Source organism: Scyliorhinus canicula, chromosome 12 (assembly GCF_902713615.1).
Source record: "Scyliorhinus canicula chromosome 12, sScyCan1.1, whole genome shotgun sequence".
Classification (NCBI taxonomy): Eukaryota; Metazoa; Chordata; class Chondrichthyes; order Carcharhiniformes; family Scyliorhinidae; genus Scyliorhinus; species Scyliorhinus canicula.
Window position 1 is genome coordinate 60,732,064 of NC_052157.1, and position 71,454 is coordinate 60,803,517.

Sequence of the window (71,454 nt, forward strand, 5' to 3'; positions counted from 1 at the left end):
ATTTCCGACCCGGTTAACAGGATCGTGAAGTACAAAGTCTTCTCCACGGTGGACCTTAAGTCCACCTATCATCAGCTACCCTTCCGCGTGAGTGACCGCAAGTACACCGCGTTTGAGGCAGATGGACGCCTCTATCACTTTCTAAGGGTTCCATTCGGTGTCACAAATGGGGTCTTGGTCTTCTAACGGGAGATGGACCGAATGGTTGACCAGTACGGTTTCCGGGCGACCTTCCCGTATCTCGATAACGTCACCATCTGCGGCCACGACCAGCAGGACCATGACATCAACCTCCAAAAATTCCTCTGTACCGCAAAACTCCTTAACCTCACATATAATAAGGATAAGTGTGTGTTTAGCACCGACTGTCTAGCCATCCTCGGCTATGTAGTGCGTAACGGTGTGAGAGGCCCCGATCCTGAACGCATACGTCCCCTGATGGAACTCCCTCTCCCCAACTCCCTCAAAGCCCTCAAACGCTGTCTGGGGTTCTTTTCTTATTATGCCCAGTGGGTCCCGAACTACGCCGACAAAGCCCGCCCCCTCATCCAATCCAACACTTTTCCACTGTCGATGGAGGCCCCACAGGCCTTTAGCCGCATCAAAGCGGATATCGCAAAGGCCATGATGCGCACTATTGACGAGTCCCTCCCATTCCAGGTCGAGAGCGACGCGTCTGACGCAGCTCTGGCGGTCACCCTGAACCAAGCGGGCAGACCCGTGGCCTTCTTCTCCCGGACCCTCCACGCTTCCGAACTCCGCCATTCCTCGGTGGAAAAGGAGGCACAGGCCATAGTTGAAGCTGTGCGACAATGGAGGCACTATCTGGCCGGCAGGAGGTTTGCCCTCCTCACAGACCAACGGTCAGTAGCCTTTATGTTTGATAATGCACAGAGGGGCAAGATCAAGAACGACAATATCTTGCAGTGGCGGATCGAGTTGTCCACGTACAACTACGATATCTTGTATCGTCCCGGGAAGCTCAACGAGCCTCCTGATGCCCTGTCCCGCGGTACCTGCGCCAGCCGCAGGTTGACCGCCTCCGGACCCTCCACGCGGACCTCTGCCATCCAGGGGTATCCCGCTTCTATTGCTTCATCAAGACCCGCAACCTTCCCTACTCCATTGAGGAGGTCAGGACCGTGACCAGGGACTGCCACATTTGCGCAGAGTTCAAACCGCACTTCTACCGCCCCGAGCAAGCGCACCTGGTAAAGGTGTCCCGCCCTTTCGAACGTCTTAGTATGGACTTCAAGGGTCCCCTCTCCTCCAACAACCGCAACACCTACTTCTTAAGTGTGATTGACGAGTACTTCCGCTTCCCTTTCGCCATCCCCTGCCCCGACATGACCACGACAACCATCATCAAGGCCCTCCTCTCCATTTTCTCCCTGTTCGGTTACCCCGCGTACATCCACAGCGACCGGGGGTCCTCTTTTATGAGCGACGAACTGCGTCAATTCCTGCTCAGCAGGGGCATCGCCTCTAGCAGGACGACCAGTTATAATGCTCGGGGTAACAGGCAGGTCGAGCGGGAGAATGGCACAGCCTGGAAGACCGTCCTACTGGCCCTACGGTCCAGAAATCTCCCTATCTCCCACTGGCAAGAGGACATCCCCGACGCCCTCCATTCAATTCGGTCTCTCCTCTGCACTGCCACGATCCAAACACCTCATGAACGTCTTCTTGTTTTCCCTCGGAAGTCATCCTCAGGATCCCCACTCCCGACCTGGCTGGCCACCCCCGGGCCCATCTTACTCCCGAAGTATGTGCGGGTGCACAAGTCCGACCCATTGGTTGAACGAGTCCAGTTACTCCACGCCAACCCGCAGTACGCGTACGTGGAGTATCCTGACGGTCGGCAGGACACGGTCTCCCATCGAGACCTGGCACGCGCCGGCGTGCGGCCTCGACCCCCCACACCACCACCCTCCTCCCAGTCCCCCCCCCCCCCCGGTGCCCCCAGCGCCCCCGCAACCCAGCGCACAGGAACCCCCTCCCTCGGCCAGAGCTTTGCTAGCGCCGACCAGGGGTACGGGCACAGGATCACGACCGCCGCTCCCGGAGTCAAGGACGGCCACCGGCCCGACGTCACCGTCACCGCTGCGACGGTCCAGCAGAACATCGAGGGTGCCCGACAGACTGATCGCGTCGATCTGATGTTCCACTGGACTTTTCTCGAACTCCTCGTGTCATTCAGAGTTCCAATGTACAAGTTGCACATTTTTCTCATTTAAAAAAATACTTTGTTTACTGTTCATTGCTGTTCATTGCATCTGCACAGTCGTTGCGAGCCAGTGGGCAGCCACCAGTTATCTCGGGACACCTCGTTCTTTCTGGTCATACCACCAGTCCAACAGCCCTCCCTCCCCCACCTTTGACTTACTCCTGCTCAACCCCCCCCCCCCCCGGCTTCTTTCTCCATAAGGGGTGAATGTGGTGGTATGACTAGGAGGTTTACGGTACCTCTGAGTAGTGCTGCCATTGGTGCAGAGGACTCGCTGCCTATTGTCTCAGGCCGGTCATGTGCCTCTCTGCCGATTGGCTGAGGCTAATCATGTGACTGCTCACTGATTGGCCGAGAGGCAAGTAATCCCGCCTACGAGGCAGGGTATAAGAACCCGTAGGACCCGGCAGTCGGCCTTTCTCTGTAAGTCAACTGCCGGATACACAACTAGTTCATTAAAGCCTGATATTTGGAACTTCATCACGCCTCAAGTCCAATTGATGGTACATCAATCTCCCAAACTGCCATGTGTCCATAAACCCCATCAACTCTTTCACTGTAGCCAAAACTTTCAGGGACCTCGGGCACGACCGGTGTAACCCAGGATCCTGAACCATAATCAGCCGATGCATGTCCGGGTCCGGAATCTTCCCTAAAAACCCATTTCAAAAATTCCACATCATCCCAATTTGGGGCATAAACATCCACATCATCCCAGTTTGTGGCATAAACATTCATTATAGGCATCCCTCCAACTTCCTGCTAACCATCACATACCTGCCCTCCCAGGTCGACTACGATGCTGCTGACCTCAAAGGCAGTATGACCACCACTGCCTCTTCCCGCGTCTCCTTTTCCAACCTCGAGTGAAACACCTACCCCACCCACCCCTTCCTTAGCCACGTTTGATCCCCCAGCTTCAGATGCGGGTCCTGAAGAAACATGACGTCCACCTTCAAATTTTAAGTGTGCGAAAACGCGCGACCATTTAGCCAGCCCATGTACATTCCACATCATCAACTGTGTCGGGGGTCTACCTGCTCCCTCCCCCTTCCTTGCCAGTCAGCCATTTCCCTTCTTTACCCAGCTCCATCCAGTCTCAGCTCCCCTCCATGTCCTCCCCAAGATGTCCACTGCAATCCCTCCTTAACTAACTGCGCCACACCAACATTTCCCACCAACATCCTTCCCCATCCCCCATAACCAAACAAAAAAAAAAAAAACCACCCCCCTCCTGTCAAAGCCCACTTCACTCCTGTTAACTAGTGTTGGTCGTTCTGGGCGAGTGTGCTGAACACTCAATTTGGCTCTGTTTCTTTTCTAAGCTCTGGAGTCGCCAGGTGTCGTTAAGACACTCCCACAAGCTTCCAGGTGAGGTTCAAAGCAATAAAACCGTACACCAATTAGTAAGTCCAAACAACTGAGTTTATTATAAAACAATTATAATAACTACCCATGCACACGCTAAAAGGATTAAACTTACTCCAACCGCTAAATAACTAATACTTATCTCGAAGGAACTGCTGGGTCAGAGAACAAGGCCTCTTGCTCTGCTCTGGTCTGCAGACTTGAGGTTGGTATCAATTAAAAAGGGGTCAGGAGTGCCTATCTCTAGTAGCGATCGTTGGGAGGCACTTACTTGTTGGTGGCTGCTGTCCGAAGGCTGGAGCAGAAGACTGAACCATGTGTGGGACCTTTCTTTTATAGGTCCCAGGGGATCCGCGCCCCTTTGGGCGGACTCCTTTACCTGCTTGGAATCAATTGGGTCTCTTCCCAATCGATATGTTTGAACCCCCCAATCATGGGGCAGTTCCTCGGTCACTGGGGCGGTTCTTGGGACTTATTGTTTTGGGCTTCTCTGGCGCCAAAGGGTCTGGCCTTCCATAGAATGTATCGATCTGTGTTTAACTTATTTCCACTGTATCTGGGGATCGCCCGGTTTCGCCTCATTAGTATGTTAACTGGTTTCTTTTCACAGTGCTGTCTGGTTTCTGCAACAGTCAAAACTGGTTTCTGCAGTCGTCCCAATATACAATTGCTTTGCAAGCTGCTTGCTTTACAACATTTACGTTTTCCCTGCATTCCTTGCAAATCTTCCAGTTTGTGTTGGGCAGTGGCCACCCCAGGTGGCTACACTAGTCAACCAGCTGTCGTTGGTGGTCCCCGCCGTTCGCTTCTGCCAACTCCCCTCCCCCCTGCCGGGTCGGAGAATCGCCGGGGGAGTGGCGTGAATCCCACCCCGCTGCCTGCCGAATTCTCCGCGCCAGGGATTTGGCGGGCATGGGAATCGCGCTACGCCGGTCGGCGGCCGCTCGCAGCGGCCCCCTGGCGTTTCTGCGGCCGGTAATGGGCTGAGTGGCCACCCGTTTCTGGCCAGTCCCACTGGCGTATATTGCACCAGGTATTTGCCGGCTGGACCTGGCTGCGCGGACGGCCTCCAGGGTCCTCGGTGGGGCGATCTGGCCCCCGAAGGTGCCTCCACGGTGGCCTGGCCTGCGATCAGGGCCCACCGATCCGCGGGTGGGCCTGTGCCATGGGGGCACTCTATTCTTCCGCGTCGGCCGCTGTGGACCTTTGCTACGACCGATGCGGAGATGAACCCCCCGTGCATGCGCTGGGATATCGCCAGCACACGCTGGTGCTCCAGTGCATGCGCAAACTCGTGTCGGCCGGCGGAGGCCCTTCGGCGCTGGTTGGCGTGGCGCCAAGCCCCTTCCCCACCGGCCGGCGTGGCGCAAACCACTCCGCCGCTAGCCTAGCCCCTGAAGGTGCGGAGCATTCCGCACCTTTGGGGTGGCCTGATGCCGGAGTGGTTAACACCACTCCTCGGCACCGGAGTTGCCCGCCCCACCGATTCCCGCAGAATCCCACCCCTGCTCTTCACGCCCCCACCCCAAACCCAAAGATAAAAGAAAGCACACTCACCATCTCCGCAGCCATTCTCATTAAATTCACCAATACACAAATGAATCCACATTTTCCACATTGAACATCTCCACAGCTCAGTGTCCTCACACACCTCCCAGTCCATGGTCTCTGATAAATTCACTGGCCTCCTCCGGCATATCAAAATAAAAGTCCCGATTATGATTTGTGATCCACAGACGAGCAGGGTACAACACCCCCTCCTTGTAGACGGCAGCCTTGATCCGACTGTAGCCAGCCTGCCGCTTGAATAACAGGTCCTGGTGTTATGGGCCAGGGTTTAGAGAACTCCAAAGTGTATCATGCAGTTCACCTGACCCACAATTTTTACTAGATTGTGGTATGGGGAGCACACGGCCCACTCTACAGGTGTGGTACAGCAGAAATGGAAAAGTATTTTTTAAAGCAAAACAATGTTTATTCGAGTTAACCTTTTTAAAACATACAGTGAACATCTTAGTAACCATTTATTCAAATACAACCCCCAAAGACTACAACACTAAGTAAAACTTTAAGCTTTCCTTTTTAACATCCATACGACTTAAAAACAAAACCTTTATCAGAAGCACATCAGGTCAAAGTCACTGCTGAAAACATTTACAATTCTGAATTCACCAAATGATCAAGAGATAGTCTTTTGATGGCAGAGAGAACAGCAGTACACCTGCTTGGTCTGGCTTCAGCTCCAACACTGAAAACAAAACTAAAACACACCCTGCAGCCCGCTCAAAAACGAAAGTAAAAAGCTGACAGACAGCCCAGCTCCACCCACTCTCTGACATAGAACCAGAAAATTCCACCTCGAGCGGGAGCCACCAAATGTGCGACCACTCACTCCATGGCCACCACTGGAAATCCCTCCATTTATTTTCTGTACCGAACCCAACAACCTGACCCATGTAAGAGGGTGATGATTACAATTGTTTTGTACCTGGGTTCTGCTGAACTAGGTTTCGCCAGCCACAGATCGAGAGGTGGCCAAAGGAGCTGTTGGCCTTGGTCAGTCAATTGTCTATGTCGCCATTGAATGTAATGCTAAGAACACTACATTTTTTCAATGAATAATTATTCCAAGTTAAAAGATAGTTTCTCCTGAGACTGTGCCGGTTTCGGGGGTTTGTGCAAAGGGAGAAGTACCGCAGGCTCAATGCAGTGGAACCTCAGTTTGTCCTGAACAGTTTCATTCCCAGAAGGTTTTGTTCTCCAGCCGCTCCATCCTTATGCTCAGGTGCTGTTGTCACAAGGCCCCGAGCTTCACCTGAACAGGTCACCTTTATCGAAGAGACATGTCAGAGGCTTCATTTAGATTCAAGCTAAATGAATTTAGATTGAATCCCTAGGAGAGAAAAAACAGCAGAGTTCAGGTTATGGTAAAAGAATCCAACACCAAGTGAGTAAAGGAGCCATTCAGGAGCACAGACTCCATCCTCCAGCCGGGCTCCAGGAGAGGATCCATCCTCCAGCCGGGCCTTAGCCTCTTCCACTGGCACATGGCACAGCTGAGGAATAATCTGTCACACCTCCTCCAAATTCATACCATCCTCTTCTTTTGGTAAGGAGACCATGATAACCATGATTCATGTACATTGGACAAGGACATTCAAAACCGTCACGATACTGACATTTCCCAGTCTCTCATCCTCAATGTTCTGCTTTTCAATTCTTCCGACCAAAGTGGGTAATTCACATTTCCCACATTATGCTCCATGTTGCACCTCCTTTTCCAGTCACTTAACCTATTCATATTTCTTTGTATCCTCCTCACAGTTTACTTGCCTATCCAACTCTGTATCCTCAGTAAACTTGGACATAATTCACTCTATCCCCTGGTCAAAATCATTGATCTTTATTGCGAATAGCTGAGGCTCCAGCACTGATCCTTGCAGCACCTGCCAACCCAAAATGACCATTTGTTCTCGCTGTTTTTGCCCATGAATCAATCCTCAATCCATGTTATATTACCCCCAATCCCCTAATCCCTAATCTTGTGTAACAACCTGTTGTGTGGCACCTTATCGAATATCTTCTGAAATTCCAAATATATTCCCCATCCACTGGTTTTCCCAGTGGAATAATATTTGCTCCTTTCCAGTGGGATAATATTTGCTCCTTTCTAATCCACGGCGACTGTTCAACAGCTAGAGGATGACAAGCTGGAAGTGACTGGATAAAGCTGCTCAATGATCGGGTGGATTGAAGCATCCTCACAGCTCAGTGAACGGACAGTTATAGAGTTCACCAACATTGAACAAAACGTTATAAACCACAAACAGGATTAAAATGGAAACAGTGGAACGTTCTAGAACTCACCGTCTTCGTCGTTTTAAGATTCTGCGAACCCCAATTACAGCAACAAGAAAAACAACAGAAAGAAGAATTCCGATTCCCAATCCAACTCCTACTCCAGTTGAGAATCCAGGACCTAGAGACAGAATGTTAACAGACTAGGACACACTAACAAAACTAACAGCAGAGACTTTCAGCAGCTAGTGTTTCAGAACCATCCCCAGAACAAACACATCCCTGGTTAATTCTAGTCCTGGAGTGATGTAGGAAGTTAGATACCAGTAATCACACACACACACCAGGCGTCCCCACAGCTCCTTACCCACACACACTGCCCCATGATATGTTGATACATCTTTACTAGTATAGGTAACTGGGCACTGAGCCTCTCTTAAACTGAACCCAACAGCACGCAGAAAGGTCAGCAGGTTTCCTGATAGTTGATAGATAAGTTTTTAATTAGTAGCGGGATGAAGGGTGTTACACGAGGGAGAAATTAGGAAATTGGATCCAGAAATGAGACGCCTGTGTAGCAGGCAACGTAGGGGTCAAACAGACTGATTGAACAAAAAAATCTGCTGGCACAGAGTCTGAGGGATATGTCCACATCTGCCCAAGTTACATTGCCCCAGTCAGACTTTTTAAGAAAAATGTCATCATTGTTTTTCACATTTTATGTTACATATTTCAGTTTGAGCGTTAAATTCCAAGTGTCCTACCCGCGTGCAGTATTTTACAAAAACAATAAAGGTGAAGTTATAATTACACAACAGAAATTTTTTTAAAAACCAAAGCACAAACAAATGAGGATCACTTTACATTTGCCTGTTAGGTCTCCCTTTGGTGGCTGTGGGCCCCATTTGGCCGGTCTACCTCTGTTGCCTTGCCTGTTGTTGGTCCGAGCTTTGTGTTTCCCACGTGTTCCTGCTCCCTGTGATCCTCCGATTGCCCTCGGATCTGACCCCTGCGGTTGTGCCACTTGTGTGCGGCTTATCGCCAGCCGAGCAGGGTTGTTCAGCGGGTGATTAGAGAGGCAAAGACAAGGCATCTGCCCCCCTTCCCAGAAGGAACTAAAACACCCAGACTTCTGGCTGGTCTGATACCCAAAAGCTGCCACTTTTGGACTTGGCGCCACGCTCACCCCCACGACCTTGGACATTGCTTCAAAGAAGGCTGCCTAGAGCCTGACAAGTCTGGAACATGCCCAGAACATGTGGGTGTGGTTGGCCCGGCCTCCTTGACACCATTCACATTTGTCCTCCACCTCTGGGAAGAACCAGCTCATCAGGGTTTTGGTTAAGTTTGTAAGTATCATCACATTCATGTACACGTGTGTACATGTGCACGCCCACACACAAGTTCACACACACAGGTGTAGGCACACATGCACATGTGTATGTACACATGCACATGTGTATGTACACATGTGTAGGAACATGCGTGTGTACTGTTATGGGCCAGGATTTAGAGAACCACAAAGTGTATCATGGGGTTCACCTGACCCATAACTTTGAATAGATTGTGGTTATGGGGAGCACTTTGCAGCTGTGGTGCTTCAGAGAGCTAAAGTACTTTGAAAGTAAAACAATGTTTATTTATGAAATGAGTTAACACTTTATAAACCCACACAGTAAACATCTTAGCAACTATCAACAACACAGTATTCTTTAAGTAATCCTTAATCTTTCCTTGCAACATCCATAAGACAAAAGATCCTTTTTAACACAGATCAGGGGCGGGATACTTTCAGCCCGGGCTGGAGAATCGCCGGGACGGGCCCGAATCGGGAGAATCGGCGCATTTGGCGGTCGCTCTTCGCGCCCCCCCCCCCGGCGATTCTACCCCGGGATGGGCCGAGCGGCCGCGCCAAATAAAACGAATGGCTGGTGCCATTCACACCTGATCTTACTCGGCGGGACGTCGGCGTGGATGCATCCGGGGGCGGCCTGGTTGCGGGGGGGGGGGGGCCTCCGCTGTGGCCTGGCCCACAATCAGGGCCTACTGATCGGCGGGCCGGCCTCGCGGGCTAGGGGCCTCTTTTGTCCCGTGCCAGCCCCTGTAGCCCTACGCCATGTTGCGTCGGGTCCGGCAAGGAGAAGGGAGTCACTGCGCATGCGCGCATTTAGTGGCGGTCCCACTGCGCATGCGCAGACCCGCGGCGCCCATCTGACGCCGGGATCTGCAGCTGGAGTGGCGTGGGTAGCTCCAGTGCCATGCTGGCCCCCTGTAGGGGTTAGAGTCGCTGCTCCTGAGGCCATGGTGACGCCGTCGAGAAACGCAACGGCATTTACAAAGGCGTCAACACTTAGTCTCAGGATCAGAGAATCCCACCCCAGGTTTAAATTCACTACTGAGAACAGTTATCACTTTGAAATCAGCCAAATGATCTGGAGACAGTCTTCAGATTGCAGAGAGATCCTTATACATCTGCTTGCTTTTCCTGCAGCTAGCCAGCTCTCAAAACTAAACTAAATCACACCCTGTAGCAGACAGCCCAAAGCGAAAGTAAAAACAGAGACAGCCCAGCTCCGCACACTCTCTGACATCACTGCAGCCATCTTAAAGGTACATCCACTAGTTATCTGATAAACACCCATTTCTTAAAGGTACTCTTACATGACAGTACACACACGTGTATCCACACACACGTGTACATATATGCGTGTATGTGTAGGTGGGCGAAGACTCTGAAACTTTTCACTGGGCCGTTAGGTCCCCTGACTTTTCAGTTGGCTATTCTGATGGGGGGCTTTAGTTCCCTTCCCACCCGCGGGATCAACCATACTTACCTTGTGGATGCAATCCTGCACTCCGGGGTTTCACTTTGTTCGGGGGCCACCCAAAATGGCCACGGTTAATGTACTCACTATGAAGCCGGGCTGCAGGATCAACCATACTTTTTATAAAATTTATAAAATTTAGAGTACCCAATTCTTTTTTCCAATTAACGGGCAATTTTGCGTGGCCAATTCACCAACACTGGGCTGTGGGGATGAGACCCACACGGACACGGAGAGAATGAATGAAAAAATGAAATGAAAATCGCTTATTGTCACGAGTAGGCTTCAATGAAGTTACTGTGAAAATCCCCTAGTCGCCACATTCTGGCGCCTGTTTGGGGAGGCTGGTACGGGAATTAAACCCTGCTGCTGGCCTGCCTTGGTCTGCTTTAAAAGCCAGCGATTTAGCCCAGTGTGCTAAACCAGCCCCTAGGAGAGGATGGCCCATACAGGGATCGACCCCGTGACCTTGGCGTTCTTAGCACCACGCTCTAACCAACTGAGCTAACCGGCCGGTATGTGGGGATCAACCATACTTATCGGGGTTTCCGTTTGTTAGGGGGCCATCCAAGATGGCTGCAGTCACCATACTCCCCATGAGGCCAGGCCCTGCGCGAGCATTTCCCTTTGTCCATCTATTGTATGTCATTAGGGTGAGCCCCTGCATCCCGGGTTTCCCTTTGTTTGGGGACCCACCATAGTGGCTGTCTGCAGTGCCATTTTGTATCTTGTTGCTATGTGTGGCCTGTTGTAGCCAGCCTAAAGTCCCCCCCCCCCCCCCCCCGCCTCTCTTGTTCCTTGGAAGAGGTTCTGCCTCTTCCACCGTTTTCCCTACTAACTTTGAGGAAGTGAAGTTCTTTGAGGAAGTGACAAGAAGGGTTGATGAAGGAGTGCAGTAGATGTAGTGTACATGGATTTTAGCAAGGCCTTTGACAAAGTCCCACATGGCAGTCCCCCATTGGTCAAGAAAGTGAAAGCCCATGGGCTACAGGGCAGCGTGGTGTTGATCTTTTACCTGAACCACAAGACGTGAGTACATTTCTTGTATTGGACAAATGATCACACAAGCAGTATGTTAGTTCAATTATTGTTTATTATTAAACACAGGCTTGGTGTTATGCGTAATAATCTACAGGTGGCTACTTATTAAACTACACCTAACAACGAAAATGACCTTTACTTAACTTCCAAGTGACCGGCTCTGTGCAGGTTAGACAAGGGCTTTATCTGCATCCTCACGCGTGTTGGCTGGAAGTCTTCAGGTTCGTCTCGGCTGCGGCTCGTCCTTCAGGCAGTGATCGCGGGTCCTTGAACTTGGCTGGTCGAGGGCTGCAGTTGGTAGGGGCAGAGGCCGATCCCAAAAGAGGCCGAACGCTGGTTGCGCAGTTCTTCTTATCCCCCGATCTTTTGCGCTCTTTTGCCGGTCCCAAGTCGGGATCCAATATATCGATAGGGTTTTGATCACCCTAATCGATTCTGGCCAATTAGGCGTGGGTACCTCGATGGCTTGAGCGGGTCCTAGCTGCTATTGTCCAAGGCACGTATGTACTCCGAGAGGTGCCTCCAAGTCTGCTACTGTTGCTATGTTTCGATCTGTGTCTCATTATCCTGGGGAAATCGGTGATTGACCTTTAGCAGGTGTGAGTTTCAATTAGGTCTGGTTTCCCTTTGCACAATACAACGTGTACTGTCTGTGTCCCAACCTGACCATAATTCCCTTTATCCTTTGCGGGTAGCCATTTTAGATGGCCACAGTAGCAAACTGGATAAAACGTGGCTAAGTAACAGGAAACAAAGGGTGATGGTCGACGGCTGCGCTTGCAATTGGAAAGTTATTTCAAGCGGAGTTCCACAGGACTCGGTGTTGGGACCCTCGGTGTTTGTGTTATATATTAACAATTTGGGCGTGAATGTGGGAAGCGTTAATTTGGAAATTTTCAGATGACACTAAGACTGGCCTAGTGGTAGACAGTGTAGAGGATAGCTATAACCTTCAAAACGATGTAGATGACTGGGTGGCTCGGTGGCACAGTGGTTAACACTGCCGCCTCACGGTGCTGAGGATGCGGGTTCGATCCCAGCCCTGGGTCACTGTCCATGTGGAGTTTGCACATTCTCCCCATGTCTGCGTGGGTCTCACCCCCACAACCCAAAGATGTGCAGGGTAGGTGAATTGGGCACGCTAAATTTCCCCTTAATTGAAAAAAAATATGTTTTTAAACGATGTAGATGGATTGGTGAAGTGGGCGATAAAGTGGCAAATGGGATTTAACACAGAGAAGTGTGAGGTCATGCTTTTATGAGGGGGGGGGGGTCGAACAGTTGTAGGGAGTACACAATAAATGGGAATATACTAAGAGGGTTAGATGAAATGAGAGATCTTGGCGAACACTTACACAGGTCCCTAAAGACAGCAGTTCAAGTAAACAAGGTTGTTAAGAAAGCGTAAGGAATGTTCTCCTTCATTGGCAGAGGTATAGTATATAAAAGTAAGGATATAATGCGAGTATTGTGCAAAACACTGGTGAAGCCACAACTGGAAGATTGTGTGCGGTTCTGGTCACCACATTACAGGAAGGATGTTATTGCTCTGGAGTGATTGCAGAGGAGGTTTCCAAGAATGTTGCCAGGACTGGAAATGTGTGGCCATGAGGCGAGATTGAACAGGTTGGAGTTATTTTCCTTCGAACAAAGAAGAGTGACTTAATTGAGGTGTACAAAATTACGAGAGGAAGAGATAGAGTGGACAGGATAAAATTGTTTCCCTGTGGAGAATTCTAGAACCAGGCGACATAGATTCAAGATAATTGGCAGCAGGTGTGGAGAGGTCATGAGGAAACATTTTTATCCAGAGGGTAGTGGGAGTCTAGAATTTGCTGCCTCCGGGCAGAGATCCTAAACTCTTTTTAAAAAGTACCTGGATCTGCACCTTAAGTGCTCTCAGCTACAGGGCTATGGACTGGTGCAGGAAGGTGGTATTAGAAAGGGCACCTGGGTGTCCTAGGGCTGAATTGGACAAGATGGGCCAAATGGCCTCTTTCTGTGCTGTAACAGTTCTGTGATTCTACGGGCGCGATTCTCCACACCCCACGACGGGGGGGGGAGAAGTGCGGGAGGGCCGGGCGAATCACCCCCCGCGATTCTCCCAACCCCCCCCCCAAAATGGCGTGTCATTTTTCGATAGGCCGCTCGGAGAATCGCCGGTCGCCGTTTCTCACGGCGATTCTCCGGCCCAAATGGGCCGAGCGGCCTGCCAAACCCAACCACACTTGTCGTTGCCGGCGTAAACAGTGCATGACCTCTGTGTGGGGCCTGTGGAGGGCAGAGGGTGGATCGAGCACTACGGGCGTGCTCAGGAGATGTTTGGCCCGCGATCGGTGCCCACCGATCGTCGGGCCGGCGTCTCTAAAAGACGCACACTTTTCCCTCCGCCGCCCCGCAAGATCAAGCCGCCATGTCTTGCGGGGCAGCGGAGGGGAAGACGACAACCGCACATGCGCGGGTTGGCGCCGGCCAACCTGCGCATGCACGGCTGACGTCACTTAGGCGCCGCTGGCCGCATCATTCCCGGCGATTCTCCGAGCGGCCTGTCGAAAAACAACACGCCATTTTGAGGGGGGGTGGGAGAATCACGGGGGGTGCCAGGACGGCATGGCGTGATTCGCCCGACCCTCCCGCGATTCTCCCCTCTGGCGTGGGATGCGGTTTCACACCGGCGTCGGCTGCTTGTCTCCCGATGGGAACATTCCGACCTAACTGTCCCCCCCAATCGGTGGTGTATACCGCCCTCCCCGCCGTCGCCAGATGCTCTCTCTCTGCCGGGTTATGTTCCCCCCCCCACTCGTACCTCCTGCCATTCCCCCCCCCCACCCCCCCCCCAGGGTCGATCTAAGTTTACCCTTCGTTCGCTACATATCTTCTCCACCCCTCCCTCACCTGTTTTGGTTCCCAGGTTCAGAGCGAGGGGGCGCAGTGCCGTTCAAATTGTCTCTTGGTGCTTTAGTCTTCCGGGTGACCGCCTCACCATTGCATCTGTGGCTGTCTTCCACCCCATTCTCTTGGACAAATTTATCCGTGTCTGCAGGGGCTGTAAAGTAATGCTCTCTGTCCTGGAAAGTGACCCAAAGTTTGGCCAGGTACTGCATCCCAAAATTCACCCCACTTTTGAACAGGGCCACCATTGCTCTATCTTTGTGATTATAGTCCTTGGCTGCTCGTCGGCACTGGGTTTCAGCCAGTTTGAGCGGTCGGCTCCATCTATCTCTGGAAGGTTAGGGAAAGTGTCTCTTCCCACCAGATTAGCCAGCATCTGGACCTTTGACAGGCCCACTATTTTCAGAGTTTGCCGCCCTGACCGGTTCTCTTGGTCCTCTATCTTCCCCTTTAGACTTCCCTGTGTCTCCACCAATCTCATTATCTCTATCTCTCGGGCGACACACCGGTTACTCTGGTCTGTTAAGGCCCTTTCCAGTTCAATGATTGTGTTCCCCAGGGCCTCCAGTTGCCTCTCTGGCTTTCCAGGTCCACATGAATGGTGGCCAGGGCCACCACGACCTCCACCTTGACGACAGCTTTTATATCAGCCTTGTCTTCCTTGAGCTCTCTTAGCTCCATGGCGAGGAACTTCTTCCATCCACTCTCAAGCAAGGAGGAGCTCCATGTGCAGCTTGTTGGTCCCTCTGGTTCTGGTATGGCTGACTTTTCTTCGCCTCATGGGTCCGCCATCTCGTTCACTCGCTTCTCCTGACTTCTGCGTTTTGTGCCTCTTTTCAGCCCCGGAGCGGCTGAATACACAGGATGCCCCAGATTCATTGTTCTTCAGGGCACTCCTTTCTGACTTGCTTTTAGCCAATTACTGAGTCCGATGGCCTCTTTGCCCATCAATGGGAGGTTAGTTCCATATCAATAGCATGGCTCTGTTCTTTTGTATAAAGGGGAGCGTGCAAAAAAACCAAGATAATGTTGGCGGGTTCAAGTCTGGAAACCCCAGCAGAGAACCTTTATTTGAGCCGCTAGGCAGGGCTCAAAAAGAGAGAATACTGATTTGAACAGATACAGGGCAGAAGGCTTTGGAAATCAACTGGAGAGATCATGAAAGTTGTCACTGAGGCATACTTTGGAAAAAGGTTCTGAACGAATGTCCCTAACAGAAGAAAGATTGCTTCGTAAAATGCAAGTATTGCCTTTACCTCTCTGTGTAAGTGGAACGAGCGCTGCAAGTCTAATTAAAGTGCTGTTTAATGGGAACTAGTGTGTTAAAGTTGAGAAACTACATGCAATCGGTTATTGTTTAAAAGTTTAACTATTGTTTTCTTTTCTTTGAATAAAGTTACCTTATAAAATAACAAAGCTCTATTTCTCATATTATCACACCTGGAATGAATCGATCTTTCCGCACCATCTTAAACCTTAAAAAGTTACGGCTCTGGTTCAGTCTCTCAGCCACTGTTGAGAGCTGAAGAGGCGTCCTGGATGGTGGAGATGAGACAGAGATGAGATCAGTCATGAACGTATTGAATGGCGGAACAGGCTGGAGGGGCTCCTGCTCCTAGTTCTTATGAACTCGCATTCTCTGGATTACTTGTTTAGTAACATAACTACTGCATTACCGAACCCAGAAAATAAGAGATTAAATACAGAATATCTGAAACAGAAAACCAAGAGTAGGAATTAACGGGTCTTTTTCAATTTGGCAAGCAGTGACTGGTGAGGTACTGCAGGGATTGGAGTTCGGACCCCAGATATTCACAGTATAAAGATTTAGATAAGGGAACAAAATGTAATATCTCCAAATTTGCACATGACACCACATTGTGTGGGAGGGTGAGCTGTAAGGAGGATGCAGAGATCCGTCAGTGTGATTTGGACAAGTTGAGTGAGTGGGCAAATGAACAGCATATACAGTATAATTTGGAGAAATGCGAGGCTATCCACTTTGGTAGCAAAATAAATTGGACAGACTATTAATCTGAATGGCCATAAATTAGGAGAGGTGAATGTGCAACGAAACCTGGGTGTCCTTGTACACCAGTCGCTGAAGGTAAGCATGCAGGCACAGCAGGCAGTAAAGAAGGCACATGGTTCACTGGCCTTCATAGTGAGAGGATGAGTACAGGAGCAGTGGCAAGCTTAAAGAAAAATGAAATGAAATGAAAATGAAATTTGCTTATTGTCACGAGTAGGCTTCAATGAAGTTACTGTGAAAAGCCCCTAGTCGCCACATCACGGCGCCTGTCCGGGGAGACTGGTACGGGAATCGAACCGTGCTGCTGGCCTGCTTTAAAAGCCAGCGATTTAGCCGAGTGAGCTAAACCAGCCCCTGAATGAAAATCGCTTATCGTCACGAGTAGGCTTCAATGAAGTTACTGTGAAAAGCCCCTAGTCGCCACATTCCGGCGTCTGTCCGGGGAGGCTGGTACGGGAATCGAACCGTGCTGCTGGCCTGCTTGGTCTGCTTTAAAAGCCAGCGATTTAGCCGAGTGAGCTAAACCAGCCCCCGAGTGAGCTAAACCAGCCCCCGAGTGAGCTAAACCAGCCATGTACTATTTATAATGACAGGTTTCCTGTGCAACAAGAACAATTCTGGTCATCAAGTATTTTAAATGAAAATATATCAGTGCCGCACTTTGAAACAAGTAAATTGCAAAACGTATGTAAAATTCACTTTTTCCACAGGATTGTGCGGAATGCCGGTTTATATCCGGCTCAATATTTCTCTCCACTGACTTCAACCAGTTATAGACCCAAACCCGTTAGTTTCCCAACAGGAGGGTTTGGTTAAAATTGTACTGAGACATTTCACACAGAATTCCAGAAACACTAACACCAGTGGGAATCAGGAACCTTCAGAGTTCTCTATCTGAGGGACAGGAAGGTGAGATTCAGAACCAGAAATAACAATTCCAGGTAGTTTAAGGACCAGTTACAGGTAAGTGACCCACACCCCTCACTCTCACACAATCATTCTTTGGTAAAATATCACACAGCGTTTCAAACCTTCCAATATTACTACCTGTGTATCCAGCATGATCAAATGTAAGAGCTGAAAACACATTGAGGAGTTTAGAAACAGATTTACCTGATACTGGTGTGTTTGGTCCGGGTGTCCGAGTTCGCTCTAAAGAAAACATCATGTATTTAGTATTGTGTGTTAAACAAACTGCAGAAATGTTCAAAGACTCTATCGGGCTTTAGGGAAACACATCCAGGGAGGAACGAGACTCGGCTCAAACTGATCATATCGGAACAGGAACAGGGTCAGCAGAGTGGAAAATCCAACAGGATTGGATTAACTGTGAGGGGTAGAATGTAATTTTCCAGAGATACCGAGAAGGATCATTCCCAGCAGCCTACATCCCCCCTATGGAGAGAATTCCCACAGGATCCTGGGCCTACTGGGATATGTTGGTCGTTCTGGGTGAGTGTGCTTAACACTCAATCTGGCTCTGTTTCTTTACCTAGCTCTGGAGTCGCCAGGTATCGTTAAGACACCGCCACAAACCAACTGCGGCAGCAATTTGGCCTGTACAAAATGTCGGACAAGGCTCCCATCTGCAACAACCATAGGTTCAAACCAGCACTGACTGACGCCACCTTCAAAAGGTGGAGACAGGACGGGGGGACACTGATAGTCAGGGACCTATACACGGACGACAGGATCGCAACACTGGACGAACTGACAGAGAAATTTCAGCTAGCTGGGGGGAACGAGCTACGGTACCTGCAGCTCAAAAACTTCCTACGAAAGGAGACAAGGACGTACCCACAACCGCCACGACAGACACTACTGGAAGACCTACTGGACGCAAGTATCCTAGAGAAAGGGAACTGTAGTGACATGTATGACCGACTGGTAGATAGGGACGACACCGTACTGGACGCAACAAGAAGGAAATGGGAGGACGACCTGGGGATGGAGATAGGCTGGGGACTCTGGAGCGAAGCACTGCATAGGGTCAACTCCACCTCCACGTGCGCAAGGCTCAGCCTGACGCAACTAAAAGTGGTACATAGAGCCCACTTAACGAGAAACCGTATGAGTAGGTTCTTCCCGGAGGTGGAGGACAGATGTGAGCGGTGCCAAAGAGGCCCGGCCAACCACGCCCCATGTTCTGGTCTTGCCCCAGACTTGTGGAGTACTGGACAGCCTTCTTCGAGGCTATGTCCAAAGTGGTGGGGGTGAGGGTGGAGCCATGCCCGATAGTGGCGGTCTTCGGGGTTTCAGACCAGCCAGATCTATTCCTGGGGAGGAGGGCGGACGCCCTTGCCTTTGCCTCCCTGATCGCCCGCCGTAGAATCCTGTTTGGCTGGCGGTCAACAGCACCGCCCAGAGCTGCAGACTGGCTGTCCGACCTCTCGGATTCTCTCCAAATGGAGAAAATCAAATTCGCCATCCGAGGGTCGGACGACGGCTTCCACAGAACGTGGGAGCCATTCATGCAATTGTTCCGGGATCTGTTTGTGGCCAACGTATAAGAGGAAGAATAGTCGGGGGAAGGTAGCCGGCGGGGAGGGGGGGGGGGCTACGGGCTCGTTACGGGGGTTTGATGGCTAGCTAAGGCCCAAAACCAAACTAAATAAATGCCAATAAACATGTTGGGGAATGTAAAATATGTGTGCCGGAAAAAGGGGGAGGCCACAGTTATTACTACGAAGATGCTCACCTGTAAATGTATATGTTAATTTTTGCGTGTTTTTTTTTTCTCTCTCTAACAATTTGTAATTTGTTCAATATAAAACGTGAAAACTGAATAAAAAACATTTATAAAAAATTTTTTTTTAAAAAAGACACCGCCACAAGTTCAAGGTGAAGTTCAAAGCAATAAAACCATACACCAATTAGTAAGTCCAAACAACTGAGTTTATTATAATACAATTATAATAACTACCCATGCACACGCTAAAAGGATTAAACTTATTCCTACCACTAAATAAACTAATACTTATCTTGAAGGAACTGCCGGGTCAGGGAACAAGGCCTCTTGCTCTGCTCTGGTCTGCAGACTTCAGGTTGGTATAAGTTAAAAGGGGTCAGGAGTGTCTATCTCTGGTAGTGATCGTTGTGAGACACTTACTTGCTGGCGGCTGCTGTCCGAACCCTCTCCTCTCTCGCGTTCAAGGTCTTCTTGGCAAAAGCTGGTCGAGGTGCTGGTCCACGGAGGAGTGCTAGTCAAAGAGAGAGGAGGGCTGGACGAGAAGGCTGAACCATGTGTGGGACCTGTCTTTTATAGGTCCCAGGGATCCACGCCCCTTTGGGCTGACTCCCTTACCTGCTTGGAATCGATTGGGTCTCTTCCCAATCGATATGTTTGAATCCCCCCAATACTGAGGCTGTTCCTTAGCTACTGGGCGGGCCTTCAGGCTCTTTGTTTTCGAACCTTGCTGGTGCCTGAGTGTCTGGTATCCTTTACAATGTTGCAGTTGCTTCCCCAATTGTGTCCATTGTCTCTGGAATCGTTCCATTAACATGCTAATTATCCCGGTGATTGCCTTATTAGTATGCGGAATGTTCGTTTCGGTGCTGTCTGCTTTCTTAGCAGACAGAATCCACACCTGCTAGGTGCAGCCTGCTGGGGCTGCAAACATTGTACATTTTATCCTGTATGCTTTGAGTTCCTCCATTTTGTATTTAGGGAAATGGCCAACTTCGGTGGCTACAGATACACGTCCAAGGTAAATGCACTGGGTCTTGTGAAGGCTGCCCGAGAGGTGCTCTGAGCCCCACCTCCTGCACCCAACACCGGGAGACAGATGGAACATTTCTGTGGCAATTTTAAAGTTCAGGCATGTACTATTTATGACAAGTTTCCTGTGCAACAAGAACAATTCTGGTCATCAAGTATTTTAAATGAAAATATATCAGTGCCGCACTTCGAAACAAGTAAATTGCAAAACATATATAAAATTCACTTTTTCCACAGGATTGTGCGGAATGCCGGTTTATATCCGGGTCAATGTTTCTCTCCACAGACATCAACCACTTATAGACCCAATCCCGTGAGTTTCCCAACAGGAGGGTTTGGTTAAAATTGTACTGAGACTTTTCACACAGAATTCCAGAAACACTAATGCCAGTGGGAATCAGGAACCTTCAGAGCGCTGTATCTGAGGGACAGGAAGGTGAGTTTCAGAACCAGAAATAACTATTCCAGGTAGTTTAAGGACCAGTTACAGGTAAGTGACCCATACCCCTCACTCTCACACAATCATTCTTTGGTAAAATATCACACAGCGTTTCAAACCTTCCAATATTACTACCTGTCAATCCAGCATGATCAAATGTAAGAGCTGAAAACACATTGAGTAGTTTAGAAACAGATTTACCTGGTACAGGTGTGTTTGGTCCAGGTGTCCGAGTTCGCTCTGAAGAAAACATCATGTGTTTAATATTGTGTGTTAAACAAACTGCAGAAATGTTCAAAGACTCTATCGGACTTTAGGAAAACACATCCAGGGAGGAATGAGACTCGGTTCAAACTGATCATATCGGATCATGAACAGGGTCAGCAGAGTGGAAAGTCCAACAGGATTGCATTCACTGTGAGGGGTAGAATGGACGTTTTCCAGAGTTACCCTGAGCAGGATTATTCCCAGCAGCCTACATCTCCCCTGTGGAGAGAATCCACACAGGATTCTGGGCTTACTGGGATACACTTTCAAGGCAAGTGCACTGGGTCTTGTAAAAGCTGCCTGAGAGGTGCTCTGAGCCCCGTCTCCGGCACCCCAACATCTGGAGATAGAAGGAGGATGTTTCTGGAGAGTGAGTGCAACTTAATAACACCATTAACTCCTTCCATCACCCAGTTTGACAGCTTTGTCCTTCAGGACTCGGCCAACTCGGTGACTGGTGGTATTACCGAGACACCCTTGATAATGGACAGTGAAGTCTCACTCAGTACATTCTGCGTCCATGTTACCCTCAGTGCTTCCTCCAAGTGATGTTCAACATGGAGGAGAACTGGTTCATCAGCTGAGGGAGGGCAGTAGGTGATAATCAGCAGGGTTCCAGGCCCATGTTTGACCTGAAGCTGTGAGATTTCATGGGGTTAATTGTGACAATAATAAAGATTATTATTATAATAATAAATTAATGGCACAGGAAATACCCAAGGATGGCGACAGAGGAGTCTGGGATGTAGGGTTGATTCTGTGAGTATGACTATGTCACACAGCTCTCCCAACCTGGACCCCAGTCCCCAGAATGTTAGTGGGGGGACTTTGCAATGTTGACTGGGCTGGGCGTGTCTGTGTTTCCTCGAGAGCTGGGTCACAGCCATTGTTGATTCATTCCTTGTATATTATAAAATGGATTCATTTCGAACTTCCCTCTGACATACCGGGCCACCTCACCCAGGTTATTGTGGGAGTGGAGTCACATATAGACCAGACTGGTAAGGAGGCAGTGGCAAAGTGATATTGTCACTGGACCAGTAATCCAGAGATCCAGAGTAATGCTGTGGGGAACTGGTTTCAAATCCCACCACGGCAGATGGGGAAATTTGAATTCAATAAAAAACCTGGAATTAAAAGTCTAATGATGACCATGAAACCATTGCCAATTGTCGTAAAAAGCCATCTGGTTCACCAATGTCCTTGAGGGAAGGAAATCGGTCATCCGAACCTGGTCTGACCTACATGTAACTCCAGGCCAACAGCAATGTGGTTGACTCTTAAATACACTCAGGGATGGGCAATAAATACTGGTCCAGCCAGCGATGCCCACATCCCATGAACGAACAAAATAAAAAGACAGCAGGGGCATCACGGTGGCTCAGTGGTTAGCACTGCTACTTCACAGCGCCAGGGATCCGGGTTCAATTCTCGCCTTGTCTGTGTGGAACAAAAAACAAAGAAAAGTACAGCATAGGAACAGCCCTTCGGCCCTCTAATCCTGCGCCGACCATGCTGCCTGTCTAACCTGAAACCTTCTACACTTCTGGGCTTCATATCCCTTCATATCCCTCTACAGTAGTCCCCCGTTATACCGCGCTCCGCAATACCACGGTTCGCGATATGCGGCGGGGGGGGGGCTTATGGACCCCAACTTACTTGACTCATTTTAAACTCTTTTTGAAACAGCACCTTTTTTAGCCGCGATGATTACCCGCGATGATTAGAACGATTAGCCGCGATGAGTAGCCGCGACTGATTAGCCCGATTACCCAGCCATAAAAGGGATACCTTTTCCAGTGCAGGTATCTTCGAGTTCAGTTACTGTCGTTCAAAATGTTTAAGCGCAAGTCTTACACAGTAAAGCAAAAGATACATTCGATAGACCGGCTTCGAAACGGCGAAACAAAGGCAAAATTATCCAGAGAGACTGGTGTACCAGAGTCAACCCTCCGTGGGTGGGTGAAAGATGAGCCCAATTTAAGAACATATGTTGGGACAGTTTCTCAGAGTGAAGGGCTTACCAGGAAAAAGGCAAGGAACGCTAGTGACATTAACTTGGAGAACGCTGTGTTCACCTGGTTTGTCCAGGAACAGTCTGGTGGCACCCCCCTATCTGGACGTATCATCAGGACTCAGGCTGAGAAGTTCCATCACCAGCTCCACCCAGAGGACAGCAATTTCGTAGCCAGCAAGGGTTGGCTCCATCGGTTCCAGAAAAGACATGGGATAGGTGCAGTTACCATCAGTGGTGAACAGAGATCCTCCGACTCAGGAGCAGCAGCAGCCTTTCCCGACATCCTCAAGAACTACATGGTGCAAGAGGAGCTGACCCCAGAGCAACTCTACAATGCAGATGAGTCAGGGCTCTACTGGAAGATGCTGCCTGACAAGACCCTAGCTGTCAAGGATGATGCCCACAAGACTCTGGGGTACAAGCAAGCCAAGAACAGGCTCACCATCCTGTTTGCCAGCAATGCCACGGGAACACACACGCTGAAGCCATTGATTGTGGGCAAATTAAAGTCTCCTAGATGCTTTCACCACATCAACATGGAGAACCTACCCATTACCTACCGGAACTCTGGCAAAGCCTGGATGACAGCTTCCTTATTTGAGGAGTGGTTCTTCAAGGTCTTCGTACCCAGTGTCAGGGACCACGTTAGTGCCCGCAACTTACCGCAGAAGGCCACACTCCTACTGGACAACTGCTCAGCCCACCCTCAGGGAGATGTTCTCAAGACCAGGGATGGGCAGATCCAAGTGCTCTATTTCCCAAAGAACACCACCAGCAAGATCCAGCCATGTAATGCTGGCATCATTCAGACCTTCAAGTCTGTGTTCAAAAAGGAACTGATCCTGGAAATTATAGACTCTCCTCTCACTGTCCCAGATTACCTGAAAGCCATTACCATCAAGGATGCCTGTTATCTGGCAGGGAAGGCCTGGGGAGCTGTGACGGAGAAGACCATCGCCAACTTCTGGAACAAGGCCCTAGGAGCAGCACTCCCACGACCCCAACATTACCCAGATGAAGAGGACTTTGTAGGCTTTACTGAAGCAGAGACCAGGGCAGCTGAGGAGAGGCTAGAGGACCACCTGGATGAGAACCTAACACTCCAGGATTGGGTGAACAGGTGGTCAGCAGCAGAGGACGACATGGCGCCCGCAGAAACATTCACAGAGGAGGAGATCATTGACCAGGTCACCCAAGAGGAGGCAGAAGAAGAAGAAGAACTCCAGCCCACAGTGGCAAAGAGCCACTCGGATGCCATCACGCACCTGAAGTGGCTCATAGCATACACAGAGCAACAGGACTTCGACCCCATATACATCCTACACCTGAAGAACCTCCAGAGGCAAGCACAAGTCAAGATGAGGAAGGGGATGTGCCAGAAGAAACTCACAGACTTTTTAAAATGATTTTTAAAAATATGCTTGTAAGTACAATTTTAAGTATATTATTGTATGTATATATTATTGTATATATTTTAATAAATTTAAAACTTGATTTAAGACTTGAACGAACTTTGATGTTTTTTATTTAAAACGCCCTTCCATTCAGCAATGTTCAGCACAGTCAGCGATGTTTCCTCTCGTTCATTCATTTGGATATCCGCCATTTTGGATATCCGCGGCTCGGATACAACGCGGGTGGCTGTCTTGGACCAGAACACCCGCGGTATAACGGGGGACTACTGTATTCCTATATTTGTCAAGGCACCCCTTAAACATCACTATCGTACCTGTTTCCACCACCTCCTCCAGCAGCGAGTTCGAGGCACCTATACCCTCTGCAAAAAAACTTGCTACGCATATCTCCTCTAAAAAAATTCCTTCGCACATCTCTTCTCAACCTATGTCCCTTAGTAATTGATTCTTCCACCCTGGTAAAAAGCTTCTGATTATCAACTTTGTCCATGCCTTTCATAATTTTTAGACTTTTATCAGGTCGCCCCTTCACCTCCGTCGTTCCAGTGAGACCACACCGAGTTTATCCAACCTCTCCTTATAGCTAATGCCCTTCATACCAGGCAACATCCTGGTAAACATGGAGTTTGCACCTTCTTCCTGTGTCTCCGTGGGCTTCCTCTGAGTACTCCGGGTTCCTCCCGCAGTCCAAAGATATGCAGGTTAGGTGGATTGGCCAATCTTTTGAGGTCAACCGAATATAACAACGGAAACAAACTTGTGGATAAAGCAAAAAAGGGCCACTCCTGATAGGAGCACTGCCCGGATGTAACAAAGATCAACAGAAACATAAAAACATTAAATAAGAGTACAATTAAAAGAGTCAATAAAGCATCCCGACCCCTGCGACGCCCACTGGGCACAGAATGCCTCAATGGTGCTTGTGGACACTAGGTGTATTGGCCATGCTAAATTGCCCCTTGGTGTCCAAAGATGTGCAGATTAGAAACATAGATATTCATTGACTTCCGATGGAGGCCATGGTGTGAGTGGTCGCACAATTGATAGCTCCCGCTCGTGGCGGTTTTTTCAGGCCCTTTCCCCAGTTAACGGTGGATGTGGAGGGAATAAGGTGCAGGAGTGCTGGTAGAAGAGAGTGGCCCATTGGTTCATGGAGCTGAGGACCGGAAGCAGTCGCAAGAGGGGAACAGACTGCAAAAATTGGTGCAGTGTCTGCGACGCACGTGGAGATGGCGGTAAGGCAGGGAGCGGCCCTGCCGGCTCAGTGGCCAACAGAGCAGCTGGTGAGTTTCCTGATCGGGAAATTCACGCAGCAACGTGAAAAAGCAAAGGAGAATCTGGAGGACGTGGCCAGGGCAGTGGACTCGATTAAGGCCGTGATCGACCGCGTGGAGACAAGGTTGGAGGCGCAGGGTCAGGTGATCTAGAAAGTGGAGGAAGCGGTGGGGGGGGCATGAGGGGCAGCTCGCCTCGATGGCAGAGATGGGGCTGGGGATCAGCAGAGGCGGATGCAGGAGAAAGTCGAGGGCCTGGAGAACCGGTCACGAGGGCAGAAGTCGTGGGCCTGTTGGAGGGAGGTGAGGGGGCAGAGCCGGTACATATGTGGGGAGGATGCTGGAGAAGCTGCTGGGTGAGGGAGCATTTGCACGACCTCTGGAAGTGGATCGTGCGCATAGGTCGCCAATGAGGAAGGCCCAGGCGAACGAGCCGCTGAGGGTGATGGTGGTGCGATTGCACTGATTCCTGGACAAGAATCGGATCTTGAGATGGACCAGGCAGACGAGGCATTGCATCTGGGAGGGCAGTGAAATCCACATGTACCAGGACCTGGGTGCAGAGCTGGCCAGGAGGAGAATGAGCTTTAATAAGGCCAAGGCGGCCCTCTTCAAGAAGTGGGTGAAGTTCGGGATGCTGTACCCGGCATGCTTGTGGGTGACCTATGGAGGCGGGAATTATACTTTGGGAATTCGGAGGGGGTGATGGAATTTACCTGAGACAATGGACTGGTAGGAAAAGGAGGACATTGAACTTTGGTGGAGATGCTTTTGCTCTGTGTTTACACTGTGTTTGGCGCCATTATTTTGCTTCAGGTTTGTTTCTGTTCTTTTTTGGAAGATGGGCGGGGGGTTGTTCCCCTCGATTGAGCTTCGGGTGGGGATGTTTTTGTTCGCACTAGCAGGCTGATTGGACGGTGGGGGGGGGGGAAATCAGTGGGAGGTGGGATTCTAGGCGCTATGGGCGGGCTGCCAGGCTAGTTCACGGAAGCGCAGTGGGGGGTGAGCGGGAGGTTAGCGCGGGGTGGGGAGGTTGTTGTTTTGGAGACTTGATGGCTGGGGGGGGGGGGAAAGAGGAGGGGACATACTGCTGACAGGGGAGGGGCTTCTAAAAGGTAACAGGAGGAGGATCGATGACGGTGGAATTTTACAAGATGTTCTCAGGGGTGTTGTGACCGCTGCTGATGAGGAGTGTTAACGAGGCAAGGGAGCTGGGAGTGCTCCCCCCACCCCCGACCTTGTTACAGGCTTCAATCTCCCTCATTTTAACGCGGGATAAAGACCCGGAACAATGTGGGTCACATAGGCTGATCTCCCTGCTAAATGTAGATGCCAAAATATTTGCTAAGATCTTGGCTTCGAGAATAGAAAATTGTGTGCCAGGGGAGATAGGGGAGGACCAGATGGGTTACTTGAAGGGGAAGCATCTGGCGGCCAACATCAGGAGATTACTCAACGTGATCATGATGCCTGCAGGGGTGGGAGGTGGAGGTGGTGATCGCCATGGATGCAGAGAACGCCTTTGATCGAGTGGAGTGGGAATATCTGTGGGAGGTCTTGGGACGGTTTGGGTTTGGGCAGGGATTTGTGGACTGGGTCCAGTATATCAGGCACCGGTGGCATGTGTGCAGACGCACCGGGTGAGTTCAGACTGTTTTAGGCTGCACCGGGAGACGAGGCAGGGGTGCCCACTTTCTCCACTGCTGTTTTCCCTGGCTGTGGACCCATTGGCAGTGGCACTGATAGCATCGGAGGCCTGGCAGGGGATATTGCGGGATGGGTGGGTGGAGGGCTGGGGGTCTCGCTATATGCAGATGATTTACTGCTATATATTTCAGACTCGCTGGTGGGATAATGGGGATATTAGGGGAATTTGGTCGGTTTTCGGCGTATAAATTGAATATGGGTAAGAGTGAGGTCTTTGCGTTTAGGCGAGGGACAGGAGAAGAGATTGGGAGAGATGCCGGTCAAGGTGGTAGGAGGAGCTTTCGGTATTTGGGTATCCAGGTGGCACGGGAGTGGGGACTGCTGCACCAGCTGAATCTGGGTCGGTTGGTCGAACAGATCAGGGGGGACTTTCGGTGGTGGGATGCGCTCCTGCTGTCATTGGCGGGGCGGGTGCAGACAGTGAAGATGACAGTCCTCCCGAGATTCCTGTTCGTCTTTGAGAGCCTTCCAATTTTTATCCCCAAGGCGTTCTTCAAAAAAGTAAATGCGGTCATCTCGGGATTTGTGTGGGCAGGTAATACCCCGCGGGTGAAGAAGGTGCTGCTGGAGCTGGGGCATGGGGTGGGAGGGAAGGCCCTTCCGAATTTTAGAAATTATTATTGGGCGGCGAATATTGGGATGGTCAGGAAGTGGGTAGTGGGGGAGGGGTCAGTTTGGGAGTGGGTGTAGGCAGCTTCATGTAAAGACACGAGTTTGGGGGCACTGTTAACGGCACCTCTGCCGTTCTTGCCGGCCCGATAGTCCAGAAGCCCAGTAAAAGTGGCAGCCCTGGGGCAGCACGGTGGCTAGCATTGCTGCCTCACGTCGCCACGGTCCCAGGTTCGATTCTGGCTCTGGGTCACTGTCCGTGTGGAGTTTGCACATTCTCCCCGTGTCTGTGTGGGTTTCGCCCCCACAACCCAAAGATGTGCAGAGTGGGTGGATTGGCCACACTAAACTGCCCCTTAATTGGAAAAATGAATTGGGTACTCCAAATTTATAAAAACAGAAAATAAAAGTGGCATCCCTGAGGGTGTGGGGACAGTGGCGGCAATACATGGGGCTGGAGGGGGCATTGGTGTGGGCACCGATATGTGGTAACCATCGGTTCGCTCCGGGGGGGCTGGATGGGGGGCTCCCGAGGTGGCAGTGGGCGGAAATCAAGAGATTTTTTATTGATGAGAGCTTCCCGAGCTTGGAGGACCTGGAGGAGGAGTTTGAGTTAGAGGTGGTAATGGGTTCGTATCTGCAAGTGAGGGACTTTGTTCGGAGACAGGATTCGACCTTCTCGGACCTGCCACCCCAGGGGCTACAGGATAAGGTGGCGTCGAGAGTAGGAGTAGGGGAGGGGAAGGTTTCAGAGATATACAAAAAACTGATGGAGTGGGTGGGAGCCACGATAGGGGAGGTGAAGAGAAAGGGGGAAGAAGAGCTGGGTGGAGAGTTGGAGGCCGGATTATGGGAGGAGGTCCTGAGGCAAATCAATGCATCCTCATCGTGCCCCAGGCTCAGCCTGATACAATTTAAGGTGGTCCACAGGGTGCAATTGACTGTGGCCCAGATGAACAGTTCTTTGAGGGGGCGGAGGAGAGGTGTGGGCGCTGTGCGGGAGGACCTGCGAACCATGTCCATATATTTTGGGCATGTCCGAGGCTGAGGAGTATCTGGCAAGGGTTTGCTGACGTCATGTCCGAAGTTTTAATGGTGAAGGTGGTGCTGAGTCCAGCGGTGGTGATCTGTGGCGTGTCGGAAGATCCGGGAGCCCAGGGCTGAGAGAGGCCGATGTTTTGGCCTTTGCCACCTTGGTCGCCAGGTGATGGATCCTACTAGGATGGAGAGACTCAGAGCCCCCAAAGTCAGGGGTATGTTTTAGCGACAAGGCGGGGTTTCTCAGAGTCGAGAAAATCAAGTTCGCCTTGAGGGGTTCGCTTCAGGGGTTTGCCCGGAGGTTTCAGCCGTTCAGCAACTTCTTTGAGAAAAACAAAAATTAAGCTGAGGAAGGAGGTCCTGTTTGTGTAAGCCATGTTGGTTGGGGTTTGTTATTGGATGGGTGTGTTGTTTATCTTCTTTTGTCCCTGTTGATACCTGATGGTTAAAATTATAAATGCCTCAATAAAATATTTTCCCAAAAAAAAGATAGATATTAGATGCAGGAGTAGGCCATTCGGCCCTTTGAACCTGCATCACCATTCAATATGATAACAGCTGAACATGCAAATTCAGTACACCACTCCCGCTTTCTCTCCATACCCCTTGATCCCTTTAGTGGCAAAGGCCACGTCCAGCTCTCTCTTGAGTATGTCCAACGAACTGGCCCGATAGGTGGGGTTATGGGCTTGGGTGGGGGTGTGGGCCTCGGTAGGAAGCTCTTTCAGAGGGTCGGTGCAGATTTGACGGGCTGATGGCCTTCTTCTGTACTGTAGGAATTCTATCGCTCCATTGATTAAAGGGACATTAGTAAACCAGTTGGATGGGGTTTTACAACAATCCAACAGCTCCATGGTCACTTTTATTGGGACCAATTTTATATTTCCAGATTCTCATTCTCTGGATTATTAGTTCAGGTCTCTGGATTACTCATCTAGTAACATAATCACTGCACTATTGAACCACGGAAATCAGAGATTAAAAATAGAATCCCTGAAACAGAAACCTCTCACCTGTCACAGAGAGGTGGACCTCATTAGATTTCAACAAATAATGGACCTCCTCTTTCTTCTTGTAAATCTGACACTCATATTTGTTCTGGTCTGACTTTCTGAGGTCAGAGATGAGAACTGACCAGTTTCCTTGTTCCAGTTGATCTTTGAACAGGGTTGTTCTGTTTCTGAAACGTGCGTCTTGTTCTGTCAAATCATCGTTTCCATCGACAAACTGGTGTAAAATTTCAAAAAGCGATATTCCCCAAATCACATGTAAATCGGAGACTGGGACATTCCCTTTGTAGATACAGGGCAGCACAACCTGCTCCCCAAGGTACCCAGAAACTGGAACAGGTGAGTCACCTGGAAAAGATTTATCCACAGATATAACCTCCCTGCTTGTACATTAAATCCCAAGCTTCACATGGTTACACTGGGATGCTGGACTTACAAGAAGCACTGATGAGGAACTCACTGTTTTTATTTCTGTGGGAAGTTTAAAGCTCCAGCATTAATGGCCTTCAATTAAAACCAGCTTGTGCTGGATATTTGTAAGCACAGAGCAGCTGGACAGCACTTTGCATCACATTTTCCATGCTGGGAGAACACATCAGGATATTGTTCACCTCCCCTTGGGAGAGAGATCACAGACTGGGGGGGTGGGGGGATGCACAATGTGAGGTGGAGCTCAGGAGCAGAAATCTGACCCTGAAGTGTAAAGATAGGAACAGGTGCGGAGGGGGTACCCGAGGACAAGAAAGGGTTTTGGACAGGTGGGGGACCAGACTAGTTCACTGTGTAGCACGTGTGGCTGCACCTGATGGTCAAAATGTTAACTGTTTCTCTCTCCACAGATGCTGCCAGCCCTGCAGAGCACTTTCTGTTTTTATATATTCTGTTTGATCCAAGGACTGTTCAAGACTCATGATCCCAGAGTTCAGGACCTCATCCCAGTCCTTCTGGAGCCCAGTCACCCATCCCAATGTCACCGAGTGTTACTCAGTATTCAGATCCCACTGTTCACATCTCAGGGGTTAATGTGAAGCTATTAACTGACTTCTTTTCAGCTCCCATTATCATTCTGCGTGATGTGAACCTTCCTGTGTCCACTCCCTCAATGGCTCCAGTTGCAGTACACACAGCACCTTAAAGCAAGATGAATTCCTGATCCCCCACCCTTTGATCACTGCTGAAATGTTCCAGCAGTCACAACTTACCTGAAACAGCATCAACAACATTCAGCAGCAGCAGCAGGAGTAGTTTGTGTAAATTGTGGCCCTGCAACAAGAAAACACAGTTACCCCCTTGACAACAAAGTCACTTCCTGATCAGGTTCAGTTTGCTCCCAACAACTGGGCGTTTATTTTGGATTTGCATAAGTTTCTCCCCCTCGGTTGTATGCTTTCTATTTATAAAGGACAGGTTGGGTGAACCAGGATCACAAACCCCAGAGATGGAAGAAACTCTGTCCCGGATCTCAGAGGGAGACACCGAGAATCTGGTGGTGAAGATGAAGGAAAGTTTCTCCCAGACCCCCCTCCCCGGGTGTGAGACACTGACAGTACCTGCAGCTGCTTCCCATCCATTCGCTCCACACACAGATCAGCACTCAGACCCTCACTGAGAGAGAGGGGGGAAACCCGCTGCTCAGCCTGAGCCCAGAAACCCCAAACTCAACAAATCCTCTCCCCACCCCAGAAACATTAGAAGCGCCGGAGAATGGCCCTGCGAGACACGAAAACACTCAGTGTTACCTTTCATTCCGCATGGGGGGGGGGGGTGAGGATCAATCATCATTACCGGTCTCTCCTCCTTCTCCCTCCGGGTGTGAGATGAGCAGGATCCTACAAAAAGCTAGTTTGATTCCTGTTTCACTGAAATCCCTTACCCCGGCTTTTCCTGACAGAGGCGGGATCATTATTTATCACCCCGCCCCCCCCCCCGACTCACTCTGACAATGGGACAGTCCGAGCTCATCCCCCACTCGCACGTGACGCACGGAACCAGACACATGACATCCTGCAAGTCAGGAAAGAACCTGACTTTCTGTATTAAAGGGGTTCAGACAGATAAACCCAGAGTCAGGTTCCTGTATTAAAGGGGTTCAGTCAGATAAACCCAGAGTCTGGTTCCTGTATTAAAGGGGTTCAGATAAACCCCAGAGTCTGGTTCCTGTATTAAAGGGGTTCAGACAGATACACCCAGAGTCTGGTTCCTGTATTAAAGGGGTTCAGATAAACCCCAGAGTCTGGTTCCTGTATTAAAGGGGTTCAGACAGATAAACCCAGAGTCTGGTTCCTGGATTAAAGGGGTTCAGACAGATAAACCCAGAGTCTGGTTCCTGGATTAAAGGGGTTCAGACAGATAAACCCAGAGTCTGGTTCCTGGATTAAAGGGGTTCAGACAGATAAACCCAGAGTCTGGTTCCTGTATTAAAGGGGTTCAGACAGATAAACCCAGAGTCTGGTTCCTGGATTAAAGGGGTTCAGACAGATAAACCCAGAGTCTGGTTCCTGTATTAAAGGGGTTCAGACAGATAACCCCAGAGTCTGGTTCCTGTATTAAAGGGGTTCAGACAGATAAACCCAGAGTCTGGTTCCTGTATTAAAGGGGTTCAGACAGATAATCCCAGAGTCTGGTTCCTGTATAACAGGGGTTCAGACAGATAAACCCAGAGTCTGGTTCCTGTATTAAAGGGGTTCAGACAGATACATCCAGAGTCTGGTTCCTGTATTAAAGTGGTTCAGACGGATAAACCCAGTGTCTGGTTCCTGTATTAATAGGTTTCAGACAGATAAACCCAGAGTCTGGTTCCTGTATTAAAGGGGCTCAGACAGATAAACCCAGAGTCTGGTTCCTGTATTAAAGGGGTTCAGTCAGATAAACCCAGAGTCTGGTTCCTGTATTAAAGTGGTTCAGATAAACCCAGAGTCTGGTTCCTGTATTAAAGGGGCTCAGACAGATAAACCCAGAGTCTGGTTCCTGTATTAAAGTGGTTCAGATAAATCCAGAGTCTGGTTCCTGTATTAAAGTGGTTCAGACGGATAAACCCAGTGTCTGGTTCCTGTATTAATAGGTTTCAGACAGATAAACCCAGAGTCTGGTTCCTGTATTGAAGGGAGTCAGACAGATAAACTCAGAGTCTGGTTCCTGTATTAAAGGGGTTCAGACAGATAAACCCAGTGTCTGGTTCCTGTATTAAAGTGGTTCAGACGGATAAACCCAGTGTCTGGTTCCTGTATTAATAGGTTTCAGACAGATAAACCCATGATGCACGATCAATTGCACAAAGACTCAGATTGGGTACAACTATGGCTTTATTGCAGTCAGGTGTGTGGCCTACTGCAGCTGGCGAAATGGCAGATCAATGGAGGACAGGCATATTTATACAGCTCCTAGTGGGTGGAGCCAGCCGGCAGGGGCTACCGTCGAACCTGTAGTACAGGTCCCACATCCCCTACTACAGGTGTACACAGTGGTTCACCATGTTCACCCCCTGCTAAAAATGAGTCCGGCGGGGGTGGTGTGGAACTATATACAATGTTGCGAATTATGTACAGTGTCTTATAAAATGAGTGGGGAAGGAAAAAAATGTCCGTTTTGATGGTCCGGTGCCCGTCAGAGGTTCAGTCAATCCGGTGCTTTGATGATTCGCTGGGAGCGACGTAACGGTGGCGGCGATGTTGGTGCTGGCGGTGCTGGTGTCACTGACGTTGGTGCTGGTGCTGTCCTACAGTCAGCTGACCCCGGGAACGTGCCAAAATCTTCTTTGTCCTCTTGCGTGGGCAGGGGTAGGAGGGATGGACCTGGTAGGGTTAATGTTGGTATCGCCGGGGGAGGGGAAGTGTAGCCACCTGAGGTGGCCACGTCCCGATTACAAAATGGACACTTTGCAAAGAATGAAGGGAAAAATGGACAATGCTGAGAAAGCAAGCAGGTGCAAGGTTTGTCTGTTGATTGGAGTTGTAGCTCCCAGACAAGACTGATACTGCAAAGCTATTAACATATTAATGAGCCATCTCCGGGGACAAAAGAGAAACATTTAGGTAAACGATACTAAAGCAGACACCCCGGCGCCAGAGGAGACTAGAACAAAGCAGGCCACCTCAGGTGGCTACACTTCCCCTCCCCCAGCGCTACCAACATTAACCCCACCAGGTCCATCCCTCCTACCCCTGCCCATGCAAGAGGACAAAGAAGATTTTGGCACGTTCCCGGGGTCAGCTGACTGTAGGACAGCACCAGCACCAACGTCAGTGACACCTAGGGCCTGCCCAGCAATCAGGGCAGCCACCCCTTTATTGGAGGAAATCGATACCAATGAGGAGGACATGGTCCAATTAATTTGGACCAAGTTCAAGGACGCCCCAAAAGCGTGCGAAGCCCCCTTCGGGTATAAGAAGAAGCCGCCAAGAGAGAATTGTTCTTCTTGGCCTTGGCTCTCAGCAACGAGGGCCCTGCCTAGCAGCTGCACCAGAACAAGTAAGTCCAAAGTCAACGCACGCTACGAGATAGACGCTCCTAGATACTATTCCATACCAGCTCGATCCCAGCAGCCTCAGAACCGGACAACGGCCATTGATCCTCTGACTGAGTGGGCGCCCGAAGCTAAGTATGGGCTTTAGTAGTAGTGATAGTTTAGTTGGTAGAGTTTGTGCATGAGTATAATTGACTGTGTGTGTAAATAAATGAGTATTGATTTCGAACTTACTAACTGGTGTATCGAGTCTTTGATCAGTATTCGGTTGTGAACCTTGTGGCGGTATCGAAAGATACCTGCCGACTGTTGAGCAAACGTAATTAGAATTAAGGACGCGACCATATTAACTGCCATAAACAGAGCCAATTAAAGAGAGAACACAATGAGCAACATTTTACTGGCGACCCAGATGGGACTCGATTTAGAAGTGGCCTCACCACTCCGAGAGAACCCAAATTTGAATTGGAATCCAATTAGAAACAGAAAAACCACAAGCGTTAGGACAATACTGATCAAGCCTCCGAGATTCAGAAGTGTGTTAATGCATGCGTACTAATGGGGATATAAAGTAAACCTGAAAGATTTTGTTGCGTAAAACTGTCGGGAATTTTGTAGGCCGGAAAATAGTGTAAGTCGTACCTATGTCTACATCACCACTTTATCACCCCCTGTTCCAAATTCAGTAGAGAACCCAGAGATAGAGAAGATGGCTATGAAGGCAATGGAACGCCTTATGAACCCCCAGGAATTCGAGGTCGCAGCGACCAGTAGAGTAGGACAGTGTCCCGTGTGGGAAGATGAGATCAGAAAATATCTCAAAGGGAAAGGATGGCCCCTTTGGGGTGAATTCTGCGGCAGTGACGAAACAGGTCCCGGGAGTATAGGACATACTTGGTGGGAGAACCTGTCAGAGATCCACAAGAAGAGCTTAGGAAATGCTCGCAAGCCGATGGCAATCGTGTCCTGGTTGGCACAATTGCGAGGCACAGAGGAGGTCATTACGACGCTCCGTAGAGAGATTGAGGAGAGAGACAGAAATAGTGAGATAGATGTGAGTGAAGTTGAGAAGGAGAATAAGGAGTTAAGAGAGAAGTTAGCAGCAAGGGACAGAGAGGTGGGATGATGCCAAGAGGGCACACCAGTCTTGTCTCGTGCACTTAAGTAGTTTCCGGACCCAGTATGATAAGGCCTACCAGGACACGCAACGTGCGGTCTTGGTACAGAAATTGCAGAAACAGTGCAATGATTTCAAAGCAGCCCTACGAGCACTCCATACTTCCACAATGGAACAAAGGCAGAGCTCCGTAGACCACGCAAAGTGCCGGAAGCAAATTGCAGAATTGCAATCTCTGCTTTCCGTTCAGAATGGGTTTCAGAGTACATTTGGACCCCAGTTAGATCAGGAAAACGGCCCCGATTGGCAGGAATTGAATGGAACTGCCCATAGATACGTACATGGGAAATGTTTGCAGGAAAAACCCCAGAAAAGGAGAGCACCCCAGCCCCCGACTGAACAGTCAGAACATATCCCCATGAACCCTGTAACCACACACCACAGGGCCGCAGCAGAAGGAGACATTGGTTTCCTTTACACAACCCTGTTAACCGTAACTCAATTACGGGACGTGTGTGGAAAAATTACACCGTTCCTTCCCACATCAGACCCCCACCAGTTTTTCGCTAAAGTTAGACAGCAGGCCACCATGTATGGCCTGGATGAGAGAGAGCAGGTAAAGCTCACGGTTTTAAGCCTCGACCCTTCATAGAACATAGAACACTACAGCGCAGTACGGGCCCTTCGGCCCTCGATGTTGCGCCGACCTGTGAAACCATCTGAAGCCTATCTGACCTACACTATTCCATTTTCATCCATATGTCTATCCAGTGACCACTTAAATGCCCTTAAAGTTGGCAAGTCTACTACTATTGCAGGCAGGGCGTTCCACACCCCTACTACTCTCTGAGTAAAGAAACTGCCTCTCACATCTGTCCTATATCTATCACCCCTCAATTTAAAGCTATGTCCCCTCGTGTTGGTCATCACCATCCGAGGAAAAAGACTCTCACTGTCCACCCTATCTAACCCTCTGACTATCTTATATGTCTCTATTAAGTCACCTCTCAGCCTTCTCCTCTCTAACGAAAACAACCTCAATTCCCTGAGCCTTTCCTCGTAAGACCTTCCCTCCATACCAGGCAACATCCTAGTAAATCTCCTCTGAACCCTTTCCAAAGCTTCCACATCCTTCCTATAATGTGGTGACCAGAACTGCACGCAGTACTCCAGGTGTGGCCGCACCAGAGTTATGTACAGCTGCAGCATGACCTTGTGGTTCCGAAACTCAATCCCCCTGCTTATAAAGGCTAGCACACCATATGCCTTCTTAACAGCCCTATTAACCTGGGTGGCAACTTTCAGGGATTTATGTACCTGGATGCCGAGATCTCTCTGTTCATCTACACTACCAAGAATCTTGCCATTAGCCCAGTACTCTGCATTCCTGTTACTCCTTCCAAAGTGAACCACCTCACACTTTTCCGCATTAAACTCCATCTGCCACCTCTCAGCCCAGCTCTGCAGCTTATCTATGTCCCTCTGTATCCTATAACATCCTTCAGCACTATCCACAACTCCACCGACCTTCGTGTCATCTGCAAATTTACTAACCCATCCTTCTACACCCTCTTCCAGGTCATTTATAAAAATGACAAACAGCAGTGGCCCCAAAACAGATCCTTGCGGTACACCACTAGTAACTGAACTCCAGGATGAACATTTGCCATCAACCACCACCCTCTGTCTTCTTTCAGCTAGCCAATTACTGATCCAAACCGCTAAATCACCTTCAATTCCATACTTCCTTATTTTGTGCAATAGCCTACCGTGGGGAACCTTATCAAACGCCTTACTGAAATCCATATACACCACATCAACAGCTTTACCCTGATCCACCTGTTTGGTCACCTTCTCAAAAAACTCAATAAGGTTTGTGAGACATGACCTACCCTTCACAAAACCGTGTTGAGTATCGCTAATCAACTTGTTCTTTTCAAGATGATTATAAACCCTATCTCTTATAACCTTTTCCAACATTTTACCCACAACCGAAGTAAGGCTCACCGGTCTATAATTACCAGGGTTGTCTCTACTCCCCTTCTTGAACAAGGGGACAACATTTGCTATCCTCCAGTCTTCCGGCACTATTCCTTGTCGACAAAGACGACATAAAGATCAAGGACAAAGGCTCTGCAATCTCCTCCCTGCCTTCCCAGAGAATCCTAGGATAAATCCCATCTGGCCCAGGGGACTTATCTATTTTGACATTTTCTAAAATTGCTAACACCTCCTCCTTTTGAACCTCAATTCCATCTAGCCTGGTCGACTGAACCTGAGTGTTCTCCTCGACAACATTGTCTTTCTCCAGTGTAAACACTGACGAAAAATATCCATTTAATGCTTCCCCTATCTCCTCTGATTCCACACACAACTTTCCACTACTATCCTTGATTGGCCCTAATCTTACTCTAGTCATTCTTTTGTTCCTGATATACCTATAGAAAGCCTTAGGGTTTTCCTTGATCCTATCCGCCAACGACTTTTCGTGTCCTCTCCTCGCTCTTCTTAACTCTCCCTTTAGGTCCTTCCTGGCTAACTTGTAACTCTCAAGTGCCCTAACTGAGCCTTCATGTCTCATCCTAACATAAGCCTTCTTCTTCTTCTTGACAAGTGCTTCAACTTCCTTAGTAAACCACGGTTCCCTTGCTCGACAACTTCCTCCCTGCCTGACAGGTACATACTTATCAAGGACACGCAGTAGCTGTTCCTTGAAAAAGCTCCACATTTCGATTGTACCCATCCCCTGCAGTTTCCTTCCCCATCCTATACATCCTAAATCTTGCCGAATAGCATCATAATTGCCTTTCCCCCAGCTATAATTCTTGCCTTGCGGTATATACCTATCCCTGCCCATAGCTAAAGTAAACATAACCGAGTTGTGATCACTATCACCAAAGTGCTCACCTACATCTAAAATCTGGCCGGGTTCATTACCCAGTACCAAATCCAATGTGGCCTCGCCCCTTGTTGGCCTGTCTACATACTGTGTCAGAAAACCCTCCTGCACACACTGCACAAAAACTGACCCATCTATAGTACTCGAATTATAGTATTTCCAGTCAATATTTGGAAAGTTAAAGTCCCCCATAACAACTACCCTGTTACTCTCGCTCCTGTCAAGAATCATCTTTGCAATCCTTTCCTCTACATCTCTGGAACTATTCGTAGGTCTATAGACAACTCCCAACAGGGTGACCTCTCCTCTACTGTTCCTCACCTCGGCCCATACTGCCTCAGTAGACGAGTCCTCAAGCGTCCTTTCTACCGCCGTAATACTTTCCTTGATTAACAATGCCACACCCCCCCCTCTTTTACCATCTTCTCTGTTCTTACTGAAACATCTAAACCCTGGAACCTGCAACAACCATTCCTGTCCCTGCTCTACCCATGTCTCCGAAATCGCCACAACATCGAGATCCCAGGTACCAACCCATGCTGCAAGCTCACCCACCTTATTCCGGATGCTCCTGGCATTGAAGTAGTGTTGCATGTTTTACTTGAGTGTAATACGCGTTTATTGGAGTGTATTAACACGCCTCCGTTTAAAGGCCGTGTGCTTAACACTGCTAGGCTCTGTATGTGTATTTTCAGCTCGGGAGTCGCCAGGTGTCGTATATAAACACCTCACAAATATTCCAAGGTCAGGTTCAAAGTAATAAAACTATACACCGATTAGTAAGTTCCAACGATCAATATTTATTATACAAATATAATAAATACGCATGCACACGCTAAAGACTAATACCTATTTCTACTATTAAACGACTAAATACTTATCTAAGTGGAAACCAGCAAGGTCAGGGGACAAGGCCTTTGGTCCTTTCTTAGCTGCACCTTCTGTTCGTTCTTAGAAGAGTACTGTATAAGTTCACGTAGCGAGCGTCATTTTGGGACTTACTGAACGATGGCTGGTGCTCAACGGCTGGTGATGGAAGACAGGATCTGGAGACTGGAGTCGAAGTCGAAACAGCAAGCCGGAGCAACAAAACAGACAGGACCATGTGTGGTCCCCAATGTCCGTGCCTTTTCGGGGCGGGCTTTACCTTCCATGCATTGATTGGATCAATTCTCAATCGATGTCTCACTAATTCCCCAATCTGAGGGTCCCTTCTCGATGGGTTGGGCGGTCTCTAGGGTCTTTTGAGATGGATACTTCTGGTGCCGTTTTGTCTGGGCCTTCACTTAAAGTATCTATTCAAAACCAAATGTTGCTATTGTGTGTGCCCAGATCTGGATTGCCTCATTAATATGCAAAGCGTTTTGCTATTAACACCTTTGGTTGAGATCTTCCACCTGGCCAGAAACTAGTTTTGCTGCGTGCAAAATGCTAATCAGTCTTTGCAGACTGCTTGTCTTGGCTAAACTGCTTTTTTCCCTGCAGTCTTAGCAGTTCTCCATTTTGTTAGCCCAGTGTCCATCTTAGGTGGCTACATTAGACACAGTTCAAACCAGCGTCCTGCTTGCCGGTGCCCTCTTTCGAACTTTTAACCCTATCCCTGACCTCACTACTCTCAACATCCTGTACACTGGGACTACAATTTAGGTTCCCATCCCCCTGCTGAATTAGTTTAAACCCCCCCCCCCCCCCCCGCGAAGAGCACTAGCAAATCTCCCCCCCAGGATATTGGTACCCCTCTGGTTCAGGTGAAGACCATCCTGTTTGTAGAGGTCCCACCTACCCCAGAATGAGCCCCAATTATCCAGGAAACCAAAACCCTCCCTCCTGCACCATCCCTGTAGCCACGTGTTCAACTCCTCTCTCTCCTTATTTCTCACTTCGCTAGCACGTGGCACGGGTAACAACCCAGAGATAACAACTCTGTTTGTTCTAGCTCTCAGCTTCCACCCTAGCTCCCTGAATTTCTGTCTCAAATCCCCATCTCTCTTCCTAACTATGTCGTTGGTACCTATGTGGACCACGACTTGGGGCTGCTCCCCCTCCCCCTTAAGGATCCCAAAAACACGATCAGAGACATCACGAACCCTGGCACCTGGGGGGCAACACACCAACCGTGAGTCTCTTTCGTTCCCACAGAACCTCCTGTCTGTTCCTCTAACTATGGAGTCCCAAATGACAAGTGCTCTGTTCCTCTTCTCCCTTCCCTTCTGAGCAACAGGGACAGAATGTGTGCCAGAGACCTGCGCCCTATTGCTTACCCCTGGTAAGTCGTCCCCCGCAACAGTATCCAAAACGGTATACTTGTTATAGAGGGGAACGACCACAGGGGATCCCTGCACTGCCTGCTGGTTCCCTCTCCCTCCCCTGACGGTAACCCATCTACTTTCTTCTTTTACCTGAGGTGTGACTACCTCCCTATAACTCCTCTCAATAACCTCTTCCGCCTCCCGAATGATCCGAAGTTCATCCAGCTCCAGCTCCAGGTCCCTAATGCGGCTCTCGAGGAGCTGGAGTTGGGTGCACTTCCCGCAGATGTAGTCAGAAGGGACACTAGAGGTGACCCTTTCCTCCCACATTCTGCAGGAGGAACATTCAACTGCCCTAGCCTCCATTCCCACTGAATTAACTTCCCAACTACTGAAAAATAAAAATTAAAAAAACTTGTTAGTTTAGCAATCCAACGGACAGAGCTTTTTTTTTGGTTAGAGGAGGATGGGTGGGAGACACTACGTAAGTAGTGTTTCGTGTAAAGCTGTCACTCGAGAACAGCCCCTTCACAAACCACCTTCAGTCGTGGCAGCCCTTCCAACCCACAGAATGTAGGAGGAGGCACCCTCAAAGAGATGCACACAGCGATCCTTGATGCGATCGGCTACAACAGAGGAGACCCGGTAGAAGGCCTCAACAAGTGGAGGCAAAAGAAGACAGAGCACCCCACAGCGTTTGCTGGCGCTTGTGGATCCACTTCACAGCAGTTTTCGGAGAGTTAGCCCGCGCCCATTTGTCCGCAGATAATATGGCCAAATGGACTCGAATCCTGGTCTCTCATGCGACAGAGGCAGGACAGAGAGCTTGCGCAAATTATGATCCCTCAGATGAGGCCCACAACGTGAAATGGGTCCTAAAAAGATTATCCCACCCTTAGGAGCAATCAGTCCAAGGCAAAACACATTTACAAAACCTGAGGAAGAACAGGCAGACATGAATCCAGTTAAAGTGCACCAGCACCCATGGGTAAACGAGGGCAGGAACAGCCCACCCCAGCCCAAATCCCAAGAGTGTTACAACTGTGGACAGTTAGGACACTTTGCACGAGAGTACAATGCGCCACAAAAGCAGCAGAGAGTCCAACAGACAGGCACCCTAAATAGGAATAGGGCAGAGCCGATCCATAGCGTTAGCGCCCGTTCAGACAATGGAGACATGAACGGCACCAACTGACGGTGTTCGGACTCCCCAACTTGGGTCTGCGACACCCTTTGGGACAAGTCCGGTAGACCGGTAGTAGCAGGCAAAGTCCGGGGACAGCCTGTAGAATTTCTTTGGGACACTGGAGGGTCCCACACCACACTCAATTCCTCCACAATGTTCCAACAAAACACATGGCCACAACAGACACCATCACACTCAGCGGCTTTACAGGTCATTTGCAGCAGGAACACATCACAGCCCCTATAGCGATACAGATAGGCAACATTACCACCATAGTTTTAGTTGATCTGCCCCAGACAGCTGTGTGATGTTTACGAATTAAGTAATGGCATGATGGGAAAACTGGTCAACTACTTGGTACAATGTAAGAAAAGCTGACTTCGCATGACCTAAAGCCTGAATAAGATTGGAGAAGGTCAAGCCGTTCCGAAATGCCTGACCTCTGCAACTTCTGATCAGACTAACTCGTCATAACACAAGGCAGTCTAAATAAAACGAGATAAGGTCAGGAAAGAACAAGTCTCCTCCGACTTTTTAATGTTCCATCAAAGGACAAGATAATGGTATGAGTGATGAGACAAAGAGTTCTCAAAGGTCAGCAAGGTGACGCCTGTTTTATGATATTGCTTATGTTTATACTTCTGATCGAATTCCTGACTAAGCTGTAGTCACGTAATCCTGATTCTGATAATGTATAAATACTGAGCTGATTCTCTGTGAAAGCGCAAACGTAGGAAGGAATCAGCAGTAATACTAACTGCTCTCTGACCTCGAGTTTCAGCCATTACTGCACGCAGTCTGTTCGCAAATAAAGTCTTGTCATTTTTCCATAACGAGCGTTGTTGAATCTTTCTACCACAGTCCAGAAGCGGGAAAAATATTCAGCGGAATTCTCCCATCAGGAGACAAACAGCCGACGCCGGAGTGAAACCCGGAGTGTTTCACTCCGGCGTCGGAGGCCGCTCCTCGCCCCTATTCTCCCCCCCTCTGGGGGGCTAGGAGCGGCGGCGCGTGAATCTCGGGCGCCGGGCCTTGACGCTTGCGTCAAAGCGCGCCCCGCAAGACATGGCGGCTTGATCTTGCGGGGCGGCGGAGGGAAAAGAGTGATGGAACCATCAATTCACGAGACACGTGCTTTAAGATATGAACAATGGTTTTAATCTACTTACTACAGAGCCAACCTGTTACCCGTTGAACTCTCGATGAACTGCAGGCTAGCTCTGGACATGGTTATTTATACAGCAGTCTAGGGGAGGAGTCGTGGGCGGAGCCAAGGGTGGAGCCCTGTACAAACTCCTGAGCATTCCCAGAGCTACTCCCCCTAGTGGTCGGATAACGCTACTGCGCTTACAATGGTATTGGTAAATACAGTGTGAATTACTAAGTTACATTCACCACATGCACCCTCTGCAAAAAAATCAAGTCCGGCAGGGGGTGGTGGTCTACAAAGTAAGTCTGTCCGGTGGTCGAATTGTCCGCTGTGATCTGTGGAGCACCGGCGTTGCAGCCTCTTGCGGTGGCTGGATGGGTGTTGTGTGCTGGGGTACAATGGCGGACTCCAGGGAGGGTTGTGTCCGAGCTTCATACTCTTCTGGTTCAACCGGAGACTGGGGGCGCTGGGGGCTGGCCGGTGCGGGTGCACGGAACTGGTGGAGTGACTCGTGGGCTCGGGAGCGCGAGGGGGCGGCAGCATGGGGTGTAGGGTGAGGGGTCCTTCTGTGGGAGTAGCGGGGGCGCTGGATCCGGCGGGTGCCAGATCCCGGAGGGATACTGTGTCCTGGCGGCCATCAGGGAACTCGACGAAGGCGTACTGGGGATTGGAGTGGAGCAGGTGCACCTTCTCAACAAGGGGGTCGGTTTTGTGCGCCCTGTCGTGTTTCCTCAGGAGTACCGGACCCGGTGTCCTCAGCCATGCCGGAAGTGAGACCCCTGTGGTATTGCCCCTGGAAAAAATGAAGAGCCTCTCGTGAGGGGTCTGATTGGTCGCTGTGCATAAGAGAGACCTAATACCGTGGAGCGCGTCTGGGAGGACTTCCTGCCACTGGGAGACTTGGAGCCTTCTAGACCGGAGGGTCAGTAGGATGGTCTTCCAGACCGTCGCGTTCTCCCTCTCCACCTGCCCGTTCCCCCTGGGGTTGTAGCTAGTAGTCCTGCTCGAGGCAATGCCCTTGTCGAGCAGGTACTGGCGTAGCTCGTCGCTCATGAAGGACGAACCCTGGTCGCTGTGTACGTAGCTGGGGAAACCAAACAGGGTGAAGATACTATGCAGGGCCCTAATGACTGTGTGAGAGGTCATGTCGGGGCATGGGATAGCAAATGGGAAACAGGAGAGCTCATCTACGACGTTTAGGAAGTAAACGTTCTTGTTAGTTGAGAGGAGTGGCCCTTTGAAATCAATCGCGAGGCGTTCAAAGGGCCTAGAAGCCTTGACCAGGTGGGCCCTGTCTGGTCTATAGAAGTTCGGTTTGCACTCCGCACAGATCGGGCAGTCCCTGGTGACCGCTTTTACCTCCTCGTTGGAGAAAGGCAGGTTTCGGGCTCTGATGTAGTGGGAGAGCCGGGTGATCCCCGGGTGGCAGAGGTCGTTCTGGATGACTTTCAGTCGGTCAATCTGCGCACTGGCGCATGTCCCGCGGGATAGGGCATCCGGAGGCTCGTTGAGCTTCCCGGGTCGATACTTAATATCGTAATTATAGGTGGAGAGTTTGATCCTCCACCGAAGAATTTTATCATTTTTTATTTTGCCCCTTTGCGAGTTATCAAACATAAAGGCAACCGATCTTTGGTCGGTGATGAGGGTGATCCTCCTACCTGCGAGGTAGTGCCTCCAGTAACGAATAGCCTCCACAATGGCTTGTGCTTCTTTCTCGACTGAGGAGTGTCGGAGTTCTGAAGCGGAGAGGGTACGGGAGAAAAAAGCGACTGGTCTCCCTGCCTGATTTAGTGTGGCTGCTACAGCTACCTCTGAGGCGTCGCTCTCAACCTGGATTGGAGTGGATTCATCCACCGCCCGCATGGCTGCTTTGTCGATGTCCTCCTTGATGCAGTTGAAGGCCTGGCGCGCCTCAGCAGACAGGGGAAATCGTGTGGCCTTAAAGAGTGGGCGGGCTTTGTCCGCATATTGAGGGACCCACTGGGCGTAGAAGCCCAAGCACCGTTTGAGGGCCTTGGGGCAATGGGGGAGGGGGAGCATGCGGTCCGGGTCTGGGCCCAGGACTCCGTTTTCCATGACGTAGCCAAGGATGGCCAGTCTGTTTGTGCGGAAAACGCATTTCTCTTTGTTGTAGGTGATGTTTAATTTCTGTGCCGTCTGGAAAAAACGGTGGAGGTTGACGTCGTGGTCCTGCTGGTCATGGCCGCAGATGGTGACATTGTCCAAGTACGGAAACGTGGCCCGCAGCCCGTACTGGTCCACCATTCGGTCCATTGCTCGTTGGAACACCGAGACCCCATTAGTGACGCCGAAGGGGACCCGGAGGAAATGGAAGAAGCGGCCATCCACCTCGAATGCCGTGTAGTGGCAGATTTTGTCGTGGTTCCCCAGGACGACAATTTGTTCGTACCGATTAAAACACCGAGAGTCTGAGAAGCGATCTTTCAAGCAGTGAACTTTATTTTTCCTAGCACAAGAAAAACAAAGCTGGGATGTCCGGAACAATCCGACGAGCCTCAGGGCTTACTGTCTTTTATGTACATTTCAACTCCATATCTCAAACTCTGATCTTACTTTACAGCCCTCTTATCTTGCTTTCCAATCTGACCTTGCTTTGGCCACCATTGTTTTTAGTTGGCCCTTTATCTGTCCCATTCGAGATTGGTCGCTCCCTATTTCCTCTCTTTGCTTCTTAAACCATGGTGGTTATAACTCTTGTCCTTATCTTGTTCCTGTGTAAACTTCCCTGCTTGTGAAACAATTGTGGTTTTGCTGACTTAGGCCGAATGTACAGAAAAACATGCTCACTCTATTCTTGTCTTTTTATGGCCATTATTTATGGTCAACCATTAAGTTGAGCCACTGAGCCGTGTTCATTGTTCTCCCAAGTGACTATTATTTGTCTTTGTTAATTAGTAAATGCTATACTACTTTTCTGGGTCTTCTGCTTTAATCATATTAACTATACTTGATTACATTAGGTCACACGAGGTATATTAACTATACTTGATTACATTAGGTCACACGAGGTTACCCTAGGTTACATACTCACCTAAATCTACTTTGTCATTTCACTAAAACCTATGATTCTGAACTTCATACCTAACTCATACAATATCCAGTACAAATTCCCTTACATCCTCCGGGCAGATTGGGAGCTGGTGGTATGCAGACTTCAGATCCACCGTGGAAAAGAGCCGATACTAGGCGATCTGATTTACCATGTCTGCAATCCTGGGGAGGGGATACGCGTCGAGGAGCGTAAATCTATTTATGGTCTGACTATAGTCGACAACCATGCAGAATTTTTCCCTGGTCTTAACGACCACCACCTGAGCTCTCCAGGGACTATTGCTGGCCTCTATAATCTGTTGCGACTTCTTGGGTGAGTGTGCTTAACACTCAATCTGGCTGTTTCTTTACCTAGCTCTGGAGTCGCCAGGTATCGTTAAGACACCGCCACAAGTTCAAGGTGAAGTTCAAAGCAATAAAACCATACACCAATTAGTAAGTCCAAACAACTGAGTTTATTATAATAGAATTATAATAACTACCCATGCACACGCTAAAAGGATTAAACTTATTCCTACCACTAAATAAACTAATACTTATCTCGAAGGAACTGCCGGGTCAGGGAACAAGGCCTCTTGCTCTGCTCTGGTCTGCAGACTTCAGGTTGGTATAAGTTAAAAGGGGTCAGGAGTGTCTATCTCTGGTAGTGATCGTTGTGAGACACTTACTTGCTGGCGGCTGCTGTCCGAACCCTCTCCTCTCTCTCGTTCAAGGTCTTCTTGGCAAAAGCTGGTCGAGGTGCTGGTCCACGGAGGAGTGCTGGTCAAAGAGAGAGGAGGGCTGGACGAGAAGGCTGAACCATGTGTGGGACCTGTCTTTTATAGGTCCCAGGGATCCGCGCCCCTTTGGGCTGACTCCCTTACCTGCTTGGAATCGATTGGGTCTCTTCCCAATCGATATGTTTGAATCCCCCCAATACTGAGGCTGTTCCTTAGCTACTGGGTGGGCCTTCAGGCTCTTTGTTTTCGAACCTTGCTGGTGCCTGAGTGTCTGGTATCCTTTACAATGTTGCAGTTGCTTCCCCAATTGTGTCCATTGTCTCTGGAATCGTTCCATTAACATGCTAATTATCCCGGTGATTGCCTCATTAGTATGCGGAATGTTCGTTTCGGTGCTGTCTGCTTTCTTAGCAGACAGAATCCACACCTGCTAGGTGCAGCCTGCTGGGGCTGCAAACATTGTCCATTTTATCCTGTATGCTTTGAGTTCCTCCATTTTGTATTTAGGGAAATGGCCAACTTCGGTGGCTACAGATACACGTCCAAGGTAAATGCACTGGGTCTTGTGAAGGCTGCCTGAGAGGTGCTCTGAGCCCCACCTCCTGCACCCAACACCGGGAGACAGATGGAACATTTCTGTGGCAATTTTAAAGTTCAGGCATGTACTATTTATGACAAGTTTCCTGTGCAACAAGAACAATTCTGGTCATCAAGTATTTTAAATGAAAATATATCAGTGCCGCACTTCGAAACAGGCAATGTGGAGGAGCCGAATAATTTGGTCAGGGATCAATGTCCCTATTCCATCTTTATCATAATCGATCTATCCAGGTTCTGATTCTTGGGTTGCTCCCCCAGATTGCCTGCTCCTGACAGTCATCAGCCAAAAACCTTCCCACCTTTGCCAAGGGAAGGGAAAAAGACTGATTCCTGTGTACAGACTAAGTTCTCCTAGTCTCGTGCGGATTTCAGCCAGGTGCTATTGTTGTTACAAAGCGATCTTCCATTATTATAGTCCTTTCACAGAGTGATGAGTTTCAATCTCGACCAAGGTCATGGTGAATCCACTCATCGGAGGCAGCTCAAGGTTTTCCCGTTCCTCTGTTTTTCCTCGTGAGCGTGAGCTGCTTGTCACCATCATCTGCCGTGCTGCAACTCTGGTAAGGAAGGATCTCAGGGTGGGTAGAAAACAACAAAATATGAATCCTAGAATGGTTATGATTGTGATTGCTACAGCTCCAGCTTTGGCAAACCATGCCCCCCATCTTCCTAACATTCTATCCAACCAACTCCATGCCTCATGCCCAAACCCAGCATTTTCTTTCACTTCTGTCCTAAGATTCTTCAACTTATTCATGGCTTGTGTAAATGACCCCTCTGGATCAGTGTTGTTAGGGATAAATGTGCAACACTGGTCTCCAAACATAACACAGACCCCTCCTTTCTCTGCCAGGAGCCAATCTAATGCCTGTCGATTTTGCCATGCCATTTTACTGGTCGCATCCAACTGCTCTCCCAATGCTTCCAGGGCATCATTCGAATAATTAATAAACCTCTGCTGATTATAATAGATGTAATTGATCCACTCAGTGTTTTTGCTGGGTGTGATCCAAACAAAGATGGATTCAAACCCTGCAGCTATTTCGTTCCTAGCTTTGAACTCATTCGGAATGCCTCGGGGCTGTCCGATTGCGTCTAGTTGTACCCTAGGGTCAGGGGTATATGCCCTCTTAACTTTTCGTGATTTAATTTCTTTTTCCACCGGCAGTATTACAGTGCTCTGGGCCAACATAACTCGGGCACACAGTCCCCTCCAATTCAGTGGTAAGTGTGCCAGCAGCCCTTTTTCCGGGCCACAAAGCCACCAGAGATCGGCCAGGTGGTTTACTTGATAGTCTAATACATAAGGAGGGGGTGGCGATCCCCCATCAACTGGGATGATCAGACTACGGGCGTCAGTTATATTCCAAATTCTTTCACACTCTCCTGTGTAGTGTCCCAAACTACTCCCCGTGCTGCTTCCCCTCCAATAACAATCTTGGATTCGTAAGTCAGGCTGCACCCTCCATTCCTTTGGGGCCGCGTCCATTGCCGTTCTTGGCCAATTTGGACAATTGTGGGCTATATTGTACATGCCCTTTTTTACCCCAGCAAGCAGGACACACACGTAGGGACATATCGGCGGCTGCCCTTTACAAAGGTCAATACATGCGGATCCTGAACAGTTTATCGTCTCATACGTGAGCGTCCTAATCCCTGTCTTATATGTCTGTGTATATGTGGTGTGTGCACGGCAATTTTTCTGTTTCCAGATTTGCCGCATGGTTCTACATTCTCCTGATCCCCATGGTACATCAATTACTTGGGTGTTAGGTCTCTCTGATGCACATACCACACAATCTTTCCCCTCACTGTTTTTCTGACCTGTATACTCAGCCCATTTCCACCATTTGTTTCTTGTTGCTTTCTCCCAAACAGTATTCGTACTCACTAATCGTCTACGTCTTGTTTGTCTTAATACTCTACCTTCCTGATTCTGCACCCCTATGTCCTCTGCATCCCACTTTCCTTTTTTATGGGTCAAGGAAGTCCTCAAGGGAAATAGTGTCCAAGTCCCAGGTGGGAAACGAGGCCCTTTCCCTGTTCTCACCTCCCTCGGCACCTTGACTAACAGGCTCAGGCTGGGCATTTGTATCATCAGCCAGCTCATGCACAGAACCACTCTCATCATCTGCTACTATTTCTGTTCTACTTTGGCTCTGCTCCTCCTCCTCACGATTCTCCTCGTGTAGTGCTATCTCTTCCTCGCTGCTACTCCTATCCGCCCTGCCACTATCTCCAGTCTCCCTTCTCTCCCCTACCCCGGGTACCGTTCTGGTGCAATGGTTCAAGTGATACCACAGTGTACTGCCTTCTACTTGCAACGCCGTGGGAGATACTTTGGTGACGTCAAACGGCCCTTCTCGTCTGGGTTCATGCCAATGTCTCCGGAACTTTCTGATGTATACTTGATCTCCCGGTTTGATCTGGTGTTCCGTTGCAGGGCTCTCCTCCTCCTTGGCCTTTTCCTGTTCAAAAATAGTTCTATGTATAAAAGTTAATTGTCGTACATACTCTCTTGTGTCCTGATCTAAACACTCCAACGCGGGGCCCCCTGCTCCCCCGATCTTTGGCACCGGCATTACTCTTCCTGTCATCATCTCATGTGGGCTTAAATGTGTGATTCTGTTTTCCTGACTCCTGTATTGCATTAGAGCCAATGGCAGAGCATCTATCCAGTTTTTTCCTGTCTCGCTGCAAATTTTGCTTATTTTAGCCTTGAGGGTTCCGTTTGCTCTCTCCACCATTCCTTGGGATTGAGGATGATACACACATCCAAACTTCTGCTTTATTCGGAGTGCTGAGAGTGTCTCTCTCAGTGCCCTCCCTATAAAAGCAGATCCATTGTCTGAACTTAATTGCATGGGTATGCCAAATCTTGGGATAATTTCTTTTGACAGGAAGTTAATTACCGTTCCAGATCCTTGATCTTTGGATGGCGTTGCTTCTATCCATCTGCTGAATCTATCAATAATCACTAGCATGTATCTTTTCCCCCTTACCACCTTTCCCATATCCACATAGTCCATGCATAGATGTTTAAACGGCCCTTCTGGAATGGGTATATGCCCTATTGGGGCAGTAATGCCCTTCCTGATATTATTCTGAGCACACACCTCACACAGACCTAGTATATAGTCAATTGAGTTTTGCAGGTATGGTGACCAGAATCCTTCCTTCTTAATCTTCCTAGCCACTTCTCCTCTTGCACAGTGATCCACTCCATGTGCTTCACTAATTAGTACGGTTAGTAATGATGTGGGTGCTATGACCAACCCCTCCCCATTTCTCCATATTTTGTCATGTTGTCCCTGTAGTGCTCCTCTATCTTTCCACATTGTTTTTTCAGCTACAGGGGCTTCGTCCTGTAACTGTGCCACATCTTCTAATGTGATTTGAGGTTCGATATTCCCCACACCTGGCCCTGGGTGCGGCCTTGCTATTTCTACTGGGGCTATCGTAGCCTCAATGTATCCTGACGCTTCTTTAGCCGCCTTGTCGGCTTTGGTATTTCCCTGTGTGATGCTATCCGTTCCCTTTTTATGCGCCTGACACTTAATTATGGCTAATTCCCTTGGACCCATCATAGCCCTTATTAAAGCCCTGATTTGACCTTCGTGTTGAATTGGACCTCCTCCGCTTTTCATAAATCCCCTTTGCTTCCATATTGCCCCAAACAGGTGGCAAACCCCGTGGGCATAGGCCGAATCAGTATAAATTTCCACTGCTTCCCCGTTTGCTAACTCACATGCTCTGGTCAGTGCTGCAAGCTCCGCTAACTGGGCTGAGCATGGCTGCTCACATTCTTTTGCCTCCAGTACCTCAAATGTTTTCCCTTTCTGTTCAACTACTGCATAGCCAGCATGATTTCCCCTATGATCCCTATGACACGAGCCATCAACATACAACGTTCTCTTTTCTTCTGTGTTTAACCTATCTGCCTTCAGATCTTTCCTCAGTTTCATAAACACTTTTGTCTCTCTTACACACTCATGCTCCTCTCCCTCATGTGGCAATGGCATATATTCAGCTGGGTTGGCCCTATTGCACTTCACTATCGTAAAGTCCGGGAATGTGGTCAGCATTTGAAAATGGTGAATTCTAGCCGGCGTCAGAACAAACTTCCCTTTTTCAATCAATTCAGCAACTTTATGGTATACATGTATGTTTATCGGATATCCCATTGTGACCGTAGCTGCCTTTTCGTACGCCCACCAAGCTGCTGCCAGGCCTTGATAGCACGGAGGGTATCCCATTGCTACGTCATCTAGCTTGGTACTATAATATGCTACAGTCTGCCTTCGCCTCCCCTTGCAATTTTCCTGTGTTAACACTGCTGTAGCAAATCCGGCTTCTCTGTTACTCACAAATAAGTCAAAGGGTTTGTCATAGGTCGGTAAAGCCAATGCTGGTGCCTGTGCCATTTCTCTCTTTATATTCTCAAATGCGTCTAACGCATCTTTATCCCATTTTAGTTTGGCTTTTAATTCTTCACACCCTGCTTCCTTCATAATCTTTCGTAGTGCCTGCGTTTTTTCTGCATAGCTTTCCACCCATTCTGAACTGAATCCTGTCATTCCCAAAAATGTCATCATTTGTCCCACCGTCTGTGGTTTCGGAATTTTTAGTACTGCTTCTATTTGCTGTGAAGCTATCCCCTTCTGCCCTGCTGATATTTCTCTCCCCAAGTATTCTACCTTTCTCTGGCACAGCTGCAGCTTCTTCCAGGATACTTTATGACCCCCTTCTGCTAGTCTTTTTAAAAGTTTTAAACTATCCTTCCTGCATTGTTCTTGTGTTTCTGTGCATAATAGTAAATCATCCACATATTGTATCAGTGTTCCTTCCAACTGTATTCCTTCTAAATCTGCTCTCAACACCTGATTGAATACATGTGGGGAATGTTTAAATCCTTGGGGCATTCTATTGTATGTGTATTGTTTCCCCTCGTACGTAAATGCAAAGAGATACTGACTTTCTTGAGCTAGTGGCACACTAAAAAATGCCGAACATAGGTCGATTACAGTAAACCATCTACTTTCAGGTGGTATATTTGTCAACAAGGTGTAAGGGTTTGGAACCTCTACTGGCATATCTTCCACTACCTCATTAATTGCCCTTAGGTCATGCACCAATCTCCATTTTTCTCCGTCCGCCTTTTTTACTGGTAGGAGCGGTGTATTACACCTGCTCCGGGTTTCCTTTAATACCCCTGCTTCTATCAATCCCTTAATCGTTTCTCTAATTCCTTCAATTGCTTCTGTCTTGATTGGGTATTGTGGCCTATAGGGCCCCTGGCGTCCTGTCTTTAATCTGACTTCAACTGGATTAGTGTTTTTAACCCTCCCTACATCCGTGTCCTGTCTGGACCACAACTCCTGTGGGAGGGAGTTCAAATCCTGCTCTAAGCTCTCTCTCCATTCCAGTTCCTGTTTCTCACTTTGCACTCCTATTGTTATCTGCTTTGGTTTCCCAAGCATCTTAACATCCAAAATTATTTTCGTCATTTGTCCATCGCTGGACGTCCAAATATCTACATTGTCTGTCTGGACAAATTCTAAGTCTTGTGCTCTCAACACCATTGGTCCTAGGTCCTTTGATCTATATCCCGGATTTACTTTCAATGTGACATGTGGCTCCGCCCCAGGTACAGAGAACCATTTGTCAATCCATTCATTCCTAACGATTGCGAGGGCCACTCCCTCTAGTCCAATTAAAATACTTCCTGACTTTATTTCCTGTTCTCGTCCCGCCTCCCTTTCCCATTTCTCCTGTATTTCAGGTTCCTGCCCTTCATCAAATATCATTGTACAGTGTAATTCTGTTCTCGGCCCTTTGGCTTGTGGAACCCAAGTGTCTATAAGTTTTTCCCAAACTTCCCATATCTGTTTTTTAATTTGTTCCTCTATATCTCCCAGCCAATATACATTAACCCCTTCCTTTCCTGGTATCTCAAGTGAATACATTCCCATCAAATCAATTCCTTGTTCGGTGCATTCTAATTTCAGTCCTAGACCTAGGATTGCATCCCTTCCCAATAGGTTTAAAGGAGTTTTATCACATACTAAAACAGGTACATGGGTAGTTTTGTTTCCAATGGTAACAGGCACCGGCGTCGTCATTCGAGCTAGTGTTATTTTCCCCGAGAAAATCACGGTAGCATGGTGGTTGTCACGGTAGCATGGTGGTTAGCATCAATGCTTCACAGCTCCAGGGTCCCAGGTTCGATTCCCGGCTGGGTCACTGTCTGTGTGGAGTCTGCACGTCCTCCCCGTGTGTGCGTGGGTTTCCTCCGGGTGCTCCGGTTTCCTCCCACAGTCCAAAGATGTGCAGGTTAGGTGGATTGGCCATGCTAAATTGCCCGTAGTGTAAGGTTAATGGGGGGATTGTTGGGATACGGGTTACGTGGGTTTAAGTAGGGTGATCATTGCTCGGCACAACATCGAGGGCTGAAGGGCCTGTTCTGTGCTGTACTGTTCTATGTTCTATGTTCTAACCCCACAGTTTTTACAAACCGGTTTGACAATGGTAGGTGATCCGCATATTTCGTTTGTATGCACGTACACGTGGCGCCGGTGTCTATCATCATGGGGACCTCGATCCCGCCTACTCTAACATTAACTATAGGTTCCTGCTCTGCGGTTTCCGTTATTTGTACGTACTGTCCTACCATTTCGGGGTTCTCTGGGCCTCTCTATGCGAAACTCTGATGGTTCACCGGCCCTTGAAACATCGGGATGCTGTTCGGCGACCCTTGGCTCAGCTGTTGGCCTGCCTGTTGCTGGTTTTCTCCCTGTCTGGTGGAACTCCGCGGGCAATTCCTTTTTATGTGCCCTGTCTCCCCGCACCCCCAACACACACCTGGAGGGCCAGGCAGTGGTCCCTGTCTCGGAGTCTGATAATTAGCCTGTCCCTGCCCTCTCTGATTCTGAAAGGGTGGCCTACCCCCTCCCTGTCCTTTCCCATTTTTATTCCAGTCAGTCTGATTTTGCAGGGCGTACGGATTTTGATAATTTAGGCCATGGGCTTGTGGGTTTATGGACAGTGGGAAGGCAGAAATGTTATAGGTTACGATGGGCTGGCCTCCATCTCCGCTCCCCCCTATTGTTAGTGCAGGTATTTCCCCCGACTTTTGCTCCACCACCATCGGTGCTATTTTTCTGGGTGTGAGATCTTCTTTTGCCTTTAGCTTATCCTTGTTTTTGATCTCCTCCAATTGTGCCTGAAGGAGTTTACGTTGTATCTCCTTCAGCTGTTTGTCTGCATTCTTTTCATCTTTGCGATGTCTTTCTACTGCATGGGCAACATAATCCACAAACTCCTGGTAGCTTTTTGAGTCCAAGCCCACCACATCCTCCAGTCTTGTCTTAGCTGAGACTGGCAGGCCCTCTAGAATTGCAGCCCGGAACATGGAGTTGGTCAGCGGGTCTGTTAGAATGTCCCTCTCCGTGTCCCTTCTCCACCTTTTTAATTGATTTTCCACATACACAGCTGCATTCTCCTCCTCACCCAATGGCTCTCCCCTTAGGGTTTTTACATCCATTCGATTGGGGTACATATTCCTCAGTGCCTGCCAGATGTCTTGTCGGTACATGTCCATTAGTGTCCCATCTACCTCTGGGTCATAAGCTGCGGTCGGGATGCCGGCACGTCTCATTACTTCTGCCATTTGGTCCATTCCTAGCACCTTTGTCAGGAGAGCTTTGATGTCACCCAGTGCCATCCTTTTTCCCACCATTCCTGCCTCCAACTGTCCAATCCACCTTCCAGCTCCTTCCAAAATATTGGGTAATTCATTAATTAGATTAGGCAAATCCTGACCTGACCAAGGGATATACTGCGGTCTGCCACCCTTCAGAATCACCGGGAACATCTTATTCCCTCTTTTCTCCCTATCTGGAAACTTTACAGTTTGGTGTCTTACCCGTGTCGATTTTCTTTGTTCCCCTAACACTGATTGTCCCCCTTCGTCGTCACTACTTTCTTCTGTCTCTCCTTCCATCTCTCCCTCGATTCTCTCTGGGTACTTCCACCTCCATGCTTTCCCCACTTCTCGTCTGTCTGCCTCTTTGTGCCCTTGCCAACATGTTTCCTTTATGCTTCTTTTTCTTTCTCTTTCCTCTCTGCTGGCTTCGACTCTCTTTTCTTTATTTTTCCCTGTGACGCCTTACTTTCACCCTCGCAAGGATCATGACTTGTTTTCCACTCACATTTTCTTCTACCATTCTTTTCTTCCTCGTCTCGTTCCTTTTCCTTTTTCATTACCGTCTTTACCCATTCCAAAATGTCTATTACATTTACTTCTTCCTCCAACTGCTTTCTCCTTTGGTTTAACTCATTCAACTCCTCTTCTGTTTTCTTAGCCTCTTCCTCTACACCTTGTTTCTTTTCTAACTCCCTTTGTGCCCATTCCTCCTTCGTCCCCTTTTCTGTGTCAAATACTCCCTCAAAATTCATCGTGCCTGATATAACTGGGTACAGTCCCGTGGAACCCTGTTCCTCTGAGTATGGGGGCGGGGCTACATTTGGATCTTCCAATTTTGCTTTTTCCTGAAGTTGCACTGGCATTTGCATCCATACTTCCCTCCATGCCCTTCTCCTTTCTCTCCCTTCCTTTTCAAACAATGCCAGTATCTCTAGTTCTTTTTCTCGCTTCTCCTTTCTTTTCTTAGATTTATCTTTTATTTTATAGTTCTTTATTATTCCCTTCTGGTCCTCACACCTCTCTACGCACCATGTGCCTTCCTCCGGCCACTGTGTATTAGTTTTACTTGTTCTTTTGGCCCATTTTTCAGAGACGTGTTCTATATCTCCCCTGAGGGCTGGGAACTTATCCCCTAATGTTTCCACTGGTGTTTTACCTTTGTGTGCCATTACTCGTCTTTTTGGATTACTGTCACAATTTTTATCACTTAATCCGTCAGAGTTAGGTATCACAGTGATTATTACTTGCTGTGTTGTTTTTCCGTGCTCAGTCCCCTGTTTACCTTTACCTTGGGTTTCCCTTGCCAATATCTGTAACTCTAACCGGGGTCCCGATATCCACTTCCCCGTAGTCCCCTGTCCCGGCACTATCTTCCTTTCCCGGGCTAGAGGGTAGTAGGTTTTTACTTGCTCGTCTATGTGTATAGAAACCCTATATCGATCAGATTCCTTTATTAATTTCTCTAGAGTTTCCAAGTTTATTTCGTCTATCCAATTCCTATCGGCTATTCTTTCCCATTTTACATACGGCCACTCGTTCTCTACCTCTTCTAAGTTAGTTATATGTGTAATTTTTCCCCAATCCAGTGTTGCTTCCGTTTCTGTTATTATCCTTTCTTAACCCCCTGACTAATCTTCCTTCCCAACCGATTGTACCAATCTCGCCGCTAGGCGGTTTTGTCAGTGTGACCTTTCCAAGTTGTTAGTTATTACCCTACCTGTGTTCCGACTCTCCTTCTTATCTCTGTCCTCCACGCTGCTGCCTCAGACCAGTTTGTTCAAATTGGTCTTTTACTTTCTCTATTCTAGCTGTTAATCCCCCTCTCCGGGGTTAGATTCCCCTCCTGTGCTTTTGACTACCGTATTAGGTCAGAGAGCGATCTCTCACTGATCTCTCTCCCTCTCGGTTGACGTCCCTTACCCGAGGTCCTGGGTAGGTTTGGACTGGCAGATTTTCCCACACTTACTCTCTTCTGGGCAAGTCGTAACCTGGAAAAACCCGCTCCAAACCGGTTGACTTAACCTAATTGCATTACCTTAGCATTCGGCCTTTTTTCCCGTCTCACTTTTTACCCACTCACAGACAATACAGTATTCACAGTGCGCTTTGCATGCAAAACTCTACTCTTCAGATCAGACTCAGTCTCTCAATACTATTTTACCCAATTTGGTTTTAGTTATGCAGGATATCTTTGTGGTTGGGGAGATCCAGGACCAGCAAAGAGCCGGGTGCGCCGGGCCTCGAGATCCCTTTTCCGACAACAAGGATTTACATGCAATACAAATCTGCTTACCTTGTTGTCAGAATGCCGGCTTTGGGATGTCCAGCCCCGGTCGGACCTTCGCCTCCGCCACTCCTTCCAGATGCTTTTCTGGGCGATCTCTCACCAACCCTGCTCCGCAGCGCCAATTTTGTCGTGGTTCCCCAGGACGACAATTTGTTCGTACCGATTAAAACACCGAGAGTCTGAGAAGCGATCTTTCAAGCAGTGACCTTTATTTTTCCTAGCACAAGAAAAACAAAGCTGGGATGTCCGGAACAATCCGACGAGCCTCAGGGCTTACTGTCTTTTATGTACATTTCAACTCCATATCTCAAACTCTTATCTTACTTTACAGCCCTCTTATCTTGCTTTCCAATCTGACCTTGCTTTGGCCACCATTGTTTTTAGTTGGCCCTTTATCTGTCCCATTCGAGATTGGTCGCTCCCTATTTCCTCTCTTTGCTTCTTAAACCATGGTGGTTATAACTCTTGTCCTTATCTTGTTCCTGTGTAAACTTCCCTGCTTGTGAAACAATTGTGGTTTTGCTGACTTAGGCCGAATGTACAGAAAAACATGCTCACTCTATTCTTGTCTTTTTATGGCCATTATTTATGGTCAACCATTAAGTTGAGCCACTGAGCCGTGTTCATTGTTCTCCCAAGTGACTATTATTTGTCTTTGTTAATTAGTAAATGCTATACTACTTTTCTGGGTCTTCTGCTTTAATCATATTAACTATACTTGATTACATTAGGTCACACGAGGTATATTAACTATACTTGATTACATTAGGTCACACGAGGTTACCCTAGGTCACATACTCACCTAAATCTACTTTGTCATTTCACTAAAACCTATGATTCTGAACTTCATACCTAACTCATACAATATCCAGTACAAATTCCCTTACATCCTCCGGGCAGATTGGGAGCTGGTGGTATGCAGACTTCAGATCCACCGTGGAAAAGAGCCGATACTAGGCGATCTGATTTACCATGTCTGCAATCCTGGGGAGGGGATACGCGTCGAGGAGCGTAAATCTATTTATGGTCTGACTATAGTCGACAACCATGCAGAATTTTTCCCTGGTCATAACGACCACCACCTGAGCTCTCCAGGGACTATTGCTGGCCTCTATAATCTGTTGCGACTTCTTGGGTGAGTGTGCTTAACACTCAATCTGGCTGTTTCTTTACCTAGCTCTGGAGTCGCCAGGTATCGTTAAGACACCGCCACAAGTTCAAGGTGAAGTTCAAAGCAATAAAACCATACACCAATTAGTAAGTCCAAACAACTGAGTTTATTATAATAGAATTATAATAACTACCCATGCACACGCTAAAAGGATTAAACTTATTCCTACCACTAAATAAACTAATACTTATCTCGAAGGAACTGCCGGGTCAGGGAACAAGGCCTCTTGCTCTGCTCTGGTCTGCAGACTTCAGGTTGGTATAAGTTAAAAGGGGTCAGGAGTGTCTATCTCTGGTAGTGATCGTTGTGAGACACTTACTTGCTGGCGGCTGCTGTCCGAACCCTCTCCTCTCTCTCGTTCAAGGTCTTCTTGGCAAAAGCTGGTCGAGGTGCTGGTCCACGGAGGAGTGCTGGTCAAAGAGAGAGGAGGGCTGGACGAGAAGGCTGAACCATGTGTGGGACCTGTCTTTTATAGGTCCCGAGGGATCCGCGCCCCTTTGGGCTGACTCCCTTACCTGCTTGGAATCGATTGGGTCTCTTCCCAATCGATATGTTTGAATCCCCCAATACTGAGGCTGTTCCTTAGCTACTGGGTGGGCCTTCAGGCTCTTTGTTTTCGAACCTTGCTGGTGCCTGAGTGTCTGGTATCCTTTACAATGTTGCAGTTGCTTCCCCAATTGTGTCCATTGTCTCTGGAATCGTTCCATTAACATGCTAATTATCCCGGTGATTGCCTCATTAGTATGCGGAATGTTCGTTTCGGTGCTGTCTGCTTTCTTAGCAGACAGAATCCACACCTGCTAGGTGCAGCCTGCTGGGGCTGCAAACATTGTCCATTTTATCCTGTATGCTTTGAGTTCCTCCATTTTGTATTTAGGGAAATGGCCAACTTCGGTGGCTACAGATACACGTCCAAGGTAAATGCACTGGGTCTTGTGAAGGCTGCCTGAGAGGTGCTCTGAGCCCCACCTCCTGCACCCAACACCGGGAGACAGATGGAACATTTCTGTGGCAATTTTAAAGTTCAGGCATGTACTATTTATGACAAGTTTCCTGTGCAACAAGAACAATTCTGGTCATCAAGTATTTTAAATGAAAATATATCAGTGCCGCACTTCGAAACAAGTAAATGGCAAAACATATATAAAATTCACTTTTTCCACAGGATTGTGCGGAATGCCGGTTTATATCCGGGTCAATGTTTCTCTCCACAGACATCAACCACTTATAGACCCAATCCCGTGAGTTTCCCAACAGGAGGGTTTGGTTAAAATTGTACTGAGACTTTTCACACAGAATTCCAGAAACACTAATGCAAGTGGGAATCAGGAACCTTCAGAGCGCTGTATCTGAGGGACAGGAAGGTGAGATTCAGAACCAGAAATAACTATTCCAGGTAGTTTAAGGACCAGTTACAGGTAAGTGACCCATACCCCTCACTCTCACACAATCATTCTTTGGTAAAATATCACACAGCATATCAAACCTTCCAATATTACTACCTGTCAATCCAGCATGATCAAATGTAAGAGCTGAAAACACATTGAGTAGTTTAGAAACAGATTTACCTGGTACAGGTGTGTTTGGTCCGGGTGTCCGAGTTCGCTCTGAAGAAAACATCATGTATTTAGTATTGTGTGTTAAACAAACTGCAGAAAAGTTCAAAGACTCTATCGAACTTTAGGGAAACACATCCAGGGAGGAATGAGACTCGGCTCAAACTGATCATATCGGATCAGGAACAGGGTCAGCAGAGTGGAAAATCCAACAGGATTGCATTCACTGTGAGGGGTAGAATGGACGTTTTCCAGAGTTACCCTGAGCAGGATTATTCCCAGCAGCCTACATCTCCCCTGTGGAGAGAATCCACACAGGATTCTGGGCTTACTGGGATACACTTTCAAGGCAAGTGCACTGGGTCTTGTAAAAGCTGCCTGAGAGGTGCTCTGAGCCCCGTCTCCGGCACCCCAACATCTGGAGATAGAAGGAGGATGTTTCTGGAGAGTGAGTGCAACTTAATAACACCATTAACTCCTTCCATCACCCAGTTTGACAGCTTTGTCCTTCAGGACTCGGCCAACTCGGTGACTGGTGGTATTACCGAGACACCCTTGATAATGGACAGTGAAGTCTCACTCAGTACATTCTGCGTCCATGTTACCCTCAGTGCTTCCTCCAAGTGATGTTCAACATGGAGGAGAACTGGTTCATCAGCTGAGGGAGGGCAGTAGGTGATAATCAGCAGGGTTCCAGGCCCATGTTTGACCTGAAGCTGTGAGATTTCATGGGTTAATTGTGACAATAATAAAGATTATTATTATAATAATAAATTAATGGCACAGGAAATACCCAAGGATGGTGACAGAGGAGTCTGGGATGTAGGGTTGATTCTGTGAGTATGACTATGTCACACAGCTCTCCCAACCTGGACCCCAGTCCCCAGAATGTTAGTGGGGGGACTTTGCAATGTTGACTGGGCTGGGCGTGTCTGTGTTTCCTCGAGACCTGGGTCACAGCCATTGTTGATTCATTCCTTGTATAGTATAATATGGATTCATTTCGAACTTCCCTCTGACATACCGGGCCACCTCACCCAGGTTATTGTGGGAGTGGAGTCACATATAGACCAGACTGGTAAGGAGGCAGTGGCAAAGTGATATTGTCACTGGACTAGTAATCCAGAGATCCAGAGTAATGCTGTGGGGAACTGGTTTCAAATCCCACCACGGCAGATGGGGAAATTTGAATTCAATAAAAAAACCTGAATTAAAAGTCTAATGATGACCATGAAACCATTGCCAATTGTCGTAAAAACCCATCTGGTTCACCAATGTCCTTGAGGGAAGGAAATCGGTCATCCGAACCTGGTCTGACCTACATGTAACTCCAGGCCAACAGCAATGTGGTTGACTCTTAAATACACTCAGGGATGGGCAATAAATACTGGTCCAGCCAGCGATGCCCACATCCCATGAACGAACAAAATAAAAAGACAGCAGGGGCATCACGGTGGCTCAGTGGTTAGCACTGCTACCTCACAGCGCCAGGGATCCGGGTTCAATTCTCGCCTTGTCTGTGTGGAACAAAAAACAAAGAAAAGTACAGCGTAGGAACAGCCCTTCGGCCCTCTAATCCTGCGCCGACCATGCTGCCTGTCTAACCTGAAACCTTCTACACTTCTGGGCTTCATATCCCTCTACAGTAGTCCCCCGTTATACCGCGCTCCGCAATACCGCGGTTCGCGATATACGGCGGGGGGGCTTATGGACCCCAACTTACTTGACTCATTTTAAACTCTTTTTGAAACAACACCTTTTAGCCGTGATGATTAGCCGCGATGATTAGACCGATTAGCCGCGATGATTAGACCGATTAGCAGCGATGATTACCCGCGATGATTAGAACGATCAGCCGCGATGATTAGACCGATTAGCAGCGATGATTACCCGTGATGATTAGAACGATTAGCCGCGATGAGTAGCCGCGACCGATTAGCCCAATTACCCAGCCATAAAAGGGATACCTTTCCAGTGCAGGTATCTTCGAGTTCAGTTACTGTCGTTCAAAATGTTTAAGCGCAAGTCTTACACAGTAAAGCAAAAGATACATTGATAGACCGGCTTCGAAACGGGGAAACAAAGGCAAAATTATCCAGAGAGACTGGTGTACCAGAGTCAACCCTCCGTGGGTGGTGAAAGATGAGCCCAATTTTAAGAACATATGTTGGGACAGTTTCTCAGAGTGAAGGGCTTACAGGAAAAAGGCAAGGAACGCTAGCGACATTAACTTGGAGAAGGCTGTGTTCACCTGGTTGTCCAGGAACAGTCTAGTGGCACCCCCCTATCTGGACCTATCATCAGGACTCAGGCTGAGAAGTTCGATCACCAGCTCCACCCAGAGGACAGCAATTTTGTAGCCAGCAAGGGTTGGCTCCATCGGTTCCAGAAAGACATGGGGATAGGTGCAATTACCATCAGTGGTGAACAGAGATCCGGCCGACTCAGGAGCAGCACAGCAGCCTTTCCCTACATTCTCAAGAACTACATGGTGCAAGAGGAGCTGACCCAGAGCACTCTACAATGCAGATGAGTCAGGGCTCTACTGGAAGATGCTCCCTGACAAGACCCTAGCTGTCAAGGATGATGCCCACAAGACTCTGGGGTACAAGCAAGCCAAGAACAGGCTCACCATCCTGCTTGCCAGCAATGCCACGGGAACACACAAGCTGAAGCCATTGATTGTGGGAAAATTCAAGTCTCCTAGATGCTTTCACCACATCAACATGGAGAACCTACCCATTACCTACCGGAACTCTGGCAAAGCCTGGATGACAGCTTCCTTATTTGAGGAGTGGTTCTTCAAGTTCTTCGTACCCAGTGTCAGGGACCACCTTAGTGCCCGCAACTTACCGCAGAAGGCCACACTCCTACTGGACAACTGCTCAGCCCACCCTCAGGGAGATATTCTCAAGACCAGGGATGGGCAGATCCAAGTGCTCTATCTCCCAAAGAACACCACCAGCAAGGTCCAGCCATGTAATGCTGGCATCATTCAGACCTTCAAGTCTGTGTACAAAAAGGAAACTGATCCTGGAAATGATAGACTCTCCTCTCACTGTCCCAGATTACCTGAAAGCCATTACCATCAAGGATGCCTGTTATCTGGCAGGGAAGGCCTGGGGAGCTGTGACGGAGAAGACCATCGCCAACTTCTGGAACAAGGCCCTAGGAGCAGCACTCCCACGACCCCAACATTACCCCAGGATGAAGAGGACTCATAGGCTTTACTGAAGCAGAGACCAGGGCAGCTGAGGAGAGGCTAGAGGACCACCTGGATGAGAACCTAACACTCCAGGATTGGGTGAACAGGTGGGCAGCAGCCAGAGGACCGGACATGGCACCCGCAGAAAACATTCACAGAGGAGGAGATCATCGACCCAGGTCACCCAAGAGGAGGCAGGAGAAGAAGAAGAACTCCAGCCCACAGTGGCAAAGAGCCACTCGGATGCCATCACGCACCTGAAGTGGCTCATAGCATACACAGAGCAACAGACTTCGACCCCATATACATCCTACACCTGAAGAACCTCAGAGGCAAAGCACAAGTCAAGATGAGGAAGGGGATGTGCCAGAAGAAACTCACAGACTTTTTTAAATGATTTTTTAAAATATGCTTGTAAGTACAATTTTAAGTATATTATTGTATGTATATATTATTGTATATATTTTAATAAATTTAAAACTTGATTTAAGACTTGAACGAACTTTGATGTTTTTTATTTAAAACGCCCTTCCATTCAGCAATGTTCAGCACAGTCAGCGATGTTTCCTCTCGTTCATTCATTTGGATATCCGCCATCTTGGATATCCGCGGCTCAGATACAACGCGGGTGGCTGTCTTGGACCAGAACACCCGCGGTATAACGGGGGACTACTGTATTCCTATATTTGTCAAGGCACCCCTTAAACATCACTATCGTACCTGTTTCCACCACCTCCTCCAGCAGCGAGTTCGAGGCACCTATACCCTCTGCAAAAAAACTTGCTACGCATATCTCCTCTAAAAAAAATTCCTTCGCACATCTCTTCTCAACCTATTGTAATTGATTCCTCCACCCTGGTAAAAAGCTTCTGATTATCAACTTTGTCCATGCCTTTCATAATTTTTAGACTTTTATCAGGTCGCCCCTTCGCCTCCGTCGTTCCAGTGAGACCACACCGAGTTTATCCAACCTCTCCTTATAGCTAATGCCCTTCATACCAGGCAACATCCTGGTAAACATGGAGTTTGCACCTTCTTCCCGTGTCTCCGTGGGCTTCCTCTGAGTGCTCCGGGTTCCTCCCGCAGTCCAAACATATGCAGGTTAGGTGGATTGGCCAATCTTTTGAGGTCAACCGAATATAACAACGGATACAAACTTGTGGATAAAGCAGAAAAGGGCCACTCCTGATAGGGGCACTGCCCGGATGTAACAAAGATCAACAGAAACATAAAAACATTAAATAAGAGTACAATTAAAAGAGTCAATAAAGCATCCCGACCCCTGCGGCGCCCACTGGGCACAGAATGCCTCAATGGTGCTTGTGGACACTAGGTGTATTGGCCATGCTAAATTGCCCCTTGGTGTCCAAAGATGTGCAGATTAGAAACATAGATATTCATTGACTTCCGATGGCGGCCATGGTGTGAGTGGTCGCACAATTGATAGCTCCCGCTCGTGGCGGTTTTTTCAGGCCCTTTCCCCAGTTAACGGTGGATGTGGAGGGAATAAGGTGCAGGAGTGCTGGTAGAAGAGAGTGGCCCATTGGTTCATGGAGCTGAGGACCGGAAGCAGTCGCAAAAGAGGGGAACAGACTGCAAAAATTGGTGCAGTGTCTGCGACGCACGTGGAGATGGCGGTAAGGCAGGGAGTGGCCCTGCCGGCTCAGTGGCCAACAGAGCAGCTGGTGAGTTTCCTGATCGGGAAATTCACGCAGCAACGTGAAAAAGCAAAGGAGAATCTGGAGGACGTGGCCAGGGCAGTGGACTCGATTAAGGCCGTGATCGACCGCGTGGAGACAAGGTTGGAGGCGCAGGGTCAGGTGATCTAGAAAGTGGAGGAAGTGGTGGGGCAGCATGAGGGGCAGCTCGCCTCGATGGCAGAGATGGGGCTGGGGATCAGCAGAGGCTGCTGCAGGAGAAAGTCGAGGGCCTGGAGAACCGGTCACGAGGGCAGAAGTCGTGGGCCTGTTGGAGGGAGGTGAGGGGGCAGAGCTGGTACATATGTGGGGAGGATGCTGGAGAAGCTGCTGGGTGAGGGAGCATTTGCACGACCTCTGGAAGTGGATCGTGCGCATAGGTCGCTAATGAGGAAGGCCCAGGTGAACGAGCCGCTGAGGGTGATGGTGGTGCGATTGCACCGATTCCTGGACAAGAATCGGATCTTGAGATGGACCAGGCAGACGAGGCATTGCATCTGGGAGGGCAGTGAAATCCACGTGTACCAGGACCTGGGTGCAGAGCTGGCCAGGAGGAGAGTGAGCTTTAATAAGGCCATGGCGGCCTCTTCAAGAAGAGGGTGAAGTTCGGGATGCTGTACCCGGCATGCTTGTGGGTGACCTATGGAGGCGGGAATTATACTTTGGGAATTCGGAGGGGAAGATGGAATTTATCTGAGACAGTGGACTGGGTAGGAAAAGGAGGACATTGAACTTTGGTGGAGATGCTTTTGCTCTGTGTTTACACTGTGTTTGGCGCCATTATTTTGCTTCAGGTTTGTTTTCTGTTCTTTTTTGGAAGATGGGCGGGGGGTTGTTCTCCTCGATTTGAGCTTCGGGTGGGGATGTTTTTTTTGCACTAGCAGGCTGATGGACGGGGGGGGGGAATCAATGGGGGGTGGGATTCTAGGCGCTATGGGCGGGCTGCCAGGCTAGTTCACGGAAGCGCAGTGGGGGGTGAGCGGGAGGTTAGCGCGGGGTGGGGAGGTTGTTGTTTTGGGGACTTGATGGCTGGGGGGGGGGGCGGGTGGGAGGGAAGAGGAGGGGACATACTGCTGGACAGGGGAGGGGCTTCTAAAAGGTAACAGGACGAGGATCGATGACGGTGGAATTTTACAAGATGTTCTCAGGGGTGTTGTGACTGCTGCTGATAAGGAGTGTTAACGAGGCAAGGGAGCTGGGAGTGCTCCCCCCTCCCCCTCCGATCTTGTTACAGGCTTCAATCTCCCTCATTTTAAAGCGGGATAAAGCACCCGGAACAATGTGGGTCACATAGGCTGCTCTCCCTGCTAAATGTAGATGCCAAATATTTTGCTAAGATCTTGGCTTCGAGATAGAAAATTGTGTGCCAGGGGAGATAGGGGAGACCAGATGGGTTACTTGAAGGGGAAGCATCTGGCGGCCAACATCAGGAGATTACTCAACGTGATCATGATGCCTGCAGGGGTGGGAGGTGGAGGTGGTGATCGCCATGGATGCAAGAGAACGCCTTTGACGAGTGGAGTGGAATATCTGTGGGAGGTCTTGGGACGGTTTGGGTTTGGGCAGGGATTTGGGACTGGGCCAGTATATCAGGCACCGGTGCATGTGTGCAGACGCACCGGGTGAGTTCAGACTATTTAGGCTGCACCGGGGGACGAGGCTCACGTTTGTATGTGCCTCCCAGGTGCAAGGGTAAGTGATGTCTCGGATCGTGTTTTTTTCGGGTCCTTAAGGGGGAAGGGGAGCAGCCCAGTCGTAGTCCACATTGGCACTAACGACCAATAGGTCAGGAAAGGGGACAGGATGTCAGGCAGGCCTTTGGGAGCTAGGATGGAAGCTCAGAGTGAGAACAAACAGAGTTGTTATCTCTGGGTTGTTGCCCGTGCCACGTGATGTGAGACGAGGAATAGGGAGAGAGAGCAATTAAACACTTGGCTTACAGGGATGGTGCAGGCGGGGAGGGATTCAGATTTTCTGGATAAACTGGGGCTCTTTCTGGGGAAGGTGGGACCTCTATAGACAGGATGGTCTACATCTGAACCTAAGGGGCACCAATACCCTGGGGGGGGAGATTTGTTAGTACTCTTTGGGGGGGTTTAAACTAATTCAGCAGGGGCATGGGAACCTGTATTGTAGTTTTGGGGTACAGGAGATTGAGAGTAGAGAGGTCAGGAGCACAGATTTGACTTCGCAGGAGGGCGCCAGTGTTCAGGTTGGTGGTTTGAAGTGTGTCTATTTCAATGCCAGGAGTATACGAAATAAGGTAGGGGAACTGGCAGCATGGGTTGGTACCTGGGACTTCGATGTTGTGGCCATTTCAGAGACATGGATAGAGCACGGACAGGAATGGTTGTTGCAGGTTCCGGGGTTTAGGTGTTTTAGTAAGGTCAGAGAAGGGGGCAAAAGAGGGGGAGGTGTGGCGCTGCTAGTCAAGGACAGTATTACGGTGGCAGAAAGGATGCAAGATGGGGACTCTTCTTCCGAGGTAGTATGGGCTGAGGTTAGAAACAGGAAAGGAGAGGTCACACTGCTGGGAGTTTTCTATAGGCCACCTAATAGTTCTAGAGATGTAGAGGAAAGGATGGCGAAGATGATTCTGGAAAAGAGCGAAAGTAACAGGGTAGTTGTTATGGGAGACTTTAACTTTCCTAATATTGACTGGAAAAGATATAGTTCGAGTACATTGGATGGGTCGTTCTTTGTACAATGTGTGCAGGAGGGTTTTCTGACACAATATGTTGACAGGCCAACAAGAGGTGAGGCCACTTTGGATTTGGTTTTGGGTAATGAACCAGGCCAGGTGTTAGATCTGGAGGTAGGTGAACACTTTGGAGACAGTGACCACAATTCGGTGACCTTTACATTAGTGATGGAAAGGGATAAGTATACCCCGCAGGGCAAGAGTTATAGCTGGGGGAAGGGCAATTATGATGCCATTAGACATGACTTAGGATGTGTAGGTTGGAGAAGTAGGCTGCAAGGGTTGGGCACACTGGATATGTGGAGCTTGTTCAAGGAACAGCTATTGCGTGTTCTTGATCAGTACGTACCAGTCAGCCAGGGAGGAAAGGGTAGAGCGAGGGAACCGTGGTTTACCAAAGAAGTGGAATCTCTTGTTAAGAGGAAAAAGGAGGCCTATGTGAAGATGAGGCGTGAAGTTTCAGTTGGGGCGCTTGATAGTTACAGGGAAGCGAGGAAGGATCTAAAGAGAGAGCTAAGACGAGCAAGGAGGGGACATGAGAAGTCTTTGGCAGGTAGGATCAAGGAAACCCAAAAGCTTTCTATAGGTATGTCAGGAATAAAAGAATGACTAGGGTAAGAGTAGGGCCAGTCAAGGACAGTGGTGGGAAGTTGTGTGTGGAGGCTGAGGAGATAAGCGAGATACTAAATGAATACTTTTCGTCAGTATTCACTCAGGAAAAAGATAATATTGTGGAGGAGTATGCTGAGACCCAGGCTATTAGAATAGATGGCGTTGAGGTGCGTAGGGAAGAAGTGTTGGCAATTCTGGACAAGGTGAAAATAGATAAGTCCCCGGGGCCTGATGGGATTTATCCTAGGATTCTCTGGGAAGCCAGGGAAGAGATTGCTGAGCCTTTGGCTTTGATTTTTAGGTCATCATTGGCTACAGGAATAGTGCCAGAGGACTGGAGGACAGCAAATGTGGTCCCTTTGTTCAAGAAGGGGAGTAGAGATAACCCCGGTAACTATAGGCCGGTGAGCCTAATGTCTGTGGTGGGTAAAGTCTTGGAGAGGATTATAAAAGATACGATTTATAATCATCTAGATAGGAATAATATGATTAGGGATAGTCAGCATGGTTGTGAAGGGTAGGTCATGCATCACAAACCTTATCGAGTTCTTTGAGAAGGTGACTGAACAGTGGGGACGAGGGGTAGAGCAGTTGATGTGGTGTATATGATTTCAGTAAAGCGTTTGATAAGGTTCCCCAAGGTCGGCTATTGCAGAAAATCCGGAGGCTGGGGATGATTGGGGATTTAGAGATGTGGATCAGAAATTGGCTAGTTGAAGAAGACAGAGAGTGGTGGTTTGATGGGAAATGTCAGAATGGAGTTCAGTTTATGAGTGGTGTACCACAAGGATCTGTTCTGGGGCTTTTGCTGTTTGTCATTTTTATAAATGACCTAGAGGAGGGCGCAGAAGGATGGGTGAGTAAATTTGCAGACGACACTAAAGTCGGTGGAGTTGTAGACAGTGCGGAAGGATGTTGCAGGTTACAGAGGGATATAGATAAGCTGCAGAGCTGGGCCTGAGAGGGTGGCAAATGGAGTTTAATGTGGAGAAGTGTGAGGTGATTCACTTTGGAAAGAATAACAGGAATGAGGAATATTTGGCTAATGGTAAAATTCTTGGTAGTGTGGATGAGCAGAGGGATCTCGGTGTCCATGTATATAGATCCCTGAAAGTTGCCACCCAGGTTGATAGGGTTGTGAAGAAGGCCTATGGTGTGATGGCCTTTATTGGTAGAGGGATTGAGTTCTGGAGCCATGAGGTCATTTTGCAGTTGTACAAACCTCTAGTACGGCCACATTTGGAGTATTGCGTACAGTTCTGGTCGCCTCATTATAGGAAGGACGTGGAAGCTTTGGAACGGGTGCAGAGGAGATTTACCAGGATGTTGCCTGGTATGGAGGGAAAATCTTATGAGGAAAGGCTGATGGACTTGAGGTTGTTTTCGTTAGAGAGAAGGTTAAGAGGTGACCTAATAGAGGCATACAAAATGATCAGAGGGTTAGATAGGGTGGACAGCGAGAGCCTTCTCCCGCGGATGGAGGTGGCTAGCACGAGGGGACATAGCCTTAAATTGAGGGGTAATAGATATAGGACAGAGGTCAGAGGTGGGTTTTTTACGCAAAGAGTGGTGAGGCCGTGGAATGCCCTACCTGCAACAGTAGTGAACTCGCCAACATTGAGGGCATTTAAAGGTTTATTGGATAAGCATATGGATGATAAGGGCATAGTGTAGGTTAGATGGCCTTTAGTTTTTTTCCATGTCGGTGCAACATCGAGGGCCGAAGGGCCTGTACTGCGCTGTATCGTTCTATGTTCTATGAGGCAGGGGTGCCCACTTTCTCCACTGCTGTTTTCCCTGGCTGTGGACCCATTGGCAGTGGCACTGATAGCATCGGAGGCCTGGCAGGGGATATTGCGCGATGGGTGGGTGGAGGGCTGGGGGTCTCGCTATATGCAGATGATTTACTGCTATATATTTCAGACTCGCTGGTGGGATTGGGGGGATAATGGGGATATTAGGGGAATTTGGTCGGTTTTCGGCGTATAAATTGAATATGGGTAAGAGTGAGGTCTTTGCGTTTAGGCGAGGGACAGGAGAAGAGATTGGGAGAGATGCCGGTCAAGGTGGTAGGAGGAGCTTTCGGTATTTGGGTATCCAGGTGGCACGGGAGTGGGAACTGCTGCACCAGCTGAATCTGGGTCGGTTGATCGAACAGATCAGGGGGGACTTTCGGTGGTGGGATGCGCTCCTGCTGTCATTGGTGGGGCGGGTGCAGACAGTGAAGATGACAGTCCTCCCGAGATTCCTGTTCGTCTTTGAGAGCCTTCCAATTTTTATCCCCAAGGCGTTCTTCAAAAAAGTAAATGCGGTCATCTCGGGATTTGTGTGGGCAGGTAAAACCCCGCGGGTGAAGAAGGTGCTGCTGGAGCTGGGGCATGGGGTGGGAGGGCAGGCCCTTCCGAATTTTAGAAATTATTATTGGGCGGCGAATATTGGGATGGTCAGGAAGTGGGTAGTGGGGGAGGGGTCAGTTTGGGAGTGGGTGTAGGCAGCTTCATGTAAATACACGAGTTTGGGGGCACTGTTAACGGCACCTCTGCCGTTCTTGCCGGCCCGGTAGTCCAGAAGCCCAGTAAAAGTGGCAGCCCTGGGGCAGCACGGTGGCTAGCATTGCTACCTCACGTCGCCAAGGTCCCAGGTTCGATTCTGGCTCTGGGTCACTGTCCGTGTGGAGTTTGCACATTCTCCCCGTGTCTGCGTGGGTTTCGCCACCACAACCCAAAGATGTGCAGAGTGGGTGGATTGGCCACACTAACTGCCCCATAATTGGAAAAATGAATTGGGTACTACAAATTTATAAAAACAGAAAAAAAAAGTGGCATCCCTGAGGGTGTGGGGACAGTGGCGGCAATACATGGGGCTGGAGGGGGCATTGGTGTGGGCACCGATATGTGGTAACCATCGGTTCGCTCCGGGGGGGCTGGATGGGGGGCTCCCGAGGTGGCAGTGGGCGGAAATCAAGAGATTTTTTATTGATGAGAGCTTCCCGAGCTTGGAGGACCTGGAGGAGGAGTTTGAGTTAGAGGTGGGAATGGGTTCCGGTATCTGCAAGTGAGGGACTTTGTTCGGAGACAGGATTCGACCTTCTCGGACCTGCCACCCCAGGGGCTACAGGATAAGGTGGCGTCGAGAGTAGGAGTAGGGGAGGGGAAGGTTTCAGAGATATACAAAAAACTGATGGAGTGGGTGGGAGCCACGATAGGGGAGGTGAAGAGAAAAGGGGAAGAAGAACTGGGTGGAGAGTTGGAGGCCGGATTATGGGAGGAGGTCCTGAGGCAAATCAATGCATTCTCATTGTGCCCCAGGCTCAGCCTGATACAATTTAAGGTGGTCCACAGGGTGCATATGACTGTGGCCCAGATGAACAGTTCTTTGAGGGGGCG

At 48.9% G+C, this 71,454-nt stretch overlaps 1 protein-coding gene, 1 long non-coding RNA gene and 1 other non-coding gene across 7 annotated transcripts in view; all 3 read right to left on the reverse strand.

Annotated features, from left to right (window-relative positions):
• Positions 1 to 5,806: 5,806 nt before the first annotated feature.
• Positions 5,807 to 31,405, reverse strand: LOC119975245 (V-set domain-containing T-cell activation inhibitor 1-like). Of its 5 annotated transcripts, XR_005462692.1 has the most exons (8): positions 31,228 to 31,405; positions 30,880 to 30,940; positions 29,681 to 30,025; positions 20,542 to 20,580; positions 17,297 to 17,335; positions 15,592 to 15,686; positions 7,463 to 7,574; positions 5,807 to 6,488 (listed from the first exon to the last, which is right to left on the reverse strand). XR_005462692.1 is itself a non-coding variant. In XM_038814926.1 (7 exons), exons 1-7 carry the CDS (start codon positions 31,246 to 31,248, stop codon positions 6,476 to 6,478), a joined length of 630 nt encoding a protein of 209 aa, XP_038670854.1. In that variant the 5' UTR covers positions 31,249 to 31,405; the 3' UTR covers positions 5,812 to 6,475. The 5 variants fall into 5 exon arrangements, 4 of the variants coding, with proteins under 4 accessions (XP_038670856.1, XP_038670857.1, XP_038670854.1 ...); XM_038814926.1 differs by lacking the exon at positions 15,592 to 15,686 and having other exon boundaries at positions 5,812 to 6,488; XM_038814928.1 differs by lacking the exons at positions 15,592 to 15,686; positions 17,297 to 17,335 and having other exon boundaries at positions 5,811 to 6,488.
• On the reverse strand, positions 10,659 to 10,732 carry trnal-aag. Its single transcript has one exon. It is a non-coding gene; the product is annotated as a tRNA-Leu (tRNA).
• Positions 31,406 to 59,006: 27,601 nt separating the features above from the next.
• LOC119975249 overlaps positions 59,007 to 71,454 on the reverse strand; it is a 13,719-nt gene continuing 1,271 nt past the window's right edge. Inside the window, exons 2-3 of the long non-coding RNA XR_005462694.1 lie at positions 59,866 to 59,904; positions 59,007 to 59,350 (exon numbers count right to left, since the gene is read on the reverse strand). This is a non-coding gene — a long non-coding RNA (uncharacterized LOC119975249). The remainder of the gene's footprint in view (positions 59,351 to 59,865; positions 59,905 to 71,454) is intronic.

Excerpts from the sequence above, each read along its gene's own strand:
- LOC119975245 (XM_038814926.1), bottom strand. The coding sequence starts at position 31,248 with ATGGATGGGAAGCAGCTGCAG. Across the intron at positions 30,026-30,879 it reads TGTTGTTGATGCTGTTTCAG|GTGACTCACCTGTTCCAGTT; the intron begins GTAAGTTGTGAC and ends AATCTTTTCCAG. Across the intron at positions 20,581-29,680 it reads GGTCCACCTCTCTGTGACAG|AGCGAACTCGGACACCTGGA; the intron begins GTGAGAGGTTTC and ends TGTTTTCTTCAG.